General features: G+C 35.6%; 1 protein-coding gene across 2 annotated transcripts; it reads left to right on the plus strand.

Annotated features, from left to right (window-relative positions):
- The first annotated feature begins 20,787 nt into the window (after nucleotides 1–20,787).
- On the plus strand, nucleotides 20,788–25,101 carry LOC108480321 (uncharacterized). Of its 2 annotated transcripts, none has more exons than XM_053019606.1 (11): nucleotides 20,788–21,020; nucleotides 21,149–21,232; nucleotides 21,697–21,792; nucleotides 21,879–21,954; nucleotides 22,052–22,147; nucleotides 22,282–22,355; nucleotides 22,456–22,563; nucleotides 22,702–22,839; nucleotides 23,365–23,455; nucleotides 23,833–24,041; nucleotides 24,719–25,101. In XM_053019606.1, exons 1-11 carry the CDS (start codon nucleotides 20,967–20,969, stop codon nucleotides 24,785–24,787), a joined length of 1,095 nt encoding a protein of 364 aa, XP_052875566.1. In that variant the 5' UTR covers nucleotides 20,788–20,966; the 3' UTR covers nucleotides 24,788–25,101. The 2 variants fall into 2 exon arrangements, with proteins under 2 accessions (XP_052875566.1, XP_017638760.2); XM_017783271.2 differs by having other exon boundaries at nucleotides 20,795–21,020; nucleotides 23,350–23,455.
- Nucleotides 25,102–72,089: the final 46,988 nt, after the last annotated feature.

Below are 72,089 nucleotides of genomic sequence, written 5' to 3' on the forward strand. Positions count from 1 at the left end.
AACAAGATTTAGGCATACACACATTCAAATAACCAACCTCTCAAATTTCATTCGAATAGGCATGTGCATACATGAGGATTTCACACAAAGATTTAAATATTCACATACCCATCATAATCAAACAAATTAAGCTTTTTATGTGAAAATTTTTTATCACACACGATCAAATTTTGTATATGTCAATTTAATCTAATGCCATCAACAGATTTACCAACATTATGATTAACTTTTCATGACACTACTTAAGGTAAAATCATCAACAACAATCAAAGACTGATAGTTAATTGAAATAATGTAAAGAGATCTTTCAAAAACTAAGTCATCGATAATTTTTTTAACAACATTCAAATTAGATTATCGTGATTCAATTGCTAAAGTTTCCTTACCTTGCTTACTTTAAGCACTTGTGGATTAATTTCATTCCCGATCTTACCTTTCTTGATTAATCGGAATCGTCTCTCATCAAGAAGGTATTAAAGTTGGAACTTGTCAAATGAATCTTTAAAGACCTGAAAAAAAAAAGAAAATTCACAAGGCAAACTCGCATGTGGATTAGCTAGGACATTCCTCACTTTTGCTTGATCACTTTCCTCCTTTTCACTCTAAAAGTTTCTTTTTTAATCTCAATGAAACATTCATCTTTCCTATGCTCTTTTCTTTCACTCTTTTTTTCCTCTTTTTCATCCTCAATCTCTTTTTCAAAGTTCTTTTCTTGCTCGCACTCTTTTTCTTGCTCTTTTCGTTCAAGCTCTCTTTTTTCTTTCAATTTCTTTTATTTTTTGCTCATTTTCTCTCAATAACAACTCTTGCCTTTCTTTTTTTTTTTCCTGATTTCTTTTTCTCTCATTCTTATTACAAAATGGAGTTAACATGAAAGAATCAGAATGAGAAGATTTTTGTTGGGTAAGAATGGAGGGATTTACATTTGAGACACGATCAACTCTTCGTGAGTGAATTTCTGTGGATGAGCACTTTGATGCAGTTGAAGAGATACTTGTGCCTTCTCATTTTTTACCTTGAAAGGCTTCAAACTCATGGTTTGCTTTATAGCAACACGAATTCTTAGATAAATAGGAATCACGACATGGATCTCTTATCAAGAAATCATTAGACGTTTCTCTCCTTGATGATCTTGCTTCCATCATTTGATTTTGAGGAGTTAGTGCCCGTTGGGCTCTTTCTTTCAATTGGTTCAATTTTTCTTGCATTGGCTCTAGACGCCATTGGAGCATTTGATCCATCTCACAAATAAAGGCTTGGTATGCTAAATTGGACACACCACCTTTAGCAGGAATGCTTCTTTCAAGACTACGAGACATAGTGTTGTATCCTCACCACAAATATCACAATTCACTCAAAAAGAAAGAAAATAGAGGAACTCTCCACTCGTGTTTCACTTAAATTTTTTGCTTTACCTCCTATTGCTCTGACCACTATCTTGCCTTTTTCCACTCGTATCTGCCTCTCTAAGTTCGTAAGTGACTACTTTTTGACTTAACAGCAAATCTTCGTGGGTCGGCTTCAAAAGTGTCGCAAAGGTAGGAGTTGATTTCGGGTGTAGGGTAGGCTGAAAGAAAAAAAAATAGTGTACTTGAAGTGTGGCGAAAAGGGTTGTAAGGGAAATTTGGAGCTCAGGAAAATAAATGACCACCTTTCAAACAAAAAAAAAGAGGAAAATATTTGAATTAAAAAAAAAAGAAAATGCTAGTTTTTCTTTAAAACGAACTAAGCTGTTTAACAATTTATGACTCAAAACAGTAATTTAAGTTATGTTGAAAATATTCAAAAATGTAAATCCGCAGTTTCTGAAATTCAATCCAAAATAACAATTTACGAAAATCCCAAAAAGAACTTATACCACAATTCTTATAATTACTTATAGTCTAGAACAGCTTGAAAAAAAAATTAAGAATTGAAACGAAACACTTTATTTAACCAATTCGAAACTTATCTATCTGATAGCTCCAGAATGCTGAGTCCATCTACAGAATACGAGAGTACTTGAAAGGGAAAAAACTAAGGGGGTGAGCTATGCAAGCTCAGTGTGAGTCCAAAACGTAAATGAAAGACAGAAAAGCGAAGTTTAAAAAAAACTATATTTCAGATAAGAATACACGAACATTATAAGAGAATCCTACACCAAAAGTCATACATACGAACCATTTCCATAAGTCATTAACAGAGACAAAAACACTACTCCATACACACCGAAGTACTAAACACATCAGATAATTATTATAACGCAACAATTTGGGGCTTTCATAATCAGACATAACCATAATATTCCAAAAAATTTAAGTCAAACGATTTTTAATGATACAATAAATACAATGAATACAAAACCCACCCAAACCATCTGAACACCACTTCGACCATCCTGCACACCACATACAAGCTATAATAAGCCCATCCACCCTACACACCACATAAGACCATGATAGGTCCATCCTGTAATAGCTCGATTTTGGGGCTAGTCGGAACAGTAGTTTCGGGACCACGAATCTGACATAGAAAAATCCATTTTTATTATATTTTTATGGTCTACAGTTTTATGGAACTATTTTGTGAAAATCTCGTTTGAAAATTTTAACGTTTGGGCACTCAATTTAGTTAAAAGGACTAAATCGTAAAAAGTGCAAAAGTTGAGTTCTACTTGTTAAAGGTGTCCAATTGCTATGATATTTTAAATTAGAGGTCCTTAGTTGGTAATTAGACCATTGGATAAATTAGTGGACAAAAATGGATATGAATAGGTAAAATTCCAAAGTTATACATTAAGGTGCATTTTGGTCATTTGGTAAATAAAAGAATAAAAAGGGAAAATAAAGTCAAAATTGGTGTCCATCTTCCTCACCTTGGAAAATTTTACAAGGAGACTTTCAAGCTTGATTGTAAGTACATCCTAGCCCCGTTTTTAATGCTCTTTACATTTTTGAAGTCCTCGTAACCCGATTTACCTATATCTACCATTATTTTGAAGTAGGGTTCATGTTTAAAAATTTTCCCATGTGTGACATGCATTTATTTTGATGTTTGATGGAAGATATTGTATGTTTAAGGTGTGATAAACAACTTTTACTAAGTTTTAGTGAAGACGCATAAAAAGGACTTATTTGTAAATGTTGTAAAAATGGGTAGTAGAAATGTGATTTGATGAAAAATATGGACTGTTATAAACATGATTTAGGTTCGGTTAGGCTTGGATAACAACGAAAATGAATACATTTCATTTTACGAACCTAAGGACTAATTTGTAAAAATATGAAAACTTAGGGGTAAAACTGTAATTTTACCATAATATATTTTTGGACAACATTGGGCAATGTGATAATTAAATAAGTTAAATTTTCTATTATAGATAAAGAAAAATGAAGTTTAGAACTTGATTGGGGGAAAAACAAGGTTATTGACAATTAGGTCCATTTCCTACTATTTTGTACCAAGGTAAGTTTGGGTGTAAATAATGCAATGTTGTATTAAGTATTTAATGTTTAATATTGCATTAATTGTATGATTGTTTCTATGGAAATATTCAACGAAATTTTAACAATGTGAAAATCCCGATTGAACCTTAGGATTAGTTTAGGATACAAGTGACATGTCACTAGGAAACCGTGTGTTATGTGATCTATGTAAATTTAGGTGCTGGTCATGTACGTCCTACCGGTGGCTGGGTAGTCCGGCATGTGTTGCAGATACCTGACAGCTTGTGTGAGCAGGCCCGTGATTAGCTCGTGTGCGAGCCCTATGTGTTATGAGATATGAGGTAGCATTGGGTACATATGTGGCACTTATGTGCAAGACTTTCCTTGTATCCGATAGTATTCCAAGTGTTCAACGGGTAATCCAAAGAGTATATCAAAGTTAACAGAGTACGCAACTATGTTATGAGTTGGTACAAGTATGTATGTAAAACTCATGAGCATGGACTTTAGTATGAGATGAACTCTTGGTAAGAATGCTAATGAGTAAGTTATGCCTAGGATATACAATGATATTTATGTTAACTTATGTTAAGTAGTTACATGACTAATGTATAATTTATGTTGCCTATTGTTTGTATGCAAACTTACTAAGCTTTAAAGTTTACTCCCCTTTTCTTTCCATTCCTTATAGTGTCGCCAAGCTAGCTCGGGGATCAAGGAACGTTGGAGCTCGATTCACACTATCAAATGATTGTTTTAGGTATACCTAGTTTCAATATTTTGAGTATGGCATGTATAGGGACTTGGTCATTTTGTTATGTGTCATATTGGTTTAGCCAAATGTGTTGTCATTGTAATAGTTAATGATTCATTTTGTATATAGCCATTGGAAGTTGGTTAATTTTAATCTTATTGGTCATTAGTATGCTTATGTGACGATGCTTGTCATGAAGATGAAATTGACATGAATGGAAAAGAAAGTATGTAATGTTTATGCATGATAGATGTTACTATGTGCAAATGATGTATTGATATCTTGTTTGTGGCTGATTTGGTTGTATGTGTATTCTTGGATTGGTGTTTCTTGTTGTTGTGTAGGTTAGTGCAAGTAAAGGTGGCACAATAGCTTGGTAAATTGCCTTATTTTTGTCCACAAGGGCAGAGACACGGCTGTGTGTCTCAGCCATGTGACGGACACGACCTAGGGACATGGGCATGTGTCTAGGGCGTGTAAAGTCTGCACCTATTTTATGAAAATTTCGTAAATTAAATTCACCACACGGCCTAGCACACAGGCGTGTGACTTGGCCGTATGACTTCCTTTTGTGCATGACAATCATAAACAGAGAGTTACACGAGTTAGAGACACGGGCGTGTGTGACCAGGCGGCCTACCCATACGGGTGTGTGACCCTATTTTGAGGAAAAACTTTTCAAGTGTTGAAGAATTTTCTAAAGTTCTCAGTTTAGTCCCCAACCGCCTCCAATACATGTTTTGGGCCTCGTAGGCTCGTTTTTGGGACGATATGATTATAAATGAAAAGTTTTAAATTTGGATGGAAATTTACATCTCAATTTTGTATGTTTGCTTATGTTTAAGTCTAGTAATGCCTCGTACCCTGTTCTGGCGTCGGATATGGGTAAGGGGTGTTACATTTAGTGGTATCAAAGCTACAGTTTAGTCAGTTCTCGGACTAACGTAGCGTGTGTACGAGTCTAGCTATACATGCTGTATATAAATTGTGATAGTGTGATGACTCTTGACAATTTTAAACTGTGTTTTCATATATTAATGGATCCCGATCGAGCTATGGTAGATCATGTAGAAAGTAATACACAGGCTCCCGCCCAAGGGACGCTGCCAGTTGAGAGTAGACCCATAACTGTGAGTTAGGGAGGAGAAGCTCAGGAAGCCTTCTTCCAGATGATGAACGAGTGGTTCTTAGGGTTCATTCGAACAAACACAGCCGCTCAACAATAACATGCTACACCCCTTGCTAATCCTCAACTTGTCTCCATAGTGCCTCAAGGTATGGACTTTATGAGATTGAATAGAACCCCGGATGATAAGATTAGAAAGCAAGGGGCTGAAGAATTTAGAGCAAATGCCGATGATGATCCCGAAAAAGCATAATTTTGGCTCAATAATTCTATTAGAGTGTTCGATGAATTATCTTGTACACCTGATGAATGCTTGAAATGTACTATATCTTTATTGAGGGACATGGCATATCACCGGTGGAAAACACTAGTATCTGTGGTTCCGGAAGAGAGGGTTACATGGGAATTCTTTCAGGAGGAGTTTCGAAAGAAGTATATCAGTGAGCAGTTTATCGATCAGAAGCGTAAAAAATTTCTTGAGCTGAAACAAGGCCGCATTTTAGTCGCTGAATATGAAAGAGAGTTTGTTCGGCTCAACAAGTATGCTATAGAACGTGTTTCCTCCAAAGATATTATGTTTAAAAGGTTTGAAAATGGGCTTAATGAAGACATCAGATTGTTAGTGGGTATTCTTGAGCTGAAAAATTTGTTGTGCTAGTAGATCGAGCTTGTAAAGCAGAGGAACTGACCGATGGGTAAAGATACAAGAAAGAGACCGATGGGTAAGTCATTCCAATCTCAGTCTAAGAAATCTAGAGAGATGCATCTCGTTCACATGCTACAGTTAGGTTCTCAATTAGAAATCGTGGGAATCAATATTTGGGTTCTAAAGCTCAGACTACTTCTATTGCGAGCATTGGTAATCAACTCAATAGATCTAGATGCCCACATTGTGGAAGATATCACCCCAGCAAGTTCCGAATGAATGACCGAGCTTGTTTCAAGTATGGTTCCCAAGATCACTTCATTAAAGATTGCCCTAAGATGATTGAAAAAGAAAAGTTTCAGATTATAAGGCTGAGTAATACTGCTTCTAGAGGGAGACCCCCGAGAAATACCAGGAATGAAGCTAGCAGCACAAATGTAATGAAGGTTTCAACTGCAAGATCTGAAGCTCGAGCACCTGCTAGGGCCTATGCCATCCGTGCTCGCGAAGAAGCAACATCTCCTGATGTTATCATAGATACTATTTCTCTTTATGAAACTACTGTTATTGCTTTGATTGACCCAGGATCTACCCATTCATATGTATACATGAATTTGGTAATTAGTAAGAATATGCCTGTTGAGTCTACGGAATTTATGATTAATGTGTCAAACCCTTTAGGCAATCATGTTTTAGTTGATAAAGTATGCAAGAAATGTCCTTTGATAATTAGAGGTCAATGTTTTCTGGTTGACTTAATGTTTCTGTTGTTTGATGAATTTGATGTTATATTGGATATGGATTGGTTGACTATGCATGATGCTATAGTAAATTGTAGACGGAAAGTTATTGAATTGACATGTGAAAATGGTGAAATTTTTCGAGTTGAATCAGATGAGTCAAATAGATTGCCAATTGTGATTTCTTCGATGTCTGCTCAAAAATGTATAAGAAAAGGTTGTGAAGCCTATCTTGCTTATGTATTGAATACAAAAGAATCTGAATTGAAAATTGAATCAGTGCCAGTAATGTGTGAATATTCGAATGTGTTTCTGAAAGAATTGTTAGGTTTGCCTCCAATTAGAGAAGTTGAGTTTAGTATTGATTTGGTCCCTAGGACTACACCGAGATTGATAGCTCTGTATAGGATGGCCTCGATCGAATTGAAGGAGTTGAAAACTTAGTTGCAAAAACTGACAGATAGGGTTTTGCGAGACCAAGTTATTCTCTCTAGGTGCTGCGGTATTATTTGTAAAGAAGAAAGATGGATCCATGAGACTTTGCATCGATTATCGACAACTTAAAAAAGTGACTATAAAGAACAAGTATCCCTTGCCAAAAATTGATGACTTGTTTGATCAGCTGAAAGGGGCAACACTGTTTTCAAAGATAGATTTGAGATCTGGATACTACCAGTTACGAGTTAAAGAGTCAGATATGCCAAAAACTTCCTTTAGAACAAGATACGAGCACTATGAATTTCTTGTCATGCCTTTCAGACTAATAAATGCTCCTGCAGTTTTTATGGACTTAATAAACCGAATTTTTTGACCATATTTAGATAAGTTTGTGGTTGTTTTCATTGATGACATACTGATCTATTCTCGAGATGAGACAGAGCATACAGAGCACTTAAGAACTGTTTTGCAGACCTTGGGAGAAAAATAATTGTATGCTAAGTTTAGTAAAAGTGAATTTTGGCTTCGAGAAGTCAGATTTTTAGGACACATTGTTTCAGGTGATGGCATCCGAGTTGATCCAAGCAAAATTTCTTCTATTCTTGAGTGGAAACCACCAAAGAATGTATCCGAGGTTAGAAGCTTTTTGGGACTAGCCGGTTATTATAGACAGTTTGTTAATGGATTTTCTATGATCACTACTCCTATGACGAGATTGCTGCAAAAGGATGTTAAGTTTGAGTGGTTTGAAAAATGTCAGCAAAGTTTTGAGAAATTGAAGGCATTATTAACTGAGGCACCAGTTTTAGTACAATCTGATTTGGGGAAAGAGTTTGTAATTTATAGTGATGCGTCATTGAATGGATTAGGATGTGTATTGATGTAAAAAGGCAAAGTGATAGTTTATGCCTCGAGACAGCTAAAACCGCACGAAAAGAACTACCCGACGCATGATTTAAAGTTGGCTGCCATTTTGTTTGCCTTGAAGATTTGGAGACATCATTTGTACGGTGAGAAATTTCATGTCTTTACCAATCATAAAAGTTTAAAGTATCTAATGACTCAAAAAGATCTAAACTTGAAACAATGGAGATTGCTCGAGTTATTGAAGGATTATGAACTAGTGATTGACTATCATCCGGGAAAGGCGAATATAGCCGCAGATACTTTGAGCAGAAAGTCCTTGTTTGCTTTGAGAGCTATGAATACGAAATTGAATTTGTCTAATGATGGCTCAATTTTGGCCGAGTTAAGAGCTAGATTGATATTTATTCAGAAAATTTGTGAAGCTAAGAAAAATGATAGTGAATTGCAAGCCAAAAGAGCTCAGTGTGAATCAAGTAGTGATACAAACTTTCAAATCGGTTTAGATGATTGTTTAATGTTTCGAGATAGAGTATGTGTACCGAAAAATGATGAACTTATTCAGAAAATTTTACATGAGGCACACAGTGGTTGTTTATCAGTTCATCCAGGTAGTACGAAAACGTATAATAATTTGAAGAAATTGTATTGGTGGTCTAGTATGAAAAGAGATATTTCTGATTTTGTATCGAGATATCTGATACGTCAATAAGTAAAAGCTGAAGACCAAGATCCTTTGAGATTACTTCAGCCAGTGATGGTACTCGAGTGGAAATGGGACAGAATTACCATAGATTTTGTGACAGGTCTACCTTTGACTCCCAAAAAGAAGGATGCCGTTTGGGTTGTCGTAGACAGATTGATGAAATTGGCTCATTTTATATCTGTAAGTACTGATTACTCACTTGATAAACTTGCTAATTTATACATTGCTGAAATTGTTAGACTTCATGGAGCACCTATTTCTATTATATCAGATAGAGATTCGAGGTTTACTTTGCGGTTTTGAAAAAATTGCAAGAAGCTTTAGGAACGAAATTGAATTTTAGTACAGCTTTCCATCCGCAAATCGACGGTCAATCCAAGAGAGTAATTCAGATTTTAGAAGATATGCTCCGATGTTGTATTCTAGAATACCAAGGTAGTTGGGAAAAATATCTATCGTTGGTTGAATTTGCCTATAATAACAATTTTCAATCGAGCATAAAAATGGCACCTTATGAGGCATTATATGGTCGAAAATACTGAACTCCATTGTACTGGACAGACCTCAGAGATAATCAAATTCACGGGGTTAACTTGGTTAGAAAAACCAAAGAAAAAGTAAGGGTGATTCGTGATTGTTTGAAAGCTGCTTCAGATAAACAAAAATCGTACAAGAAGAGAGATTGAATTCCAGATCGGTGATAAGGTATTTTTGAAAGCATTTCCATGGAAGAAAATTCTAAGATTTGGTCGTAAAGGCAAGTTAAATCTGTAATTTATTGAGCCGTATGAGATTTTTAAAAGAATAGGACCGGTAGCATATTGGTTAGCTTTGCCATCTGAGTTGGAGAGGATCCACAACGTATTTCATGTGTCAATGTTGCACCGTTATATATCAGACCCTTCACATGTGATTTCACCAAAAAAAAGTTGAGATTCGTCCAGATATGACTTACGGTGAGGAACCGATCAAAATATTAGCCCGAGAAGTAAAACTGTTGGGGAATAAAAGTATAGCTCTTGTGAAAGTGTTGTGGCAAAGGATGGGTTGAAGAGGCTACTTGGTAGCTTAAGGAGGCAATGAGAAAATAGTACCCAAACCTATTTTCTGGTAAGATTTTCGGGGACGAAAATCCCTAAAGAGAGGAGAGTTGTAACAGCCGGATTTTAGGGCTAGTCGGAATAGTGGTTTTGGGACCACGAATTCGACATAGAAAAATTTATTTTTATTGTATTTTTATGGTCTAAAGTTTTATGGAAATATTTTGTGAAAATCTAGTTCTAAAATTTTCACATTTGGGCACTCAATTTAGTCAAAAGGACTAAATTGTAAAAAGTGCAAAAGTTGAGTTCTACTTGTTAAAGGTGTCCAATTGCTACGAGTTTTAAATTAGAGGTCCTTAGTTGGTAATTAGACCATTGGATAAGTTAGTGGACAAAACTGGATATGAATAGGTAAAATTTCAAAGTTATGCATTAAGGGCATTTTGGTCATTTGGTAAATAAAAGAATAAAAAAGGAAAATAAAGTCAAAATTGGTGTCCATCTTCTTCACCTTGGCCAAATTTTACAAGAAGTTCATAGGTAAGGTTTCTTCAACTCTCAAGCTTGATTGTAAGTAGAGGTGTGCATGGGTCGGGCTACCCGGCCCGGCCCGAAGGCCCGCCCGAAATGTGGGAGGGTTTGGGCAATAATATAGGCCCAAAAAATGGGCTTGGACAAAAAAATATAGCCTGTTTAAAAAATGGGCCGGGCCTCGGGTAAGGTATTTTTAGCCCGGGCCCTGCCCGGCCCGAATCACTAAAGGACAAAAAAAATCTGCATATTTTTTTTATTTTTGAATGTTATTTTCTTGTTGTTTTCTCCCTATTTTGCTACCATTTTACTATTATGATGCTATTATTTTGTTGTTATTGCTTGGATATTGTATAAAATTTATTTTATTATTAATTTTTTTATTATTTTAAAGGCATTTGTTAATTTTATTATTATTTTAGAAGCATTTGCTTGTTAAGTTGCATTTATCTTAGTGTTATTTAAGTCTACATATTTTTTAAAGTTTATTTTTAATTTGTTGGGAAATATTTATTTTGATATTTTTGTATTTTGATGTATTATATATATTTAAAAATAATATAAAAATTAATCTGGTAGTAGGAGTCTCTACCGGTTTTAATATTTTTATTCGGGTCAACCTTGGACAAAATTTTAGGCCCATTTTTTGGGCCCGACCTGACCCGAGCCCAATAAATGGGCATGATTTTTTAGTTGAGCCCGGCCCGAACTCGGCCCGGCTCGGCCCATGAACACCTCTAATTGTAAGTACATCCTAGCCCCGTTTTTAATGCTCTTTACATTTTTGAAGTCTTCGTAACCTGATTTACCTATTTCTACCATTATTTTGAAGTAGGGTTCATGTTTAAAAATTTACTCATGTGTGACATGCATGTAGTTTGATGTTTGATGGAAGATATTGTATGTTTAAGGTGTGATAAACAACTTTTACTAAGTGATTTTTAGTGAAAATGCATAAAAAGGACTTATTTGTAAAAGTTGTAAAAATGGGTAGTAGAAATGTGATTTGATGAAAAATGTGGACTGTTATAAGCATGATTTAGGTTTGGTTAGGCTTGGGTGACAAAGAAAATGGATACATTTCATTTTACGAGCCTAAAGACTAATTTGTAAAAATGTGAAAAGTTAAGGGCAAAACTATAATTTTACCATAATGTGATTTTTGGACAGCCTTGGGTAATGTGATAATTAAATAAATTAATATGCTATTATAGAGCAAGAAAAACGAAGTTCGGACCTTGATCGGGAGAAAAACAAGGTTATTGACGATTAGGTCCATTTTCTACAATTTTGTACCGAGATAAGTTTGGGTGTAAATAATGCAATGCTGTATTAAGTATTTAATGTTTAATATTACATAAATTGTATGATTGTTCTATGGAAATATTCGACGAAGTTTCGACGATGTGAAAATCCCGATTGAACTTTAGGAATAGTTTAGGATACAAGTGACATGTCACTAGGAAACCATGTGTTATGTGATCTATGTGAATCCGGGTGCTGGTCATGTACGTCCTACCAGTGGCTGGGTAGTCCGGCATGTGTTGTGGATACCTGACAGCTTGTGTAAGCAACTCGTGTAGCTACGTCTTAACTGACAACTCGTGTGAGCAGGCCCGTGATTAGCTCGTGTGCAAGCCCTTTGTGTTATGAGATATGAGGTATCATTGGCTACATATGTGGCACTTTTGTGCAAGACTTTCCGTGTATCCGATAGTATTCCAAGTGTTCAACGGGTAATCCAATGAGTATATCAAAGTTGAAAAAGTACACAATTATGTTATGAGTTGGTATAGGTATGCATGTAAAACTCATGAGTATGGATTTTAGTATGAGATGAACTCTTGGTAAGAATACTAATGAGTAAGTTATGCCTAGGATATATGATGATATTTATGTTAACTTATGTTGAGTAGTTATATGATTAATGTATGATTTATGTTGCCTATTATTTGCATGCAAACTTACTAAGCTTTAAAGCTTACTCCCCTTTTCTTTCCATTCCTTATAGTGTCGCTAAGCTAGCTCGGGGATCAAGAAACGTCGGAGCTCGATTCACACTATCAAACGATTGTTTTGGGTATACCTGGTTTTAATATTTTGAGTATGGCATGTATAGGGACTTGGTCATTTTGTTATGTGTCATATTGGTTTAGCCTAATGTGTTGGCATTGTAATAGTTAATGATTCATTTTGTATATGGCCATTGGAAGTTGGTTAATATTAATCCTATTGGTCATTGGTATGTTTATATGACGATACTTATCATGAAGATGAAATTGGCATGAATGAAAAAGAAAATATGTGATGTTTATGCATGATAGATGTTAGTATGTGCAAATGATGTATTGATGGCTTGTTTGTGGCCGATTTGGTTGTATGTATATGCTTGGATTGGTCTTGCTTGTTGTTGTGTAGGTTAGTGAAAGTAAGGGTGGCAAAATGTCTTAGTAAATAACCTTATTTTGTCCACATGGGTAGAGACACGGTCGTGTGTCTCAGCTGTGTGATTGACACGGCCTAGGGACTGGGCGTGTGAAGTCTGCACCTATTTTATGAAAATTTCGAAAATTAAATTCGCCACACGGGCGTATGACTTGGCCGTGTGACTTCCTTTGGTGCACGACGTCATAAACAGAGAGTTACACGGGTTAGGGACACGGACGTGTGTGACCATACGGCCTACCCACACAGGCGTATCCCAAGCCACACGCTCGTGTGACCCTGTTTTGAAGAAAAATTTTCTAAGTGTTGAAGAATTTTCTAAAGTTCTCAGTTTAGTCCTGAACTGCCTCCAATGCATGTTTTGGGCCTCGTAGGCTCGTTTTAGGGACGATATGATTATAAATGAAAAGTTTTAAATTTGGATGGAAATTTACGTCTCGGTTTTGTATGTTTGCTTATGTTTAAGTCTGGTAATGCCTCGTACCCTATTTCGGCGTTGGATATGGGTAAGGGCTGTTATATATCCACCCTACACAGCACGATATGTGGAACTAAGCCACTCGAATAATAACCATATGCAGCTGAGTTGTCATATGTTTATATTGTGGTATCACCGCTATTACGAATGTAGTTAAACTTTCGAATCAGACTCCCTTCTTTTCAAAACCAAAACCCAGATTTTCATGCAGATGCACAATGTACACAACTTACAGACAAACACACAATAGTGATATGGAAACGGAATATATTCATTTACAAAAAATCAATATCAGATTAGCTCAGATCCTATAATTAGATAGTGTTTCAATTCATAAATCACATTGCATACACTTTAAACAAACCATAAAATTAATGCTATAACTATGAACACTCATACAACTCTAAGCTATAACAAAGTCACTAACACTTATATAGAGGCCTCAACGAACGTTGGGTGACATAAGAATTGGAACGGTGAAATTATGACACAAACTGAAAATCTACGAAACAAGGCCACAAGGCCCTGGGCCCTAGTCGTGTGGAGGTTTGCACACCCGTGTGGTGGTCCACACACCAGTGTGCAAGCTTCACACGTCCATGTGACCGAGTTACATGGCTGTATAAGCAGCCCATATGACTCACTGTCCAAAATAAGGTGCAGGGCAGATACGGCCGTGTGAAAGTCTCACACACCCGTGTGCCCACTGGATATGGCCGTGTGTCCAAAACGCACGCCTGCGTGAATATCGACTAAAATCCCCAAATTTAGCTACATGACCGTGTGACACCAAAAATTGCCCAAAAACCTTAATTCTTAATTGAACACAGCCGTGTGGACCGCCGATGTGTGGCACATGTCCGTGTGGTCACGAAACCACCCTAAAACAGCCCAAAAATGCAAACTTCTTCAACAAAATGAATACCAACATCAGTAGTGCTAAAATCCACACTGAAATCAAATGGAAATCAAGAAATCCACCATCAAAACGACCCTTATTCACCTTAATTTCAGAAACACTCAAGTGATCGTCGAATTCCATAAAATTTGATAGTGATTCGATAGCAAATTTAAACAAGTTCAGAACACACACCTTAAATCGCGATTCCTAGTACCACAAACCGTTTGATTCACTCCACTAAACTGTTCGGAACCTTCTTCACCTCTAATTAAATGAATACATAAGGACAAAACTCCTTGACAAACGACAAGTAACGATAAAACCGAAGAAGTAAGAAATTACAAGAAAACTGAATTTTGGGGAAGAAAGAAGAAAGAAGGAATTACAGAAAAATCACAGAGAACTAAAGTGGGAAAAGAATGTGGAATGGTTGGGTTTTGAAATAAAAATAAAATTTAAAATAAATAAATATTTTAAAACCTAAAAAAAAATTTAAGTAAAAAATAATAATTCCTTAAAACAAAGACATGGGGACTCGAGCCCAGAACCCAGAGGTAAACTAACACACGTCCAACCACCCAACCAACAAACTCATTCTGACATCAAAACACAACAGCAAATTCAATTGCTCGACCCTCTCACTAACCCTAACTACAATCCTAAAAACTTCTAACCCCAAATTTTGGGGTGTTACAACTCATCCCTCCTTAAAGAAATTTCGTCCCTAAAATTTCCTACTAACAGAATAGATGTCTGACATAAGGTCCACCACTATGCTCCCTTTGCACACTCTAATCCCAAAGCACTACCATACCATGCTTAATTTCTAACGGAAACATTCTTAACTTACAACACACACACATAACCACTTTCTAACGAATAGACAATGAAATCATTCACGAGAAAAACACACATAGCTAACGAATAAATGGTCAATATCATTCTCATCAATAACACACAAAATTACAGTAACCTGCAACCAAACCTGACTCAATGTCACCGAAGACACCCCCTAACGCAATGCTCTATAGACTCACATCTGAGACACACCCCTGAATTTTTCCAACAATTGCTCGGATGAAGTTTCTTACAATGCCCACAGACCGAAACGTCCGCGCTACTGTTAGAATCTTCCACACTACCTTTACTGACACTCAATTGCGATTTCACACACTTCGCAGACCGAGGCTCCAACCTTAAAGGACTACGATCTCTTTTCTTCCTACAGTCCACACACCTACCTTGAACCTACTCTCTATTTCTCTCTAAACTAGCCTCAAAAACTTTCTCTAGAACCTCTCTCACTACCCGAGTCAACGCCTCAGTACCAACCTTCAGGTTATCGCTATTCGTAGCTGGTGGAACTGCATTGATCCCAGATAAACAACAACTCCTCAAGAGTCTCACCAAATTGAACCTCACTTTTAGCTTGCCGTTAGAATCCATATCGGTCTCGTAACTAAACTTTAAAAATCTAAATTCTGAAACCAAACATAAATAAACATCTAAACACAATAGTTCAAATTTTTACTGAGCTAAACTTATAGTCTCGGAGTTTCATACAAACCATCATCAGAGTCTTAGACATCTCATTTTCATAAAACATTTCCAAAACACAAATCATTTCAAAACACTTTAGTAATTTTTTTTAAACGAACACGCGCGCACATGGATACGTAAAAACACAGGCCGAGTTTTTGCAAACCTGGCTTTGATACCACTATATGTAACAACTCAAAACCCAGCCTAGAAGTTTCGACTAGATCTCGGAGGCCACATTGATCACCGAAGTGATCTAAAAGTAACTTACAAACAAAGGCTTGTTTAAAACTCATTTACAAAACAGTTTGCTAAAAACGAACTAAGCTATTTAACAATTTAGGATTCAAAACAGTAATTTAAGTTGCATTGAAAACATTCAGAAATATAAATCTGCAGTTTTTGAAATTCAATCCAAAATAACAATCTACAAAAATCCCAAAATAAAACTTATACCACAGTTTTTATCATTACTTACAGTCAATAACAACTTGAAAAAAATTAAGAATTGAAATGAAGCACTTTATTTAACGAATTTGAAACTTATCCGTCTGAGACCTCCAGAATGTCGAGTTCATCTATAGAATACGAGAGTACTTAAAGGGGAGAAACTAAGGGTACGATCTACGTGAGCTTAGTGTGAGTCCAAAATGTAAACGAAAGACAGAAAAACGGAGTTTAAAAAAAACCTATATTTCAGATAAGAATACACGAACAATGTAAGAGAATCTTACACCGGAAGTTAGACATATAAACCATTTCCATAAGTCATTCACAGAGGCAAAAACACTACTCCATACACACTAAAGTACTAAACACATCAGATAATTATTATAACGCAACAATTTGGGGATTTCATAATTAGAAATAACCATAATATTCCAACAAATTTAAGCCAAACGATTTTCAATAATATAGTAAATGCAATGAATACAAAACCCACCCAAACCATCTGAACACCATTTCGACCACTCTGCACACCGCATATGAGCTATAATAAGCCCATCCACTTTGCACACCACATAGGACCATGATAGGTCCATCCACCCTACACACCCCGATATGTGGAACCAGGCCACTTGAATAATAACCATATGCAGCTGAGCTGTCATGTGTTTGTATTGCGGTATCATCGCTATTAAGAATTCAGTTAAACAACCGAATCAGACTCCCTACTCTTCATAACCAAAACCTAAATTTCATGCAGATGCACAATGTACACGACTTACAGACAAACACGCAACAGTGATACGGAAACGAAAGTGCACATATTCAATTACAAAAACTAAGTATCAGATTACCTCAGATCCTATCATTAGATAGTGTTTCAAATCATTAATCACCTTACATACGCACTTTAAACAAACTGTAAAATCTATAACTATGAATACTCACACAACTCTAAGTTGTAACAGAGTCCGTAACACTTATATAGAGGCATCAACGAATGTTAGGCGACATAAGAATTGGAACAGTCAAATTATGACACAAAACTGAACATTTACGAAATAGGGCCACACGGCCGTATACCCTGGCCGTGTGGAGGTCTACACTCCCGTATGGTGGTCCACATGCTCATGTGTGAGCAAGTTACATGACCATGTAAGCAGCCCGTGTAACTCACTATCCAAAATAAGATGCAGGGAATATACAATCGTGTGGAAGTCTCACACGCCAGTGTGCCTACGAGACACGACCGTGTGTCCAAAACATACGCCCGTGGGCATATTAACTAAAACTCCAAATTTAGCCACTCGATTGTGTGGCACCAAAAATTGCCCAAAAACCCTAATTCTCAATTGAACACGACCGTGTGGCCACCCGTGTGGTCACGAAACCACCCTAAAATAGCCTAAAAATGTGAATTTCTTCAACGAAATGAATATCAACATTAGTGTGCTAAAACCCACACCGAAATCAAATGGAAATCAAGAAATCCACCATCAAAACAACCTCTACTCACCTTAATTTCAGAAACACTCAACAGATCGTCGTATTCCATAGAATCTAACAATGATTCGATAGCAAATTTAAACAAGTTCAGAACACACACACCTTAAATCGCGATTCCCAGTACCACGAACCATTCAATTCACTCTACCAAATCGTTCGGATCCTTCTTCACCTCTGATTAACACGAGGACAAAACTCCCTTGACAGGCGACAAGTAACAATAAAACCGAAGAAGCAAGAAATTACAAGAAAATTGAATTTTGGGGAAGAAAGAAGAAAGAAGAAATTATAGAAAAGTCACAGAGAACTAAAGTGGGAAAAAGAAAGTGGAATTGTTGGGTTTTGAAATAAAAATTAAAATTAAAATAAATAAATATTTTAAAACTTAAAACAAATTTAAGTAAAAAAAATTCCTTAAAACCCTAATTCCCAATTGAACATGGCTGTGTGGACATCCGTGTGGTCACGAAACCACCCTAAAATAACCCCAAAACGTAAACTTCTTTAACGAAAAGAATACCGACATCAATAGTGCCAAAACCCACACTAAAATCAAATGGAAATCAAGAAATCCACCATCAAAACGATCCCTACTCACTTTAATTTCAGAAACACTCAAGAGATCGTCGTATTCCATAGAATCTGACAATGATTAAATAGCAAATTTAAACAGGTTCAAAACACACACATTAAATCGTGATTCCCAGCACCACGAACCGTTTGATTTGCCTCACCAAACCGTTCAAAACCTTCTTGACCTCTGATTAAAAGAACACACGAGGACAAAACTCTCTTGATAGACGACAAGTAACGATAAAACCGAAAAAGTAAGAAATTACAAGAAAACTGAATTTTGGGAAAGAAATAAGGAAGAAGGGATTACAGAAAAGTCACAGAGAACTAAAGTGGGAAAAATAATGTGGAATGATTGGGTTTTGAGATAAAAATAAAATTTAAAATAAATAAATAAGTACTTTAAAACTTAAAACAAATTTAAGTACTCAAAACCTAGAGATCAATTAACTCACATTCAACCTGCCAACCAGCAAGTTCATTCCAATATTAAAACGCAACAAAAAATTCAATTGCTCGACCCACTCACAAACCCTAACCACAAATCTCAAAACTTCTAACCCAAAATTCCGAGGTGTTACAAAAAATCATTCAGCACTCAAATAAACTTGCTTCATACAAAATAATAACTAATAAACATAATTAATCTATATCAAATAATTTGATCATTTAAATATAGTGTTAATAATAAAATTTCTAATCATTATTAAATCATTTTACGAACTAGAAAAAGTTGATATATTTGTAAGTTAAACTCTACACGATTCAATTTTTACTTCTTTAATAGTCAATAAATTCATCATAATAGTTTGTCAATAATATATAATTAATTTAATTATAATATATTATATTATATTTATATTATTTTATTATTTTAAAATTTTAAAATTTTAAATACACAATATTCAGTTACTTATTATATAAATAATTAAAATCTTCTATTTAAAATTAAAGTATTACTTTTTTAAATTTTTGGTTAACATAAACATAATAATTTAAATATAAATTAATTTAGTATATTTATTTATTATTACGTAAATTCATTTAATAAAAGTCTTTTCATGAAATCAATATTTTTATCTATAAGTATGATAAAATTTTTTATTCAAATAAATTTATTTAACTAAATATTTTACTAACATTAAAATTATCATTTATAAATGTTATAAATAACAAAAAAATTAAAATGATAAATTCAGGAATATAATGAACCACCAAAAGCCAAGGCTATATTGGAAATAGAGGTGTGCATGGGCCGGGCTACCCGGCCCGGCCCGAAGGCCCGCCCGAAATGTGAGAAGGTTTAGACAAAAATATAGGCTCGAAAAATGGACTTGGACAAAAAATAAGGCCCGTTTAAAAAATGGGCCGGGCCTCGGGTAAGATATTTTTAGCCCGGGCCCGGCCCGATTTCACTAAAGGACAAAAAAATCTACATATTTTTATTTTTTATTTTTGAGTGTTATTTTCTTGTTGTTTTCTCCATATTTTGCTACCATTTTACTATTATGTTGCTATTATTTTGTTGTTATTGTTTGGATATTGTATAAAATTTATTTTATTGTTAATTTTCTTATTATTTTAAAGGCATTTGTTAATTTTTTATTATTTTAGAATCAATTGCTTGTTAAGTTGCATTTATCTTAGTGTTATTTAAGTTTACATATTTTTCAAAATTTATTTTCAATTTGTTGGGAAATATTTATTTTGATATTTTTAGTATTTTTGATGTACTATATGTATTTAAAAATAATAATATAATATAAAAAATTAATAAGGGCGGGCCGGGCCGGGCTCGGGTTTTAGTATTTTTATCCGGGTTGGGCTTGGGCAAAATTTTAGGCCCATTTTTTGGGCCCGACCCGGCCTGAGCCCAATAAATGGGCATGATTTTTTAGTTGAGCCTGACCCGAACCCAACCCGGCCCGGCCCATGAACACCTTTAATTGGAAATATGTTTCACTAAACTGTGCTTTTATATATTATATATGGGAAATTCATTTACACCGATATAAAATTATACTTTCGTATCTCTTTGTATTATTAAATTTTAATAATCAAACCATCATATTTTATATTTATTCATATAGATAATGCATGTCAAATTTGATGTAAATTAAAAATTTTAACTACTTTTTATGTAAATAAATTTTAATAGTTTAATAAATATTAATATATATATATTATTTTATACTTTTATAATAGAAGATATCAGATTGATTTGAAAATTTACTTGCATGACAAATATAATTAGGGAAATTATTTGGTGCACTGTTAGTGGGGGTTTTAGAATCCACAAGTAGGGTCAGGAGATTGACAAGTGTTATATAAGAGTATAGTAAATTATTCTAATTTTTTAAAGTTACTTATAGAATAAAAAGTACATTGCTAGTGTACCAAATATTCACTTATATAATTATATCGATAAATTTAAAATTTTGGATTATTAAAATATATTAATTGTATAAAAGATAAGCAACAGTATAATCCCTCCGTATTATATATTATTGATTTTTGAGTATAGATTATAAATTATAGATGAAGCATGTAACATGTTTTTGGACTTTTAATATCATCACAAACTTTATTTTCCAACACTGGCCCAAGAACTCAACCCAATCAGTACCTCAACAAACGACGTCGGTTTGAATATGAAGCACCACGACGTCGGTTTTGTAGATAAAAACTAAAGCTCGTCCTCTTCCTTGGTTCTTTCGTTCCTCTTCCATCTCCAGTCCCGTGATCGCGAAACCACCACACACATCGTACTCTTCTCTTTTCTCACAATTATCCCTTCTCTTGCAATGAAGATTTTCTCCGTTTTCTTAATTTCCTTTCTCTTCTTCGCATTTCCTAGGGTTTGCTCTCTTTCTTCTTCTCCTCTCTCAATCTGTTTTAATATAATTGGATCTGTTTGTAATTAATTTAATTTAATTTAATTTAATTGATTCGATTTTCTTTTTTTCTTTTTCTGATTTCATCACAGGCTGAATCTACTGGATCCGTTTTCTTCATTGATAGTACAAATAATCAATTTCTTCGCTCTCAGTCCTCCAACGATGTTGCTCAGGTTTAACTATTCATTTCCTTAATTTGAAATTAATTTCTTTTAATTTATAGTTTATGATGGATTTTAAGCATCAAGAGATTGTGGATGGTTTTCTATTTGGCCAGAATATGTAAATTTGGAAACTAATATCTTGAATCTTATTAGGATTTAAATTCAGTAATTTAGCTTATGCATATGCTTTACTTTGTATATCACCCTTTTTATTTTTCTTCTTCATATTAATTTTGAAGATTGTAATGATAACTTCTTGTCACTATCTTTTTACTGTAAGTTATATATGATAAAAAGTGTATATATTGTCTTCTTAGATGGATCTTGGAAATAGTGGGGGTAGTATTTTCTTCAAAACCCTTTTATTTTTCTTTTTGTCACGCGTATTTGATTATCCTTTGTTCGTCATGTCTCTAATTTTTAACCTAATTCTGATCTTGCTTCTCACTTCCATTCTTTTTCCACTTAAATAGTCAGAGTCGATGCTGTTAACTGAAGTTGGTGCTACTGTATCAGTCTTGCTTGGTTTTGCACCACCCACTACCCTTTCAGCTGCTGGTTCATCTAAGGTCGTTCTTTAGTTATTAATCCTGAGTAATTAGCTTTTTTAATTCTTTGTTTTTTCAAAAGCTTGAAAGACATACTTTTTTTGCAGCTAAATGAGGTTCTCATTCCTAATCCATTTAATAGACCTCGAGCTGTTTTTATGCTTGAAGTCAGTGGAATCGATGGTATCTTCACTTTAACTTGAAGTGCATTTTCTGTGTTTTCTTTTTCTCCTACTCTCTCCTCTGCATTTTATTTAAATAAATGTTCTTCTGTCTTCAGATCCTCTTGTTGTTGACCCCAAGAATGCTATCTTCGGAAGAGCCTTGAAGAGTAGTGTAGATCTTGGCTCAAGTAAAGCAGACATTCAGCTTCTAGGTATCTGATCATTTGTCACAATGTAAAACTAGCACACTTTAGTCATAACTTTTCATGTTTTTTTGAATATATTTCCTAAATGCTTCTATTCATTAATTCATTGGGATCTGTTCATTATATTAATTTTCTTGCAGATGAAGAGGAAGTGTCTGTGGTTTCTTTGGATGAGCCTCTTGGAGATTACACTGAAGAAGATATTATTGACTTTGTTAGTTTACTATTTGATACCCTATTTGTTTCTCTTCTCGGTTTTTATTTTGGTCACACATGTCATAGTGGTTTATATATATATATATATATATGTTTAGGCATGCTGGTTGGGTGGATCATATGTTGCTGATGCTGCAAAACCTTTTCATGGAGTAATGACTATTCCTGTGGCAGATGTTGACAATGTGACTCTTCGTATGCCAGAGGTCTTGTTCGGGAACCATCCTTTCATCTGCTGTTTCATGATTTTTTTTTTTTTTTTTTTTTTAAACTGATGCTGGGATAGTATTTTCTAGTGAGTTCTCATTACCTCACTGAGATCTTTAGGTTTCAATTCTTTGCAGAAAGCACACAAGGAATTTGTTTCAAAACTGCTTGCTCTGTACCGCAATATAAGGAAAGCAATGGAGAAGCATGGACATTTGTCAAAGACTTTGCGTAGACCTGCAGAGATAATAATGGGTTCTTTTGATGGTATTAAGGTACATAACGTACAAACTTGTTTTTGCTAACTAGTAGCATTTTGTTTCTATAGATTGATGTTTCTCTGGAAATGTATTTGAAGACTATCAAGTTTAAGTGGAAGGTTTCTTATTTCCTTCAGTCCACTTTCCCTGATAAGAACCACTTGTTAATTACATTATTGAAGAAGAAAGAGTTTATTTGCATTGCGGTACTTTTAGTTAAAACTGATATGAGAATGTCATTGCTCTGTGATGACAAATGGCATTCTTACCTGCCATGCTTGCATGGCCTTGTTAATGTGTCCCTTTATTCTTATCAAATGTGTAATGGGGACACATGTCGTTTTATCTACAAGAATGATTATCAATTGTCTCTTAACTATTGGCCTAAAGTGCAGAAAATAGTTAATTCTATCAAGTAATCTATTTTCATACTATTTTAGTTTCTGTACTGCCTTTTGTTTATGTTTCCTTCCTCGTTTTTTACCCATTGCTAAACCTTTTATTTTTTCCCTAAAACAAATTAAGGTTTTGCTGGAGCAGCTAGACAGAGATGGTGTTGATAAGCTAGGAACTAGGCTTCTGCTTGCCACACTTTCGAATATATATGGTTTACTGCAGACAGCTTATGGAGGTTGGTAACATTGAACTCTCCATCATTGAACAAAAACGACCTTCACCAATTAAGAGTGATAAAAAGCTGGTATTCCAGTTTATGTTCTCCATTTGCATGCTCTATGTATACAAAAGTAAAGCCAGACATAGTTTGCAACTCTATCTAAAGAAAATAATGATATATGTTTATTAATCTATTTTATCATAGGTTTCTTTATATGCAATAGTGAAGCTAGACATGCTAATTTACATGCAAGGCTCTGTGCATTTATTCTGGTGATAATATTTCTCAAAGTTTGCTGCAAATGCTTTTATGGCATTTTCCTTTCTATCACCCTTGTCCCCGCAACCTCTGGCAGCTAAATTGTTTAATAATTCTAATTGATGATCGATCAGGTCAAATTGTTGGAGTTATTGTCTTCAATGGGGTACCTCAGCCAGAATCAAAAACATTGATGAATGTGATCTATACCTCTCGCTCATCTCCACGTTGGTTAGCAGACACAACAAGCTCTGCTAATACCACCCTTGCTGCACAAGTGTTGGTTAGAAGGACCCTTGCTTGGATAACTGGAGTTGTTCTTCTTATTGCAACTCTCTTGGGGGTAAGATCTGTTTTATACATTAATGTCCAATGCCGGGCATTACATGCTTCCTATAGTGCATTGTCAACATTTCTTGTAATACCTTTTGGAAGCAGTTGAAAGTTCTTTTATTCCCTTTTTTCCAACAACTGGAAAACCTGGGCAAATTTTTGACCTGATGCACTCATTTACGCTTTATGTTTTTCCCTCAGAGGTGTCCATTGCCCTTTTTCATTTTTCTAAGATTTCAGAAACAATGCTTTTATCCCATTTTATGGCCAAACTGAAATTTGTATCCTGTAGTCAGAATTACTGACCCTGGAGATTGCTTTCTCTGTCTAAGAATATTAATAGATTAGAGGAATTTTGGTATTCATACTGCTCTAAACTCTGATGTTTGATTTCAAACAATCTGGGACTTACCAGGTTACAAGATTGACTATGGAAAAGATGGTAGGGATCAATAGAAATGTACCGGACCTTTGTGAAAGAAATAAAATAATGATCTCTTTAGATTGTTAGTGGGAAAGGTTTTTGTCTGTCTTTTATTGTCCCTATTGACTGATTTAGGAGATGTATTAACTCGTTTCTGTTCATTAATCAGTGGTGGCTGTAAGTCTGTTTACTCGATTGATTATGTTGTCAATAACTGTAGAATCAATATCCATTCTTAGTTTACCTTTGTGTGCTTACTGCAGGTTTACTTCCTTCTGAATATGCCATTGACAAGGGACACACTTTTGTATTCAAATGTCAAGCTAGACTAAGCTGGAACATTAGAGAAGCGGACAATGATTTTTAATATTTTTATGTGGGAAATAATTCAAGGATATCATGTATTTTGTTGTTTATTCAATGATGTTGGATTAGGTTAATCGGAGGTGAACCAAATGCCTTTTCCTTTTTCCTAGGCATTATTAGCAGCTTGCATCAAGTAGAAAATTGGGCTATTTTTCAGGGTTCCCTTTCGATTTGGGCAAAGGGGATGCGATTGAATTGATCTCTTGTTATTGTATCTATATATCTTTATTATTGTATGTATTTATCTATCTATATACACATATCATATGGTGTTCTAAGAGGTGATTGTGTTTGTTATCCATTTGATTTTGGCTGTTTATTAAGTTTTCACTTCATTATTTAGTTTGTGGCAATTTTAAAATTTCTTAATCATTGTTGTTGTAGCAACAATCTAAGATAAGGGTTCAAATGTGTTTAAAGGGGATTGGAGAGTTATAGATAGTGTAGGGTTTACATTGGAGAAAGTTAAAAATGTCCTGTTAATTAATGTAATAACGAGGAAAAGGTTCAACTTCAATAAAGAATAGGGAGTTACGTCTTTTATATTGAAAATTCTGTAATAAACATAGTTTACTTTATTTTTGGCAAGGAATACTATCGTGAAACTTCAAATAAGTTACTAGGTGGCTGCGCGCACTTTGTTGCGTGCATGTTAGAAAGGACTTGGCAAACATGCACATATATATGTTATGCATGCATGTATTCAAAACAATTAATCTTCATTATCCAAATTAAACGCCCCCAAACAGAAAAAAAATCCAAATCAATGGTTCCTTATTTTAAGTCAACTCAAGATGTACAGATCAAAGAAGAGACCACCAATCAAGGACCAGAGAGAAAATCAAGTCCAGCACCCAAAAGAGCCTAAAACAGAAATAATAAATCGCGACAGCGCAAGCAGTCAAACAGCCCAAATAAAAGCAAAATTTCAGCATTCGTGAACCCCTAACAGATATAGACAATAGGTAAAAGTAAAATGACAAAAAAAACACCGACATTGTCTACATATTTATATCATCGTTTACAAAAGAGTAAAGCATATTTAACATTGTTTTTGTCATGTTTTTTACATACAAAAAATCAAATGCTATAGAGCTATTTACACACACCCAAAAAAATAGGATTTGTCAAAAAGAATTTGCTAACATGTCATATATAGAGGATGCTGACAATAGTTATAACTTGTTATTTAGTATTATAGTTTGTCAAAATTCGAAAACAGTGAGCAAATTGATCATGTTATGTCAATCTCATAGACCATAATCCATTCTTTCTTTGTCCCTACAGATGACAATACTATTGTTTAATTTATAAACATTTTATATTCTAAGATGAAATTAGTTTAGAAGTCTTGGGTGTTTCATAGGTGATTCTTCAGGAAATAAGTCATCTGTATTTGTGATGCTGATGGGACCTCAAGAAGTTTTTCAGCTCCATGTTGTGTGGAATTTGTTTGCTGGATTGGAAAATCTGTTTCATGTGTGGTTTGGAGAAGTTCGCTTGGGGATAAGCTGCAGAAAGGTTGATTAGATAAAGAAATACACATATAATTAAATCAAACAATAGTCTGACTTCAAATAACAAAATAAATTCTCTTAACCTATATTCACAATAAATTAGTTGACAACTTATATTATATACCAGTCTTGTTTGAAATGTGACGGGTGCTCCATCATCCCTCAATAAGATGTGTTTCAATGAATTATAACACCTCATACCAAATTCGGTCTCCAAGTCCAGACTACAAGGTGCTACACTCAAGATTCGAAATTCACGATCACATAATAGAAGCAATATGAAAACAAAATTATCTAATTAGCATTGCAATATTCATTTTATTAAAAAAAATATTTTTAAGATGTAAAAATTTATGAAGTAGCTTAAAATGCATACAACTTTATAAAGTTTAAAGGAAATGTATCCTACGGCCCTGGGTCGTCTCGTTGTATGCATATTACTACAAGAAGCAAAACTGTCTAAGCACGACAGATTCTAGCTTGGTCCCTCCTCAAACTCTCGAATTTCTCCTATTACTTGCAATACACAAGAACACTTATGTAACTTAGTGAGTTTTCATACCTTGTATTAGCACAGCGCTAGCTAGCTTGCACTTCATGGCTCAGTAATCACGTTTGACTTGTCTGATTTAGGATGGTTTTCCAATCTTATTGCCATAGTATATATGCCACACAACCTGGCTCACTTACGGGCTTGGCAAAGGAGTTAAGTCAAATATGAGTCAAGGTGGAGATTTTTTGTGTATGCCTTGCATTTTAGACCAAAAAAGTGGGTGACATCACAACGAGAGAAGACACACCAACGCAATGAGCTGCCGACATCATGACAAGAAGAAAGCCGTTGTTTTGACAACGCGACACCTCCTATTCACGACGAAAATGGAATGCCACGTCATGACGTGGTGACGTGTTCCTTAAGTTTCTCAGTTTCCTTGTTTCAATTAAATTCTAATTTGGTGTCCCACTTAAACTCTAATTAATCTAGGGATATTCTAAATAGAAAAGCTACAAATTTCAGCTTATGAAAGGGCTATAGTTACCTTAGGTTTAAACATAGAAGCTAACACAATCAAGAGAAACTTTTGTGTTTTAGTTTGAAGGGGTTTTTCCTTTGGGTTTTGGGTTTTCTTTGTTTTGACTCTCTCCATCTTGTACTTTTCTCTTATTAGTGAAATCTCCTTTTACCCGTGATTTTTTTTTATCATTTTCAGAGGAGTTTTTCCACGTAAAATTTGTGTGTTCTTTTTTTTTTAATTTCTTTGTTATTATTATTATTTTTTTGGGATCGACTCATATAAAAAACAAAATGAGAAAAGTAGAGAAGATCGTAGACACAAATTTACATGAAAAAATCCCTCCAAAGAGGATAAAGCCATGGGCAAAGAAAGCTTCACTAATCTAACAAACAAATGAAGAGTAAAAGATGGAGAAAATAATCCCAAATAGAAAAACCCAAATCTAAAATACAAAGCTCTCCAAAAAACCTTCCCCAAAACTCTTCATCAAATCTCACGTAAGAGATATTATGTTAAACAGGGCTACAGAGACGCTTTAAATCGGTTAATATTAAAGTTCTAATATGACTAAAATATTCCTAAATTAATAAGAGCTCAACTGGGAAAAGATAGTAGAGTTTAGCTGGAAGAAGCAACCTAATTTATGTTGAATACACTTCACCACATTGTGACATGGCATATGGCCTCATCGGGACTTCGTCTATCGCTACATCGTGCTCCTCCTTGTCGTGATGTCAATTTTGTTCCTTCTCTGGTTTGCCCAAAAATGTGAGGCAACCCCATAAATCTCCACCTTGACTCATACTTTTGCAACATCTTCTTTTCCAAGAACCATTAGAGGCCTAACTTGATTTTGCATAATACTTAACTAAGTCCAAACAGTCATTGGACTTTGAAACTAGAAGACTTTTAGTTTTCTGAACTGCAAAATCAAAATTGACTAGGGTCTACTTCTTACAAAAATAGTTCTTTGCCTTTCTAACTCCTACACAAAGAACCTTTCTTATTAAAAAAGGTCATACATTTCTCACTTGTATGACTAAGTTGTTCGTGCTTCAAACGAGTCAACTCTGACTCCTTAAAAAAAATAAGGAAATTACTACTTTACCTTTCACCATTGAACCATGCAGAACATAAAGACTGCTGGTCTTTCGACCTCTCATCAAAACGAGATGTCCACAAGATACCTTAATACTGCTTGACTCGTTGGCGATCCTACTGCCATACCCTAAATTAGGGCCTAAAAGTTTTAGGGGTATTTTAGGAATTTTAGCCTTCGAGTGTTCAGAATTCTATGACATGGCAAATCGGTAATGTTTTCAATTATGGTTTTTAGAAAATTAAATCAATTTCTAAAAATGAGTTTTAAATACATTTAATTGTAGAAAAAGGATTAATTTGTAAAAGAGTCAAAATTGTGAGTTTTTAAGAAGCAATTAGACCAAAATTTTAAAACTAACCAAAACTACTATTGCCATCCCTTGATTCTATCTTGCTATTTCAATCAATTTTGAACTCCAATTCCTAGTCCTCTTTGATTTCTATCACCCTTGAACCTTAAACCTCTATAAAAGACTAAGAAAAACACCCAAAAATACCATAGTTCCGCCATTGTCAAGCTTTTGGGTTTTTTAGGTTTCGATCAAACGCATAGATTTTCTTCATGTAAGGTAAAAATTTAATTCCTTGTGAGTTTTAATGTTTTCTAGTATTTAAAACTAAGTTGTTAGCTGTTAAAACGCATGTTCTTGATAAAAGCCAAAAATCGGGTCATTAATGGTAAATTTCAGGTTTGTGGATAAAAACTTGATTTTAAAGTGTTTTTCAATTATATTTAACCTAATTAGAAGCTTTCTAAAGTAACTTTCAAGTTTCATCAAGGATTTCTAGGGTTTTAATGAATTTTCGTTGTAATTGCCAAAACTTGTCGAAAAATTTTGTTTCTTTAAAACACGTAGTTTTTTAAGTTTAAAGGTTGGAAATTAGTCATAGATGAATATGTAGATGAATGAAATTCATTTTATACAAAAAGATTAAATGTAGACCAAGATATTCGAATCTAAAGTTTTCTATGTTGAAGGTTTCAGTTAAAAGATAAGGCAGCTTAGGCTTATGTTTGTGACTGTTTTAATGAAGTTGATGATTGATTGTTGAATGTGTGTTTGTGTGGTTTGTCTTGTTGAAGTGTCGAAGTCAAAAGGACCTTCAACAAGTAGAGATAAAGGCAGAGAAAGCTTGTCTAAGTTTTTGGTTTTCGGCAAAAGTGTATATTTTGGTGAGTGTTTGGATTAGCTGCTCGTAAGCGATTCATTGTGTATTTGGGAATTTAGAGGTAGCCTAAACCCCTTCTCTAAATTCTGAGTGTAAATTTATTTTACCTATGCTAATTATGTGATAAATATGTTTGTGAAATGTGATAAAGAAAGTTATGATGTGACAAAATATGAACATGTTGTGATGACTGTTGTGATGGTAAATATGAGAGCATGTTATTCATACCATGTAACAGTGTGTATAATATGCTAATGATATGGTTATGCAGAGAATATGTATGAATAATCGGTAAAGTAATATTTGATGCTAGTATGGATATTTTGGCCTTGTGACTTAATGAGACTGTTGGATATAGTTGGCATGCCATAAGATTGTGGGTACTCACTTATATGTGTTGTGAAATTTGGGGCATTGAGGCCCAGGGACAATTTTGGAGAGATAATAGAATGCGAGCTAAGCTCCATTCACCATGATATGTATGTTTGGTGTGTTAGAGAGTGTTACCTATAAGCTACACTTATAGGATATGTTCAACTCTATGAGTTTATGTGTAGTGTGTTGGAGATCCGTGTATCCGATGAGTGATGATGGAGCTCACTTTTATGTTTCCTAACTCAAGTGCCAAATTATCCTAAAAAGTGTATATATGTGTAATGGGATGTATGCCTAAATGAGTATGTGGATGCTATGCAAATTATTATAACTTGCGTTTAATTGGGATTATATGTGACTAAATGTGATTTATATGCATCAGAATATATGGCTAAATATTCATATATAAATGTGTAAAAGGGATACATGAAAGATGGTTAAATATGTAAATTATGGCACTAAGTTAAAGACGTTTTGGAAAAATTCTATAAGTTGTTTGGTTGATGTATGACGGCTTGTTTGCGTAGTGGTTATTCTGAGCATTCACTAAGCTTGTTAAGCTCACCCACTCCTTTTAGACCATTGAAGATAAGTAGTGCTACTGTGAGCAGTGTGGTCTCGAGGAGTGATCCAAGCCAGGAGCTTAGTTGCTATTAGTAGGGGTTAATTGTTTAATTAGGTTTGGCAATAAAAGGCAATGTGATAGGTGTTATCTGATTTTTCTATGAATTTTTAGTTGATTGCATGCCTATTATGATTGGTATTTTGTAGACTTGAAAATATGATGTTGGGGATTTCTATTTGAGGTATTTGTGAGTATTTTATAAGGTATTTGATGCATGACATTTAGGACTAATCGAGAATGATCAATATGCTAATACATGTTATATTTTAAGGCCTAGAACAGAGGTATCAATATTTGGGCTTTAAAAATGATATCTTTGTTATTTTTAAACTTCAAACAGTCTATTTTGCTTGTAGGTATCGATATTTTATCTTGAGTATCGATACTCGAGGTGAAATTATCGATACTTTTTCGGTGATACGATATTTTTTGAAAGTTGGGTTTTTGAAACAAGGAACAGTAAACTAATTTGGTAGCAATTTTCCAAGTGGTATCGATACCACTTGAGAGAAATATTGACACCACTCTTTTAGTATCGATACCTACGTAACAGTTTGGAGAATTTTTTGATTGATTTAAATGCATGTATAATTATTGTTATAAGACTATGTGATGTATGTTTAGCATGTAACGATGATAACTAAAAAGTGAGATTGACTTAATACCTATATGAATACTAAAATAGAAGACATTTCTTTTACAATGAGATTTTAAAATGTTGTGTATAACACTAGTCGATGATGTGGCATCTTGATATTTGAGATTGACAACCAGGCCGAGTATAGGGTGCTACATTTACAACACTTTGAGTCTAAATTTTCGAAGGAGATGAGATTCTTCTTTAAATTAGGCACATGCCAAACATCTGACAATGTCCTAATTATTCTGTCGTGCATCCTGATTTGTATGGTACCAAAAATGGTTACCTTACAGGGTGAATTGTTTCCCATAAGCATAACTCCACCTTCAACTGCACTATATTTAGAGAACAAATCCTTGTTTGAACACATATGGAAAGATAACCTCGAATCTAGAATCCACTTGGGTGTAAGTTTATTGGAATGGTAATCCTTAATACAAAATGATAACCTAGCATGTGCTTAACCAATGAGATGAAGTTAACATGCAAAAGACTATGCCAAGGTGGGTTATGAACATATTTAGGCCATGTTAAATACCATTGAAGTTTATAAATGTGTATAGATGTTGAGGGTGACCATTGGCTTGGGAAATAGCCTCCAAAAAGGTCCACACGGGTAGACACACGGGCATGTGTCTAGGCCGTGTGTGACACACGGTCAGTCTCTATAGGGGTGTTGTATGGCCATGTGTCTCCTGGACCTAAAATTTTAGGTCAGCATGCATGGTAGTAAACACACATGCAGGGACACGACCGTGTGTCTCAACCGTATGGAGGACACGGCCTAGCACACGAGCTTGTGCCTTGGCCGTGTGCCCCCAAATGAGTGATGACATCATAAATAGAATGTCTAAGTTTTTGGACACAGGTGTGTCTAGGTCGTGAGAGGGACACGGGCATGTGCTTGGCCATGTGAAAACCCCTATAGGTTCGAAATGGAAAATAAATCAAATAATTCAACACTAGTGAAGGGCACGGGCGTGTCCCCAAGCACAAGAGCGTGTGCTTTGCCTCCACACAGGCGTGTGAGGCATAACCCTAGGCATTTTACTAAAATTTTCCATAGTTTTTAGTTTAGTCACTCACCGCTAATAATGTATAGTTTGGGGCCCTGTAGGCCCATAATAGGGACAATATGATTTTGTTCATTTGGTTTGAATTTGGAAAAGAAATTTTACAACTCGTCTTTCTGAAATATCTGAGTATGTGTCTAGTAAAGCCTCGTACTTTTTTCTGGTCTCGAGTACGGGTAAGGGGTGTTACATTTAGTGGTATCAGAGCTATGGTTTAGTCAATTCTTAGGCTAACGTACCATGTAACGAGTTTAGCTATACATGCCATTATACAAATTTTGATAGTGTGACATCACTAGATTTTTAATTGTATTTGAATATAGTAAATGTCTTCTAATCAAGCATAAGATGAGTCTAAGGGAGATGAGAGCCATGCTCCAGCTTCCATACAATGAGATGTTTCTAATAGTAGTAGAAGGCCTATGTTAGAAGGTCGAGAAGAGTCGTGAGCAACCTTTTTCGATATGATGGATGAATGGTTCAGGGAATACCTGAGAAACTGCCCTGAAATTCCACGTCCACCTCCACCTGCTAACCGACATGATGAAGTACCAAGGGTTGTTGAACTAGTATGAATTGGGTAAGGCCCCAGTGGATAAACTTAGAAAATACAGGGTTGAAAAGTTTAGGGCTAAGGTCGATGATGATGTTAAACGAGCTGAATTTTGGCTCGAGAATACTGTGCGAGTTTTGGATGAATTGTCATGTACACTCGAGGAGTGCTTGAAGTGTGTTGTATCTCTTCTGAAAGATACTGCATACCACTGGTGGAAGACAGTATCCTCAATGGTACCAAAGGAAGACATTACATAGGAGTTCTTCCAAGCTGAGTTTAAAAAGAAATACATCAGTCAAAGGTTTTTAGAATCGAAGCGAAAAGAGTTCCTGGAACTCAAAAAAAGAAATAATACTGTGTAAGAGGACGAAAGGGAAAGGAGTTCCTGGAACTCAAACAAGGAAATAGGACTGTGCCAGAGTACGAAAGGGAATTTGTATGGTTAAGTTAGTATGCAACGGAGTGGGTTCAATCAGAGATAGAAATGTGTAAGCACTTTGAGGAAGGCTTGAATTAGGAAATTAGATTACTGATTGAGATCCTTGAGATATGAGAATTTGCTGCATTAGCTGATCGGGCTAAGAAGGCCAAAGAGCTTAATAATGAAAGAAAACAAGCAATGAGAGAAGCTCAAGTTTCAAGTAAGAGATCCAGTGGTAAGACATACTCGTTTCCCATAAAGAAATTGATGAGTCACCAGGAACGTTCCACTTCATCAGTGGGATATTTGGGTAGAGCAAGGAGTTCCAAACATCATAACCCAAAGTCTTCTTCCCTTATGGTAACTAGTGTGGGAAATGTAGATGAACAAAAGCTGAAGTGTAAAAGCTACAACAAATTCCACTTCGGAGAGTGCCAAATGAAGAGCAGTGCATGTTTTAGATGTGGGTCTCTTGACCATTTTCTCAGAGACTACCCGGAGCGAGCTAATAAAGAGGTTGAATTACCCTCACAATCGAATGCTCCTATTTCTCGAGGTAGACCTCTGAGACATCCCAGTAGTGTAAGTGTTAGTCAAACTATTGCTAAGGATGCTACTGCAAAATCAGAAGCTCGAGCCCCGACAAGAACTTATGCAATCCGTACTCGAGAGGAAACTCTGCTCCTGATGTCATCACGGGTATATTTTTTATCTATAATACTCATGTCATTGCCTTAATTGAACCAGGGTCAACCCATTCGTACATTTGCATGAAATTGGTGTCTAGCATGAACATGTCTGTAGAACCTACAAAATTTGTGATTAAGGTGTCAAACCCTCTAGGCAAGTCAGTCCTAGTTGATAAAGTCTATAAGAATTGTCCCTTGATGATTCAAGGTCATTGTTTTCCAGCTAACCTTATGTTATTGTCATTCGATGAGTTTGATGTAATACTTGGCATGGATTGGTTAGCTGTGCATGATGTGATTGTAAATTGTGGTAACAAACATATTGAATTAAAATGCTCAGATTGTGAGATTCTATGGATTGGTTCAAGTGAGTTGGATACTCTACCGGTTGTGATTACCTCAGTCATGGCTCAAAGGTATTTGAGAAAAGGATATGAAGCCTACCTTGCTTTGTGTTGAATACTAAAGAATCTGAGTTGAAGTTGGAATCAGTACCGATAGTATGCGAGTATCCGGATATGTTTCCGGAAGAGTTACCTGGATTACCACTCGTTAGAGAAGTGGAGTGTGGTATTGAGCTGGTGCCTGAGACAACTCCTATTTCTATTGCTCCATATAGGATGACACCAACTGAACTGAAAGAGTTAAAAGCACAGTTGCAAGAACTAACGGGTAAAGGTTTTGCAAGACCGAGCTTTTCGCCTTGAGGTGCTCTAGTATTATTTGTAAAGAAGAAAGATGGTTCGATGAGGCTATGTATAGACTACCGACAACTTAACAAGGTAACTATCAAGAACAAGTATCCGTTGCCGAGGATTGATGAGCTGTTTGATCAATTGAGAGGAGTCACTGTATTTTCAAAAATAGATCTGAGATCCAGTTACTACCAGTTACGAGTTAAAGAGTTGGATGTGCCTAAGACTACTTTCAGGAAGAGTTATGGTTATTTCGAGTTCTTGGTCACACCTTTTGGTCTAACGAGTGCCCCAGCTGCATTTATGGACTTAATGAATTGTGTTTTCCGACCATACTTGGACAAGTTTGTTGTGGTATTCATTGACGATATTTTGATCTATTTCCGTAATGAGTCCGAGCATGCTAAACAATTGAGGACTATTTTACAAACTTTGTGAGACAAGAAATTGTATGCTAAGTTCAGCAAAAGCAATTTCTGGCTTCGAGAGGTCAGATTCTTGGGCACATTGTGTCGGGTGATGGCATTTGAGTAGATCCAAACAAAATTTCTACCATTGTTGAATGGAAGCAGCTGAAGAAATTAACTGAGGTTAGAAGCTTCTTGGGCTTAGCTGGTTACTATTGACTCTTTGTGAAAGGATTTTCGATGATTGCAACTCCTTTGACGAGGTTGCTGCAAAAAGATGTTAAGTTTGAATGGTTAGAAAAGTGTCAGCAGAGCTTTGAAAAGCTAAAGACATTGTTAGCGGAAGCTCCAGTTTTAGTATAGCCCAAACCGGGAAAGGAATTCGTGGTCTACAGTGATGCGTCCTTGAATGGACTAGGTTGTGTGCTGATGCAAGAAAGCAAAGTGATAGCCTATGCTTTGAGGCAGTTGAAACCACATGAGAAAAATTATCCAACACATGACTTGGAGCTAGCTGCCATTGTATTTGCCCTGAAGATTTGGAGACAACATTTGTATGGTGAGACGTGTCGTGTATTCACCAATCACAAGAGTTTAAAATAGTTGATGACTCAAAAAAAATTGAATTTGAAACAATGGAGATGGTTAGAGTTGATTAAAGATTATGAATTGATCATTGACTACCACCCGGGAAAGGCGAACGTGGTCGCAGATGCACTAAGCAGAAAATCCTTGTTTGCTTTGAGAGTCTTGAACACGCAGTTGGCATTGTTAGATGATGGTTCAGTCTTGGCAGAGTTAAGAGCCAGGCCAACATTTCTACAAGAAATTTGTGCAGCCCAGGTCAATGATAGTGATTTGCAAGCCAAGAGAACTTAATACAAGTCAGGAATTGAATCAGATTTTCGGATTGGTTCTGACGGTTGCTTGATGTTCAGAGATAGGATCTGTGTACCAAGAGACGATGAGCTTATTCAGAAAATTCTGCAAGAGGTACCTGATAGCCATTTGTTTATTCACCGGGGAAGTACCAAGATGTATAATGATTTGAAGAAAATGTATTGGTGGATTGGCATGAACAGAGACATCTTTAAATTTGTATCGAAATGCTTGATATGCCAGTAAGTCAAGGCTAAACACCAAGTACCTTCAGGTTTTTTACAGCCTATGATGGTCCCCAAATGGAAGTGGAACAGGATTACTATAGATTTTGTGACTGGATTACCGTTGACACCGAATAAGAAAGATATTGTTTGGGTTGTGATTGATAGACTGATGAAGTCAGCTCACTTCATTCTGGTACGGATAGATTATTCCCTTGACAAATTGGCTAACTTGTATGTATCTGAAATTGTGAGATTACACGGGGTACCAATATCGATTATCTTAGATAGGGATCCGAGATTTAATTCGAGATTTTGGAAGAAGCTGCAAAAAGCCTTGGGTACAAAGTTGAATTTTAGTACAGCTTTTCACCCACAGACTGATGGTCAATCTGAACAAACGAATCAGATTCTTGAGGACATGTTACGGAGTTGCATCCTTAAATTTCAGGGTAGTTGGGAAAAATACTTACTATTAGTGGAATTTGCCTACAACAATAGTTTCCAGACGAATTTGAAAATGACACCCTATGAGGCCTTATATGGCAAGAAGTGTCGAACTCCACTGTATTGGATAGAACTCAAGGAAAGTCAGATTCATGAAGTTGATTTAATCAAGGAAACTGAAGAAAAGGTTAAAGTGATACGGGATTGCTTGAAAGCGACATCGAATAGGCAGAAGTCGTATGTTGATTTGAAAAGGAAAGAGATCAAGTTTTAAATTGGAGATAAAGTGCTTTTGAAAGTGTCTCCATGGAAAAAAAGTATTGAGATTTGGCCAAAAAGGAAAATTGAGCCCGTGATTTATAGGACCATATGAGATCACTGAAAGACTTGGACCATTAGCCTACCGTTTAGCGTTGCCACCCGAATTGAAAAAATTCATGATGTATTCCATTTATCCATATTGCGATGGCATCGATCAGACCCCTCCCTTGTGATTTCACCTACGAAAGTCGAAATTAGACCGGACATGACTTATAGTGAAGGACCGGTTAAGATTTTGGCTCGAGAAGTCAAATAGTTGAGGAATAAGGATATATCCTTGGTGAAAGTTTTATGGCATCAACATGGAGTGGAAGAGGCTACATGGGAGCCCGAAGAAACTATGAGGAGTCAATATCCGAACCTATTTATTGGTAAGACTTTCGTGCATCCTGATTTGTATGGTACTAACAACGGTTACCTTACAGGGTGAATTGTTTCCCATAAGCACAACTTCACCTTCAACTGCACTATATTTGGAGAGCAAATCCTTGTTTGAACACATATGGAAAGATAACCTCGAATCCAGAATCCACTCGAGTGTAAGTTTATACCTTTCGGTCATAGACACCAACAACCAATCATCATCATTGTCCTCGGCCACACTAGCGTTGACTACCTTAGTCTTTAGTTCCACACAGCTCTTAGCAGCTCTTCTATTTTTATTTTTTAGTTTATAACATTCTGCTTTAATATGACCCAACTTCTAGCTATAATGACATGTTTTGTCACTATAACATCCCGAATTAGGGCCTAGTCAGAATAGTGGTTTTGAGACCACAAGTTTGACGTGAAAATAATTATTTTATGATCATTATGAGGTCTAGGATATGAGAATAAGCATGTTTGAAAGTTTCATGAAGAAATTCTATATGCAAGGTGTCCAATTGGACATTAGGGACCAATTTGAATAAATTGCAAAACTTGGGTTCTAGAAGCAATTTGTATGAAATTGCTTTGGAATATTAATTAGAGGTTCTTAAAGAGTGATTTACCCAATTTTTAAGTTTTTGGACAAAAATGGGCATGCATGGAAAATTTTGGAAGTTTAGTAAGGAAGGGCATTTTGGTCACTTGGTAATAAACTGAATAAAAAGGGAAAATTCAAGCTAAAATTAGCTCATTTTCTTCTCCATACTGCCAAAATTCTAAGGGCCTCCATAGCTAGGGTTTTCCAACATTTCAAGATTGATAGTAAGTCAATCCTAGCCTCGTTTTTTATGTTCTTCGTATTTTTGATATCCTCGTAACATGCTCTTTCTATTTCTACCCATATCTCATACTAGAGTTCATGTTTAAAAAATTACCCATGCATGATATGTTTGTGTTTTGATGCTTTATGAAGGAATATGAGAGTTTAAAGGATGGTAAACAACTTTTACTAAGTGGTTTTTCATAGAAATGACTTAAAGGACTAAATTGTAAAAGTTGTGAAAATGGGTAGAAAAATATAGAATGAAGGAAAAACATGGGCTGCCATGAGTATGAATAACGTTCGGAAAGGCTTGGGTAGCCAAGGAATTACATGCATTTCATTATACGAGCCTTAGGACTAAATTGTAAATATTGTGAAAAGTTAGGGGCAAAATGGTCATTTTGCCCGGGAGTGAGTTTTAATCCTAAAATGAAAAATGTGATGTATTAATAGTCTAATTTTATTGATATAGACCCCGAGGAACTAATTCCGAAGGTCGATCATGGAAAAAGAAAGGTTTTAGAATAACTGAGACACGAATCCAAAACGACCATCAGGTAAGTTCATATAACCCGAAGTAAACTCTTAATATACTTAAAAATGCATGTTCTTGAATGTATGATAATTAGATATTCATTGCATGATAGTCCATAAGACGTGCTTGTGTAAATGAAAAGAGGATAAATGTCCCGGTTGAAATAAAAAGGAAAATCCGATGGTTAAATTATGGCTTACATGACTTGAGATCCTGCATGTGTTGCAGAGAAGGATTTAGCCCAAACGGGTAATTTGCTGATCTCAATATAGAAAGGATCTAGCCCGGACGGGTGTTCCTTGAGTGATCGAGCCTTCCGAAGAATATGGGTACAGTAAGGATTTAGCTTGGACGGGTAATCCGATTAAGGACTGAATTTAGCCTGGATTGGCAATTCAGATCCAAGTTTATGAGAGCAATTGTCGTTGAAAAGATTTAGCCTAGATTGGTAATCCTGACAATGCTCTATGAGATGATACTACGGGGGATTTAGCCTGGACTGGTAATCTTGCCGTAAGATGAAAGGTTAGTGGGAGTGCGTACTTGAGATGATCACTTGTATGACTTGACGGTAATTGGGCTATCCATCGAATTTTTCGATAAATTTAACGGGATTAATGTGAGAAATAAAGAATGGAAATATTGAATTGATGAGCTCATCTAAGACAAATGACATGATGTATTGATATGAGACTAACTTGATGATTGAGTTCATGTGATAGGGAAACTATTTCATACTTGTTGGAATTATTGCCTAATATGGTTGTATGTTAATTAATCTGTAAGTTTACTTTCTAGTTATCCAAACTAACTAAGCATTTACCCTGTTTCTTTTCCTTTGTTTTTCAGAGCTCGAGGACTCGTAAAGGTTGGAAGACGGTCGGAGCTTTGTCACACTATCAACTTGTCTTATTTTGTTATATAGAAGCTTTTATTTCATTATAATGACATGTATAGGATTTTTGGTTATGTTTGTTATATGTGTCATTTGGCTAGCCAAAGTAAGGGCTTGAATGATATGCTTACATCATTTTGTATATGGCCATGAGGTATGGCTCATTTTGATGAAGGTTATAAACCTACTAAATGTGCATGGTTACCTGTGAATGTTTCTTGTGGATGTCAAATGTGTTATACCATGAATGGATATGTGTAATGTGGCTGAATCACTTGGAGATGGTTAGGTCATAACTGGCAATGAGTTATAAAATGAGCCAAGTATAAATGTGATTATTGGAATGGTAATCCGTAATACAAAAAGGATAACCTAGCATGTGCTTAACAAATGAGATGAGGTTAAAATGCAAAAGACTATGCCAAGGTGAGTTATGAACATATTTAGGCCATGTTAAATATCATTGAAGTTTATGAATGTGTATGGATGTTGAGGGTGACCATTGGCTTGGGAAATAGCCTCCAATAAGGTCCACATGAGTAGACACATGGGCATGTGTCTAGGTCATGTGTGACACACAGCCAGTCCCCATGGGTGTGTTGTATGGCCATGTGCCCCTGCACCTAAAATTTTAGGTTAGCATGCATGGTAGTAAACACACGAGCAGAGACAAAGCCGTGTGTCTCAACTGTGTGGAGGGCACGGCCTAGCACATGGGAGTGTCCCTTGCCCGTGTGCCCCTAAATGAATGATGACGTCATAAATAGAATGCTCGAGTTTTTGGAAACGGGCGATGACACAGGCGTGTTGTAATGCCCCCTTCCCATGTCCGATGCCGGGACATGATACGAGGCATTATCAGGCTTAAACACAAACAATCATGCAAACTTGGCCATAAAATTTCGATCAAATTTAAAACTTTTCAATTTTTATCTTAAAGTCCCTTATTTGGGCCTACGAGGCCTTAAGTGCTATGAAAGTAATTAGGGATTAAATCGGGAACTTTGGAAGGTTCGGGAAAATTTATGAAATTTTTCCATGAAGCGGAGCCACATGCCCGTGTGGACACAGGGACACGCCCGTGAGGACACAGGGACATGCCCGTGTGTCTTCAACACGCCCATGTCCTCAGGCTGTGTAACTCTCTGACTATGACGTCATCACGCAAAATGAACCACATGGCCAAGCCACATGCATGTGGGCTAGGTCGTGCCCTCCACATGGCTAAGACACATGGCCGTGTCTCTGCTCGTGTGACTAACACTTAGGCTATTTTCCAAGCCTTTGTGTTACCCTTAATTTCCACAATTCATTACATATATTAAGGACACATATCATGGCATCATTTTAATGATTTAACCTCATTCATTAAGATATATTCTTAACATTAACATGTCATTATTCATGTATTTCGCATGCTCGTGCAATATTAAGTCTAGATGCAAACATCCATGACCATTAATCTTACTATTGCACCACCTTTACTAATAATCTAGAATTATTCACTTATAACTTGTGTCATTAGACCGTGAGCATTCAAGTTCAACCAACATAATCATCTTTTTTATTTCTATATCATGCATTTTCTCATAGCAATGACCGGTTCGATTGGTGATGAAGCATTCATCATACACACATGTTATACACCACCATGCATTTTCAACAAGCATATATGCATCACAAATATTTGGGCTTAACATGGATAAATAGGCTTACAAGCCATAATCATTATAAGCCACATCTTATGGCTATATACAATGAATCATTATAAGCCAATACATTTGGCTACTCATAACAACATCTATCATAAAACTAAGTCCTTATACATGCCACTCACTTGGAATCGCTAGCATAAATATATTAATTTTCCAACGAAGATGTCTCGATAGTGTGATGCTGCCTCCGACGATCTTCAACCCCGAGCCAACTTGAAAATGCTACGGAAATGGAAAGAAGGGAGTAAGCTTTACACTTAGTAAGCTCGCATGAAAAATAATACGCTATGTGATAACATGCTATTTTTAAAATTCTTTCTATTTATTCAAAGTCCAGTCAAGCTGTTTTCCTAAGTCACAGTCACTAAATTATTCGTATCTGGAGCTACGAGACTTTAAATTGAGAACCGTTAATTTTCTATGAAACTAGGCTCATATATCTTATTACCATAAAATATTTAGAATTTTTGGTCAAGCCAGTAAGTACATTTTATTCTTTGAAGTTACCCCTATTTCGCTGTCTGGCATTTCTGACCTCTCTTCACAATAAATTAATTATATCATAGTACGGGACTTGGATGATGCTTCCATCTATTTCCCTTGAAAATAAACTCATTAAATATTTTAATAATATAAATTATAACCCATAATCATTTTTTTAAAAATTTTAAAAATTTTCCAAAATTAAGACAGGAGTCCAAGATCACTCTAACACTATTTCACAAAAATTCATATATGTAATCATATGTGATTACTTTTCTTACACAATTTCCTTTATCTGAAACTAGACTTGATAAGCTTTAATTTAATATTTTACTCAGCTTCTAACTCAATTTTCACTATTTTTGGTGGATTTTCAAAGTCAAACCGTTGGTATTGTACTAATCTATCTTAGTGCAACATGATGATAACCATCACAAATTTGTCATAGAAATTATTCTCATAAATATCACTCATTCATTTGCACTCTTATCACAAGTCCATTTCATTTCACGTGGCAAACATATGCTCGTGGGTTTCGAGTACATACCTGTGCTATCTCTTAGCACAACCACTCATCTAAACATGACAATCATATACATCATACTAGTATCATCTAAACCTAGATTTTTTTATCATTTCAATTATTTCCATTCCATTTCTCATATTAATTCCCGTTGAATTCCTCGAAATCTCGATGGATATCACATTTATCGTCAAGTTGTGCAAGCAATCATTTCAAGTACGCACTCCTGCAAACCTCACTCATTATGGTGGGATTACCAGTCGAGGTAAATCCCCCGTATCATAACTCATAGAGTGTTGTCGGGATTACCAATCCAAGTTAAATCCCTTACAATGACATACACTCTCATAAGTTTGGATCTGAATTACCAATCCAGGCTAAATTCAGTCCTTAATCAGATTACCTGTCCGAGCTAAATCCTTAATGCACCCATATTCTTCGGGAGGCACGATCACATGAGGAACACTCGTCCGAACTAGATCCTTTCCATATTGAGATCAACAGATTACCCATTCGGGCAAAATCCTTTTCTGCAATACATGTAGGATCTCATGTCATGTAAACAATGATTTATCCATCGGATATCCCTTTTTATTCAACTGGGATTTTCTCTTTTCATCAAGTATATCAATATGCATAGATGATCATGCAATGTACATTCAATTCAACACATTTTCATGTTTATTTGGGTATTAGTCCATACAACCAAAAATAACATATCACCTAGTTTTCATACAAACTTATTCATTTCATTTAAAATGTCAATTTCTATCAAATGTCCATTAACATCAAATTCAATACAATCATAGCAAGATATATTTCTTGTATAACAATAATAACATGAATAATATGCTTATTCAATCACGCGAACTTACCTCGAATACGGAAATGACAAAATTACCATTTTAGTCCAAAACTTGTATTTTCCCTATTTAACCCGAATCTCGATTTCTTTGATCTATCATTTCAAATATAGCCTATTTAGGACTCACATTATTCAAATTGACTCAAAATCGTATTTTGGAAAAATTACATTTTTTCCCTTAAACTTTATCGAAATTACACTTTTGCCCCTAGGCTCAAAAAATGATTTTTATTTAATTTTCCCATTCTATAAGCCTAACCGAACCATTTTCATAACTATAGAAAACTACAATTCTCATCATAACACCCTTTTTATACCATTTTTACAATTTTTACAAAACGGTCCTTTTGGATGTTTTCGTCAAAAATCGCTTAGTAAAAGTCGTTTATTTAACACCCAACACTCATTTTCTACCATTAGAAATCAAAATGCATGTATGTCACACATGGGTAAATTTTTAAACATGAGCCCTAGCTCAAATTAATGGTAGAAATAGATAGATCTTGTTACGGGGATTGCAAAAACGTAAAAATCATTAAAAACGGGGCTAGAACAGACTTACAATCTAGCTTGAAAGCTTGAAAAACCCTTGCCATGGTTTCTCCATGCAGGTTTCAGCCAAGAGGTTGAAGATGGACAAAATTTGGCTTTTAATTTTGTTTTTAATTCATTTTAATAACTAAATGACCAAAATGCCCTTAATGAAAAACTCTGAAAACATGCCTAACCATGTCCATTTTTGTCCACCAACTTAACCAATGGTCTAATTACCATATAAGGACCTCCAATTTAAAAATTCATAACAATTGGACACCTCTAGCATGTAGAACTCAACTTTTGCACTTTTTACGATTTAGTCCTTTTGACTAAATTGAGTGCCCAAACTTCAAAATTTTCGAATGAAATTTTCATGAAATCATCTTGTGAAATTATAGACCATACAAATATAATAAAAATAAATTTTCTTACGTCGATTTTGTGGTCTCGAAACCACTGTTTCGACTAGGCCCAAAACCGAGATGTTATATTTCTCCCCCCTTTAGGGATTTTCATCCCCGAAAATCTTACCAGTAAAGTGGTTTTGGTTATTTCACTTGGATTCCTCAATCCTATAATCGGTGTCAAGGAACTTTCACTCAAGGCTGAACTTTTACTACATATCTCTTTAAATTCCACAAACAAGAATCAAGAGCGGTTTTCGCTTTACAACACTTTCACTACAACTTAATCTCTATCAGAAAGTTCATGTATTCAAAAGTCCAATCCATACCATCATGTTACATATACATTAATACCTGAATCCTTTTCAAATTTGAATATTGAAACTAGCCAGCTCATCTTGGCCTCATACTCTTTATAATTCCACATAGTCCGATTATTTTCCAATTCAACTCTCAATTACCTTTCATTTCAAAGCTTCCTTTGGCTTTCCCAAGAAATCATGATATGAAACCCGGATCTCAATCCGATTAGTGGAGACTATAATCTCAAGATGTCCAACATTCATAAAGACACGAAATTCTTCGAACCTGATGAGCGAAAATTCAGTACATACCAGCATGATTTACATATCTCCTCAAACATTTAACATGCTACATATCACTTTCCTCTTTCAAGGACAGGAATAATTCGGACAAGAAAATCCATATGAACTTTCTCTATTTCCATTCTAATGTCAATACTGGTAGAGATAACTCTGGTAGAACCTGATGCTAGGCTTTAATCCTATTAACATTTCAAATATTCTTACACAAGGATCATACAATAACATCTCATCATCTTTTAATACCCAAGTCATTTGCACTGTAGCAAACTCAGGTCTTTCTATGACATTAGATACTTTAAGCTATCACTTGAATTGTTGTAACACCCCAAACCCGGCCTGGATGTTATGACCGGATCTGATGCACCACATTGATGCGTTCAAAACACTTAGTTTGGAAAAGCTGAGTTGGTGTTGTAAAAGACACTTTTAAAAGTAAGTTAAAGTGAATGGAAGCTGCGCACCAGGTAGGAAACTAGGAAGAAGAGGAGGTGAGTCCGTCAGACTGCTTAAGTACCAAGCTCTCTTCGGATCCAATCCTAGACATGCACACCGCCATTGCCACACTCTAACATCTCATATAATTTTGAAAAAAACCATTTGATTATGACCATCTTAAGAAAATGATTAAGGTTGCAAAACGTTTGCTTAAAGATATTTATTTTTCTTGGGAAAACATTTACTTTATGGAAACTTTGCGTCATCGTGAACTTTTTTAAAAACAAGTAGTTTTTATAAAACGAACCCTAGTGCTAGCCAGTTTAATAATCCCCAAAATAAAAGTAATTAAAAAGAGTGGCCTTATTACAACTTTAAGCATGATAAAAATAAAATAATCCAAATTAAAGGCTAAACTTATTTAAAATCGTCAATCAATCTTCATGGCCACTCTGAATCCCGCCTCCAAGTCCACCAATTCTAGGGCTCACCGCAAGGATGGAAGAGGAAGGGGTGAGTTTGGGAAAACTCAGTGTATCTGAAACCCATCCAAAGCCCAATTCAGCTCGAGCCCATTGGGCCTAAGCCCTATTCAGATAACACTACACAAGAGGTCAAGCCCTTTTCGAATCACAAGAGCAAGGCCTTAGCCCTTTTTACATAACAAAGTGTGGCCCATAGGCCCGCTTCAAGAACATGAGTAACAATAGTAATAATGAATGCAAGCCCATCCGGGAGACTACTCAACCTACCAACCGCTACACCGCCTGCACCAACCCTACACACCATGTGGGGAATATCTCAACCCACCCACCTACACACACACAGTTGCAAAGAACGCTCAAATTCAATCGATTGAGGCAAAGCCTCTAGTACGTGGATGAACCACTTTCAAGACTTCCTCCATTAATATCCCAACCCCATGCAATGATATTAATAAAAGCATATCATGTAAAATACAACATTGATCAATCATGCAGTTCAGCCAATTTAAAACTCTAGGGGTATATCGGTAATTTTGCTCTTTAGGGGTAATTTCAGTAATTTTGCTCTTTAGGGGTAATTTCGTGATCTACGCTACTACACAAGCTAATTCAGTAATTTTTATCAGTTTTATGCCATTTGATTCCACCATCTACCTAATGTGCTAATTTGCCCATCTCTTACCCATATTGGTCCAGTAATCCCATTGGGCCCGTTTTGGCCCATCGAGCCCCTTTTTCGAAAGACGCTAAACGCGTCACGCTGAACGTGCTTACCACCTTGCGGTGCGGATCTAACAATTACTCTATGACTTGAGAGCATTCGCATACTCACATGACCATGAAATGCCGAATTTGACATTTTGGCTTTTGCCGAATTGAACTAAGAAAGGGTGTTCTAGACACACCGATTTGCGACGATCGCTTCGAGATCCCTTCGATGTCCTACAATTTATTAGCACAGTTCTTATTTACAAACCATAATCACTAAACCCCAAAACTTACTTATCCATGATCGAACCATATCCCTAAAAGCCTTCAAACCTTACCTTTTGCCAAAACCGATAGCCACTCCGAATCGATTGCTCCAATGAACCACGCCTTTAATTCAACGCTTAAGAAGACTCTAGTCACCGAAATAAAACATCGTTACAATCCCTTAAGGCCATATGCCCAAATCGATGACCTCCCTAGATTTTAGGGATTTGGCTTTTCGAAGTTGTAAAATAAGACTAGATCTGAAGTGATGAGCACTTACCACTTGTTCCTCTTTGATTTCTACGCAGATCTGATACAGATTTATCCTCTAAACGATGGTAGAACTCAAATCTAGAAGATCTGAAGTTTCGGCTATAAGTCCCTAAATCTATGGTATTTCGGCTTTTTAGGTGATGAAGAAGATGATGGTTTGAGGCTATAACCTTGGAGTAACGTTGCCGACAGATATTAAGGGTTTAGAGAAGATGAATGTTGATCACAAGGAACAAAAATACTGAAGGATTTGGCTTTGGAGAAATCGGCACAAATAGTGAGTTTTCAGGATTTCGGCCTTTTAATGGCGATTGGTGATGAAGGTTTAATGGAAGATGGGATCGGCAAAGAAGGTGAATAAGATGGTCAGAAGGTTTCGGCTAGAAGGAGAAGCATAAAGGAAGAGAAAACATGGAGGAAAAGAGAAGAAGAAAATTCGGCACAATGAGAAATAATTTTTTTTCTCAAACGATAATATTTAAAACTTCCTAATTATTCAGGTTTTCTTCTATTCGAATCCCAGACTCAAAACCCAACTCTTCTAGGCCCCAAATTCAGGATGTTACAACTCTACCCTCCTTAAAAAAATTTCGTCCTCGAAATTTCAAACTATCAACTAACCGTATTACTCAAGTCAAACCACTATGCTTTCACTGCGCACTCTGATCTAAATAATTTTAATACGACCCAGAACATCCAATTACCGAAATAAAGAAACGTTTATCAGGCACGCATACAACTCGTAACATATATTTAAATAAAATAAACTTGGCAATCCCGAGCTCGATGCTCCTTGGACCCACATCTACGACATGCTCCTGTCTTCCTATGGCATTCACCCGAATGACGTCCGTTGCAGTCTTTGCAGATTGGATAGTTTGGTCGTGCCTTAACATGTTTCACAGAACGAGGCTTGGTTTTCTGAGAACTAGAATCCTTCCTTTTCTTACACTCCAAGCACCCTGCTTGAAGCGCTTCCCTAATTTCCTTAATTTTTGTATCCAATACTTCTCTACCACTTTCCTTACTAACTCGGCCAAAGTGCCTCGGTACCAAGCTCGAGTTACCGCTACCGAAGTTGGCGACTTCGCACCCTCGAATCCATATCAACACTCTACATTATTAGCATGCATACAATAACTACTAAGATCTCAATTCAAAAATTTCAGTACTTTTTCATATGTTCTATGCAGAGATAGTATTTTAAAGTTTTTGTTTTTATAGAATCATATCCTAACCACGGTTTCAATCTTTTAGGGTTTTTAGTTCTACCCTATCTACATTTTCATATCAAAAGGCTCGATTCTAACTACAGTATTATTTCAGTACATTACAGTATAGGAAAAAGAAGTACTTACAGACTTGGTGCCGGGGATTCAGTGTGCCACTTCCTGATCAGTCCATAAAAACCCATGTTTTTGTTTTATCGAAAAAAAAATTTGATTTGAAAACACTTTTATTTTAAAACTATTGATTTAACCCCGTTTAACAAATAGAAAAACTTGAACATCTTTGAAAAATCTGCCCTTTCCAAAAATACCCTTCTTAGGCCCAAGTTTCTGAAAAGATTTTCGGACCCGATCCACAGCCGAGTTGTTGCAACCTAGGCTCTAATACCACTAAATGTAACACCCCAAACCCGGCCTGGATGTTATGACCGGATCTGATGCGCCACATTGATGCGTTCAAAACACTTAGTTTGGAAAAGCTGAGTTGGTGTTGTAAAAGACACTTTTAAAAGTAAGTTACAGTGAATGGAAGCTGCGCACTAGGTAGGAAACCAGGAAGAAGAGGAGGTGAGTCCATCAGACTGCTTAAGTACCAAGCTCTCTTCGGATCCAATCCTAGACATGCACACCGCCATTGCCACACTCTAACATCTCGTATAATTTTGAAAAAAACCGTTTGATTATGACCATCTTAAGAAAATGATTAAGGTTGCAAAACGTTTGCTTAAAGATACTTATTTTTCTTGGGAAAACATTTACTTTGCGGAAACTTTGCGCGTCATCGTGAACTTTTTTAAAAACAAGTAGTTTTTATAAAACGAACCCTAGTGCTAGCCAGTTTAATAATCCCCAAAATAAAAGTAATTAAAAAGAGTGGCCTTATTACAACTTTAAGCATGATAAAAATAAAATAATCCAAATTAAAGGCTAAACTTATTTAAAATCGTCAATCAATCTTCATGGCCACTCAATCCCGACTCCAAGTCCACCAATTCTAGGGCTCACCAAAGGATGGAAGAGGAAGGGGTGAGTTTGGGAAAACTCAGTGTATCTGAAACCCATCCAAAGCCCAATTCAGCTCGAGCCCATTGGGCCTAAGCCCTATTCAGATAACAAGATACAGAGGTCAAGCCCTTTTCGAATCACAGAGCAAGGCCTTAGCCCTTTTTACATAACAAGTGGCCCATAGGCCCGATTCAAGAACATGAGTAACAACAAGTAATAATGAATGCAAGCCCATCCGGGAGACTACTCAACCCACCAACCGCTACACCGCCTGCACCAACCCTATACACCATGTGGGAATATCTCAACCCACCCAAATTTACACACCACAGTTTGCGACAGAACGCTCTCAAATTCATCGATTGAGGCAAAGCCTCTAGTACGTGGATGAACCACTTTTAGTACTTCCTCCATTAATATCCCAACCCCATGCAATAGATATTAATAAAAGCATATCATGTAAAATACAACATTGATCAATCATGCGATTCACCAATTTAAAACTCTAGGGTATATCGGTAATTTTGCTCTTTAGAGGTAATTTCATAATTTTGCTCTTTAGGGTAATTTCGTGATCTACGCTACTACACAAGCTAATTCAAGAATTTTTATCGGTTTATGCAATTTGATTCCACCATCTACCTAACAGGCTAATTTGCCCATCTCTTACCCATATTGGTCCGTAAGCCCATTGGGCCCAGTTTTGGCCCATCGAGCCCCTTTTTCCGAAATACGCTAAAACGTCACGCGAACGTGCTTACCACCTTGCGGTGCCAGATCTAACAATTACTCTATGACTTGAGAGCATTCGCATACTCACATGACCATGAAATGCCGAATTTCGGCATTTCGGCTTTTGCCGAATTGAACTAAGAAAGGGTGTTCGGTACACACCTGATTTGCGACGACTGCTTCTGAGATCCCTTTCGATGTCCTACAATTTATTAGCACAGTTCTTATTTACAAACCATAATCACTAAACCCCCAAAACTTACTTATCCATGATCGAACCATATCCCTAAAAAGCCTTCGAAACCTTACCTTTTTGCCAAAATCGATAGCTAGCTCCGAATCTGATTGCTCCAATGAACCACGCCTTTAATTCAACGCTTAAGAAGACTCTAGTCACCGAAATAAAACATCGATTACAATCCCTTAAGGCCATATGCCCAAATCGATGACCTCCCTAGATTTTAGGGATTTCGCTTTTTCGAAGTTGTAAAATAAGACTAGATCTCAAGTGATGAGCACTTACCACTTGTTCCTCTTTGATTTCTACGCAGATCGATCTGATTTATCCTCTAAACGATGGTAGAACTCAAATCTAGAAGATCTGAAGTTTCAGCTATAAGTCCCTAAATCTATGGTATTTCGGCTTTTTAGGTGATGAAGAAGATGATGGTTTGAGGCTATAACCTTGGAGTAACGTTGCCGACAGATATTAAGGGTTTAGAGAAGATGAATGTTGATCACAAGGAACAAAAATACTGAAGGATTTGGCTTTAGAGAAATCGGCACAAGTAGTGAGTTTTCAGGATTTCGGCCTTTTAATGGCGATTGGTGATGAAGGTTTAATGGAAGATGGGATCGACAAAGAAGGTGAATAAGATGGTCAGAAGGTTTCGGCTAGAAGGAGAAGCATAAAGGAAGAGAAAACATGGAGGAAAAGAGAAGAAGAAAATTCGGCACAATGAGAAATAGACTTGTGTTTTCGGCTTTTGTGAGAATTCAGAAAAGATGAAAGAAAGCTTTCAGGTGGCTAACCCTAATTCTCCAAGATAGAAAAGAAAAGAACCTAACCCTAATATTAAATTAGAGCAATCGGCCCATCTCTCTAAGGCCCTTGTCGAAATTTACTTGTGTGATCACATGCCTAGTACATGCCTAAATATTAAAAGAAAAACAATATGCCTATCTTACAACTTGAACCCTGGACCTCCAATTCCTTCCCAGGCGCCACTTTTTAAGGAACTTAGTGGCGTCACCTTGCCACTTCACCAAGGCCTTATTTGTGTCATAACTTATGCAGTTCTTCTTAAAAGCCCACTTAACCAAATCTCCTATTCACCTAAAAATCCCACCTTGATATTTTACCGTGTTTAGCTTAGTCTTGGGCCTTCTAAAGGTCTACTAACACATTTAAACATAATTCCAATATTTAGAACATGAAAATTTCAAGATTTACTAAAAATCACAAAAACCCAAAAAAAATCCGAAAATCAAGGCATTACAACTAATATATATATATTTTTCCTTTCCGATAATAATAATAATTTTATAAATATATCTAATAATAAAATTTCAAATATCAATAATACAATAAATAATAATAATTTTCATAAAAATTTTCAAACATACATACAATAATATTTTTCTAATAATAATAATACTAATTAAAATTTCATAAAATTTAAAATATCCGTAATAATAAATACAAGAAAAATTTTCTAGTGGTAATTTAATAAAATAAATTTTTTTTCGAAACGATAATATTTAAAACTTCCTAATTATTCGTGTTTTCTTCTATTCAATCCTGCACTCAAAACCCAACTCTTCTAGGCCCCAAATTCAGGATGTTACAATTGTTGTCTTAAAACACATTACCATTCAAGCAACAATACATCACTAAAAATCAGGAAGTCTTTGCTCAACACAGACTAGACCAGTTCAAGGGCTTCTGTTAACAATGTTTTCATCTGTCTAAACATTGTCAATCATGAATTAAGCCATTAATTTCATAAAACGAAGATTTTACCACTTAAGCCTTTACCAATGTTAAATCCTTATACGAAAATTTAGAGACATCCAAATACTAAGATCACCAGATTACCATGATCAAATCAAAAGCATAATCACACTTGATATATATATCGCAATCTAAAGGTCATACTTTAACTATAAGCCATGTTCGACAAGTTACGAGATAAAGATGACCAAAAGTTCAAGATAAGGAAATCCATAACGGAGAAATCTAGAATATAGAAATCCAACATAAAGAAATCCAGAAGAAAATAGCATTCTGACCACCAAAGATAGATGCAATGAGAAGAATATACCTTCCATATACATATCGGGCAAATCAACTCTTAGAAGAAACCGAATCATAATGTCACGTGTGTTTTCTCATAAAGTCTCAATAAATGAAATGTAACAGAATTCTTGAGAGAAATGGAACAACACCGATTATAAACCAATCAGGTTATCAATGCCTTCATCAAACATCAAGATTAGAAAACATCCTCGTACAATAGCAATTTATCAGAAGATAGATAGTCATAATAACACTTCCGAGAATAAATAAATCCTTAGGGTATATCAAGAGAGACAGTCATAATCCACTCACTGTAAGCTGTTACACTCAAATGTCATACATTTCAAATATTATTCCTTCGATTATTTCTATCATCACTAATCCCGTATTATTTCTTTCACTGAAGAAAATAAGTTCAAAAGAATTCTGGTTACCACATTCTTTCAACATCATGTGTGAATCAATCAGTTTACAAAGTTAATTTCTCCTCTCATTATGATATTTCCTAAACCAAATAATCTTTAAATCAACCTGATATCTTTCTAGTTTTATCTTTACTTATCAATTCATTCACAAACTATGACCATATTTATAATTGTTCTACAGCTGAACTCTTTGGTTTCACACTTGGGAGCTTATCCCACAGATCTCATAAAATCCTTTATAAACACCACTATGCTAAGGGGGTGGGGTCGTAAGATCCCTAACTTGTCTCTCATACGTATATATATATGATACTATTTCATCCTTATAGTCATATAACTCGATTTAATCAATTTAGCACATTTATTAAAGCTATGAGAGTTTGCCAATCATACTTACTCAAATAAGCATATACGAACCTTCGTTCTATCAATAAGGTTGGTGAGTTACTCAAATACATATGTTCACTCACGCAAATTTATCATATACATCATAGGGCTATCAATTAAACATAGATAAACTCATTACAATATATCCCTTTATCTCACTCATGGATATCATTGTAATCCATCAACATTTAATGTCCAATCGGGACAATGACATTTTTATCCATAACATGATATTGGAAACCTTTATTCATACCTTTATGAATTTCTGTTTATCACATTCACTTAATCAAACAAGTCAAGTGCACAATATCATATGAACATCAAACAAGCAAAGGTACTCATTGTAACATGAACTTTCATCTTACATGTTATCACATATATCATGAACTTTTATTCATAATTTTTTGAATCCAGGCTTATCACGATTATACTTTACCCGAATACCTTAGCATTGCATTTAACATGGTCGGTGTAGCTTGGTTGGAGAGTACCTCTATCCAATCAAGATGGTTCCCATTCACTTTGGGAGACATATCACAGATCGGTGGCATGTATAGCTAGACTCTCATTCATGCTAGGTTAGTCCGAGAACCCACTAAACCATTACTCTGATACCACTAAATGTAATGCCCCGTACCTGTGTCTGGCACTGGGATAATATACAAGGCATTACCGGACTTAAACACAAACAATCAAGCAAAACTGGGACATAAAATTTCGTTCAAATTTAAAACTTTCCAATTTTTATCTTAAAGTCCCTTATTTGGGCCTACGAGGCCTTAAGCGTGGTATGAAAGTAATTAGGGACTAAATTGAGAACTTTGAAAGGTTCGGGAAAATTTATGAAATTTTTCCATAAAGCGGAGCCACATGCCCATGTGGACACAGGGACATGACCGTGTGTCTTCAACACGCCCATGTCCTTAGGCCGTGTAACTCTCTGATTATGACATCATCACACAAAATGAACTACACGGCCAAGCCACATGCCAGTGTGCTAGGCCGTGCCCTCCATACGGCTGAGACACATGGCCGCGTCCGTGTGACTAACGCTTAGGCTATTTTCCAAGCCTTTGTGTTACCCTTACTTTCCACAATTCATTACATATATTAAGGAAACATATCATGGCATCATTTTAATGATTTAACCTTTTTCATTAAGATATATTCTTAACATTAACATGTCATTATTCACATATTTCGCAGGCTCGTGCAATATTAAGTCTAGATGCAAACATCCATGACCATTAATCTTACTATTGCACCACCTGTACTAATAATCTAGAATTATTCACTTATCACTTGTGTCATTAGACCTTGAGCATTCAAGTTCGATCAACATCATCATCTTTTTTTTCCCTATATCATGCATTTTCTCATAGCAATGACCGGTTCGATTGGTGATGAAGCATTCATCATACACACATGTTATACACCAACATGCATTTTCAATAAGCATATCCGCATCACAAACATTAGGGCTTATCATGGATAAATAGGCTTATGAGCCATAATAATTATAGGCCACATCTCATGTCTATATACAACGAATCATTATAAGCCAATACATTTGGCTGCTCATAACAACATCTATCATAAAACTAAGTCCCTATACATGCCACTCACTTGGAATCACTAGCATAAATATATTAATATTCCAATAAAGATGTCTCGATAGTGTGATGCTGCCTCTGACAATCTCCAACCCCGAGCCGACCTGAAAATACTAAGGAAATTGAAAGGAGGGAGTAAGCTTTACGCTTAATAAGCTCGCATAAAAAATAATAAGCTATGTGATAACATGCTATTTTTAAAATTCTTTCTATTTAGTCAAAGTCCAGTCAAGCTATTTTCCTGAGTCACAGTCACTAAATTATTCGTATCTGGAGCTATGGGACTTCAAATTGAGAATTGTTAATTTTCCTTGAAACTAGGCTCATATATCGTATTACCATAAAATTTTTATAATTTTTGGTCTTTCTAGTAAGTACAGTTTATTCTTTAAAGTTACCCCTATTTTGCTGTCTAGTAGTTCTAACCTCTCTTCACAATAAATTAATTATCTCATAGTAATGGACCTGAATGATGCTTCTGTCTATTTCCCTTGAAAATAGACTTATTAAGGATTTTAAGAATATAAATTATAATCCATAATCATTTTTTTAAAATTTTTAATAATTTTCCAAAATCAAGACAGGGGAGTCCGAGATCACTCTGACCCTATTTCAAAAAAATTCATATAGCTCATCATATGAGATTCTTTTGCTTACATAGTTTCCTTTATCTGAAACTAGACTTGATAAGCTTTAATTTCACATTTTACTCAGCTTCTAACTCAATTTCCACTATTTTTGGTAGATTTTCAAAGTCGGACCGCTGGTATTGTACTAAACTGTCTTAGTGCAACATGATGGTAACCATCACAAATGTGTCATAGAAATTATTCTCATAAATATCACTCATTCATTTGCACTCTTATCACAAGTCCATTTCATTTCACATGGAAAACACATTCTCATGGGTTTCGAGTACGTATCTGTGCTATCTCTTAGCACAACCACTCATCTAAACATGACAATCATATACATCATACTAGTATCATCTAAACCTAGATGAGTTTATCATTTCAAGTATTTCCATTCCATTTCTCATATTAATTCCCGTTGAATTTCTCGAAAACTCGATGGGTATCACATTTATCGTCAAGTCATGCAAGCGATCATTTCATGTACGCACTCCCGCGAACCTCACTCATTACGGTGGGATTACCAGTCCAGGCTAAATCCCTCGTATCATAACTCACAAAGTGTTTCGGGATTACCAGTCCAGATTAAATCCCTTGAAATGACATACACTCTCATAAGTTCGAAACTGAATTACCAGTCCAGGCTAAATTTAGTCCTTAATCGAATTACCCATCCCGGCTAAGTCCTTAATGCACCCATATTCTTCAGGAGGCTCGATCACATGAGGAACACTTGTTTAGGCTAGATCCTTTCTATATTGAGATCAATGGATTACTTTTCCGGGCAAAATCCTTTTCTGCAATACATGCAGGATCTCATGTCATGTAAACAATGATTTATCCATCGGATATCCCTTTTTATTCAACTGGGATTTTCTCTTTTCATCAAGTATATCAATATGCATAGATGATCATGCAATGTACATTCAATTCAACACATTTTCATGTTTATTTGGGTATTAGTCCATACAACCAAAAATAACATATCACCTAGTTTTCATACAAACTTATTCATTTCATTTAAAATGTCAATTTCCATCAAATGTCCATTAACATCAAATTCAATACAATCATAGCAAGATATATTTCATGTATAACAATAATAACATGAATAATATGCTTATTCAATCACGCGAACTTACCTCGAATACGAAAATGACAAAATTACCATTTAACAATAATAACATGAATAATATGCTTATTCAATCACGCGAACTTACCTCGAATACAAAAATGACAAAATTACCATTTTAGTCTAAAACTTGTACTTTCCCTATTTAACCCGAATCTCGATTTCTTTGATCTATCATTTCAAATATAGCCTATTTAGGACTCACATTATTCAAATTGACTCAAAATCATATTTTGGAAAAATTACATTTTTTCCCTTAAACTTTATCGAAATTACACTTTTGCCCCTAGGCTCGAAAAATGATTTTTATTTAATTTTCCCATTCTATAAGCTTAACCGAACCATTTTCATAACTATATAAAACTACAATTCTCATCATAACACCCATTTTATACCATTTTTACAACTTTTACAAAACGGTCCTTTTGGATGTTTTCGTCAAAAATCGCTTAGTAAAAGTCGTTTATATAACACCCAACACTCATTTGCTACCATTAGAAATCAAAATGCATGCATGTCACACATGAATAAATTTTTAAACATGAACCCTAGCTCAAATTAATGGTAGAAATAGATAGATCTTGTTACGGGGATTGCAAAAACGTAAAAATCATTAAAAAGGGGGCTAGAACGGACTTACAATCGAGCTTGGAAGCTTGAAAAACCCTAGCCATGGTTTCTCCATGCAAGTTTCAGCCAAGGGGTTGAAGATGGACAAAATTTGGCTTTTAATTTTGTTTTTAATTCATTTTAATAACTAAATGACCAAAATGCCCTTAATGAAAGACTTTGAAAACATGCCTAACCATGTCCATTTTTGTCTAGCAACTTAACCAATGGTCTAATTCCCATATAAGGACATCCAATTTAAAATTTCATAACAATTGGAAACCTCTAGCATGTAGAACTCAACTTTTGCACTTTTTACGATTTAGTCCTTTTGACTAAATTGAGTGCCCAAACGTCAAAATTTTTGAACGAAATTTTCACGAAATCATCCCGTGAAATTTTAGACCATACAAATATAATAAAAATAAATTTTCTTACGTCGGTTTTATTGTCCCAAAAACACTGTTCTGACTAGGACCAAAATCGGGATGTTAAACGTATCTTGGCCGTGTGAGGGACACGGAAGTGTGCTTTGCCGTGTGAAAACCCTTATAGGTTTGAAATGGAAAATAAATCAAATAATTCAACATGGGTGAGGGGCACGGGCGTGTCCCCAAGCACACGGGCGTGTCCCCAAGCACACGGGCGTGTGAGGCATAACCCTAGGCATTTTACTAAAATTTTTCATAGTTTTCGGTTTAGTCCCTAACTGCTAATAATGCACGGTTTGGGGCCCTGTAGGCCCATAATAGGGGAAATATGATTTTGTTCATTTGGAATTGAAATTTTACAACTTGTCTTTCCAAAATGTCTGAGTACGTGTGTGGTAACGCCTCGTACTTTATCTCGATCTCAGGTACGGGTAAATGGTGTTACAATCACTATTGCTCAACTTTGATCTTAACCTTTATTTTTTCTGACTTAAATCCTTAGACTGTTGCCTGCCTCTAGCAACCAAAAGTGATGCTTGACTACTAGACTTTCTACTCGACCTAACTCATTATTGAGTTTTTCCTTACTCAACAAGTTACCTTCCACATCATCAAATGAGAGTTTATTTCTACCATAGATCAGGGTCTCCCTAAAATTTTATATGAAGGGGGCAAATAACACAATAATAGCATAGCTTGATCTTCATCATCTATATTAACCTCGACATTTTTCAAATCATTTAAGAGAGTAGAAATTTGACTGATGTGACCCCTAAGATTCTCACATTTGACAATACGGTACGTGTTTAATCGATGTTTCAATACCAATCGATTTTTAAAAGACCTTGTCATATAAAGAACTTTCAATTAACTCCGTAAGGCTATTATAGTTTTCTTTATAAGTACCACCTACAAGACATTGTTCGTGAGGCAAAATTGAATTGTTGTAAGAGCTTTCTCATCAAGCCCTTCCAATTCTGATTGATCTAGATTTTCGGGCTTTTGCCTAGTAACGACCCTTTTTAAGTCCTTCTAGACTAGAATTGTAGTCATCCAAACTTGCCAGAAACTAAAATTTGTGATCCTATCAAACTTTTCGATGTCAAATCTCATTGTTCTCGTCCTAAATGAGTCGATCTGCAGAAGCTAAACTAGGATCTATACCAGTTTGTTGGGGATCGACCTACATAAACAACTAAATAAAAAACTAGAGAAGATTGAACACACAAATTTTATGTGGAAAAACCCCTCCGAAGTGGATAAAAATAATGGGCAAAGAAAACTTCACTAATCCCACAAACCAACGAAGAGTACAAGATGGAGAAAATAATCCCAAAGAGCAAAGCCTAAAACACAATACAAAGCTCTCTAAAAAACTCTCCCAAAACTCTTAATCAAATCTCACGTAAGAGATATTTTGTTAACTCTCCAAACAGGGTTATAAATACCTTTTAAATAGGCTAATATTAAAGTCTTAATATGACTAAAATATTCCTAGATTAATCAAAATTCAAATGGGAAAAGATAATAGAGTTTAATTGGGAGTAGAAACCCGGTTTAAGTCTACTACACGTCGCCATGTCAGGACATCATCCATTATGTTGTCACGATGTCGTGGTCCTCCTCGTTGTAATGTTGATCTTACTTTTTCTCTAGTTTTCCCAAAAATCGAGACACTCCCCACAAATTGGCATCATTTGTGAGAAACTCTCCCGAAAAGGATAAAAGCCACATGCAAAGGTGGCTTCAACTTTTTCCTTAAATGAGTAAACAAACCAGACTACAATATGAAGAAAATAAACCCAAATATACTAAACGTATAAACCCAAAACTCCAAAAACAAAGCCTAAACTCTCAAAGAGCAAACCTGAAAAGAAAACCTTACCTCTCATAGAATTCTGTAAAAAAGGATACAAAATTCTCTCTATTGTTACTATAAAAACTCTAATCAAAACTATCTGTGGCGACATTTATCGCCCCAAAAAGAAAATCCCTTCTAACACCCCTAACCCGTATCCGTTGTCAGAATAGGGTTACAAAGTATTACCGGACTAATCTCATAAACAATCGTACAATTCAAAATACAATTCTCATATCAATTAAAATCCATACAAATAAAATCATATTGTAACACCCCAAACCTGGCGTAGCCGTTATGCCCAAATCTACGATGTCACATTGGAGTGTTTTTCCAAAACACAAATACGTGAAAATTTGTTCTACAAAAAAAAAAAACTTCTTTGGGTTCTTAACAAAAGTAAAGATGTCCGGTTCATTGTGAAAGCTAAAGTTGTCTTAGCAAAATATTAATTATATTAGTATGTAATTAAATTTTAAAATAGTGCTTGTTACGGAAGCTTTCAAAATGTGTTGTGTAAACGTGGTATTTTAAAAAAAAGACATTTGTTTATACTTTCTTGAAAATCTGAGACATACTACTACTAGATTATAATTCAAATAACTAAATTCCCAAATTAAAATAAAAATAAAATTAAAGAGGCCTTATTACAAAATGAAAACCCAAAATAATATCTTAATTATATTAAAAGAAATTTCGTCAAGTGGCCACCTCTGAGTCCTCCGTCGCCTCGATCCATCTAAGCCTGCGGATTTCTGCACAGTTAACAGATGGGTGAGTTTACAAAAACTCAGTGCATGAAATCCCATAAAAACATACAGTCAGAGTAAATATAATTTGGGCCTAAGCCTTTTCAGTTTTAGTTAGGGGCCTTAGCCCCTCTTTCAGTAGCAGTAGCAGTCTGGGCATGAGCCCATTTCAGTAACAGTGGTGGTCTAGGTCTTAGACCATTTTAGTACATTAGCAAGCAAATAATCCTACCCAATCCATCCACTGCACACTACCACCGTACTAGCCCTACACATCATGTGGGGATAAAAATCAACCCACCCAACCTTACACCCCAAGTCGTACAGAATGCAACACTAAAATAGTGTTTGTAGCAAAGCTGCCAGTAATAGGCTTATAGCCTTTCAGTACACTTCCTCTAAAATCATGAATCCCTCCCCATGTAATGCAACATAATATCATATGTGTATGCAGAAATGTCATGCACAAAAATAGTCATACGTAATATAGAGTATTTTAGTCAATTCACCTCTCAGGGGCATAATGGTCATTTCATCAGTATGGGGGTCTAAGTATACTTACCGACCCAACCGTAGGTCCACAGTCGTCATGGGCGACCTGTGCAACCTTAACAATCAATCAGTGATAATGGGCCTATTTCCCATATTGCGGGCCCACATTTGTATGGCCCACGTAGCCCAGAAATGGCCTCAGTCGTGTAGTTTACACAGCCTAGCCCACAATTTACCACACTTTGTATGATTTCTCCGAGTGGGGCCTATAGACCCATTTGGCCCACACGGCCTAGTTCGGCCCAGAATGGCCCATGAAAGTGCCCATGGCCATCTCGTCGACCACACGGCCATGTTCTACGACACGGCCTACCATACGGGCGACTACATGCCCGTGTGGTGTCAACAGTCCTCTTTTCAGCTTTTCGACTTTTTGTCGATCTATGCTACTAGTAGCGCGGTTACACACCTGTTCATGAAAATGTGCGAAAAGTCCCCAAGAACTCCCACCCCTTACTAGCATAAATCAATCGTTAATGGCTTGCTCGATGAATCCGTTGTAAAAGACCAATCAAAAGGCCGAAATTTAATGCCCAAACTAGGAGGAGGAATATTCGGCCTACACCCATAAAAGCTAAAAGTGTACAGAGTGACAGGGATAAAGTAGTACAATCGTACTCCTCTTGTCAGTGATTCCTCACAAACCCGACAACAAAACGAAAGTAAAAGAGCAGAGGGTGGAGTATTCGGCCGAACTACTAGATTGATAGGTGTGATAGGAAAATTGAACCAAACGAGAAAAGAGACCACCCAACCACTGAGGAAACGAGAGAAAGATGAGGGGAAAGTAGGAGGTGTTCGGTTTTAGTAAAGCAAGAAGAGACCCTTGAAGAAAACTAAAGGAATAGAGATAAGGAGGGAAGAAGTATTCGGCTAGGGTTTAGAGAAGTAAAAGAAAAATACCAAAAATGCACAAAGAGGGAAATGCCCGAATGGTCACTCTCAAAATTCGGCTACCAAAACAAAACCTCTACCCAACGAAAGAAAAGAAGCAGAAAGGAGAGCAAAAACTACATAGTTTCGGCACTAAGAGTTTAAGACCGATTTTGCCTAATGGAAACCACCACAAGCCAAATCCCTAGAGTCCTCATACGGAACCACCACTCTCACACCAACCCATCTCCTTAATTTCCTCCTAAAACCTCTCCACAACATCTTCAAACCGATCACTATCCAAATCCCCCTTTTTCCTTCTAACTTTCGGCTACATAATCCCTCAACCACTCAAACACTCCAACCGTCCAAGTAATAGAATCACACTGCCATACAACCATCCACTCAGTATTTTGCAATATAAAACACCCTTGCACTCAACAAGACTCGAACACAAGACCCTTGAGTATCCTAACAAGCCACTTACCACTAGACTAGCAGGCTTTTTATGCCATGTAACCCTCATATTAATTTAAAAGCCTACTAACTGCAGATAAAGGTTTACTCTATTAAGAGCAAAATTTTTCTCAAGCCAAGGCTTGAACCTATGACTTCCCAGACACTCCCAGAGCACTAAACCACTATGGCAGACATACATCCACGTCACAGATACACGTAAATAATTTTAACAGGGATTTTGGGATTTGATAAATTGGAGCGTTACACATATAGTCCTTAACATGAGCCCTCGAGGACAAAAACAAGCATTAGAAGTAGTTTGGGACTAAACCGAGAACTTAGGAAAATTTTTAAAAAACATAGAAAATTTTCAAAATACAGGGGACACACGCCCGTATGGCCTGGCCGTGTGAGACAAAGACACGACCGTGCCACAGGCCGTGTAGACATTCGAAATGGGATCACATGGCCGTGTCTTAGCCTATGTCTTACCCCGTGTAACTCCTTGACTTGGGTCACACGGCCAACCACACGCCCGTGTGACTATCCTGTGTACCCTTTTTAACATCTCGAAATAGGGCCTAAACGGAATAGTGGTTGCGAAACCACGAATCTGAGGTCAAAAATAAAACTTATTCTGATTAAGTTTTAAGGTTTATTCATTGGTTGAATAATTGTGTGAAAATTTCGTGAAGAAATTTTATGTATAACTGCCTAATTTGATAATGAAGACTAAATTGTAAAATTAACAAAATGTTTGTTCTAGATAATAAAGGGGATTTAATTAAAATGGGTTCTTAAAGTGGAGGTCCTTACTTAGTAATTAGACCATTATATTTAAGCTTGGACAAAAATGGGCAAGAATAGGACAAATTTGAAAGAAAAGCCTTTAAGGGCATTTTGGTCATTTAGTAATTAAAAGAATTAAAAAGGGAAAATAAAGCCAAAATTGGCCCATCCTCTTCATGGAGGCCGAATATAGCATGGGGAAAGCCATGGTTAGGGTTTCCAAGCTTTCCAAGCTCAATAGTAAGTCCATTCTAGCCTCGTTTTTAATGTTCTTTACGTTTTTGGAGTTTCGGCAACTTGATTTAGCTTATTCTAGCAATAATTCATGCTAGGGTTCATATTTGGAAAAATACCCATAGGTTAAATATGTTTATTTTGATATTTTATGGTAGAATATGAAGCTTGAAATTATGTTAAACAACTTTGCTAAACGATTTTAAGTGAAAACGAGTAAAACGACATAATCGGTAAAAATAACTAATGTTCGTAAGTACATGATAGAGTGGGAATTTGATGTTTCCATAGAAGAAAAAAAAGTTTAGAGTGTCATAAAACATAATAAAAATGGATAAATTTTAATTTTCGAGCCTAGGGGAAAATCGTAATTCTGTAAAGGTTTAGGGGCAAAAATGTAATTTTGCCAAAGTTTGAGTTAGGGAATGTTTTGAATATTAAATTAATTAAATAAGTGAAATATGATGTTTTAGATCCCGGAAAGTGAGAGTTGGAGCTAGAATGAGAGAAAAATCGAAAATCAGGAAAGTTGGTAAAATGGTCGTTTTGGTATCGAGGTAGGTTCATATGTTTAATAAGCATTTAACTATGCATATTTGAATGATAAATTGATATTTTTTCCATAAAAACTTTAGTATTGAGTTTCAGATATAACGATTAATATTCGATAATAACTCGATATTGGAAAGAGAACTTGTATAATTTATATATTAGACCATATTTTGTATTATGGCTTTGTATGATAACAAGAAAGTATTGACTAGCATAGTTTGATGAGAATAAGTTAAGTTCATGATATGATGATATTGAGAATGTAAGTATGTAAGTTGAGTAGCATTTTATTATTATGGAATTATTGTTATTAGTATTGTTATTATTGAGTTATGCGACTAACCTTGAGAATTTGAGCAAGTATGTTTCAACTATGACTTGACAAGGCATTGATATCTCAACGTCCATGGTTGTACCATGGCAATTGAGGAAGAACTGACGGAAAAGTCCATGTTCATAACATGGCATTTAAGGAGGAATTGATTATTAAGGATACTATGTAAGACCATGTCAAGACATGGCATTGGTAAGGCAAGGATCCCGTATAAGACCATGTCAAAACATGGCATCGGCATTGATTAAGGACTCCATGTAAGACCACATCAAGATGTGGCATTGGCACTAAGACAAGGATACCATGTAAGACCATGTTTGGAACATGACATTTGGTAAGACAAGGATACCATGTAAGACCATGTTTGGATCATGGCATTTGGTAAGATAAGGATATCATGTAAGACCATGCCAAGGCATGGCATTGTTAAGTTCTATAAGGCAAGGAAATCATGTAAGACCATGTCAAGACATGGCATTGATGAGTTACTATAAGGCAAAGGTCCCATGTAAGACCATGCCAAGGCATGGCATTGGTGAGTTCATAGGGCAAGGATACCACGTAAGACCATGTCAAGACATGGCAATGGTAAGTTCAAAAAGGAAAAGGTTCTCGAGTAAACCAAAAAGTAAGTCAAAGAAACGACAAGGTGAGAACATGAAGAAAGAGTACATGTATGCATTTAAGGCTTATTTAATATTGAGACTGTAAGTAATTAAGATTATCAAGTATTAAGTAAGTGATGAGTTTTCAGTTATGCTTGTAACACTTTACGACATGATTGACAATATGCCTATATTATGAAAGAGTACTCATGTGTTAAGTGAGATGTTGCAGGAATGTAAGCAAGCTATTAAGTAAGGTGCCTTTTGTATTCTGAGCCTTTGCTAAGGTTATCGATGAGTAAGATGGGAAAGTATGAACTAAACATTATTTAAGCAAATTATGACAGCATAGTAGTAAGCTAAATTGATTGCTAATGCTTATTATTTTACATGTGAACTTACTAAGCTTTATAAGCTTACTTCTTTCACTTTACCATGTTTTAGAGTAATTAAAAGCAAGCTCGGTTGGAGTTGATCGGAGATCACTTCACACTATCGACTATCAAGTTACCAAATGGGTATCTTTGTTTACAAACATTCTAGTTTATGGCATGTATAGGGACTTAGCCATTTTGTGCGTTTTTCCTTATGATATGGCTAAGGAATGGTATGTAAATATTTGATAATGATTAGCTATTGAAATGGCTAATGAAGAACATGTTTTGGTGTTTTGTATGCCTAAATGGTAGTTAATACAAAGAAATCATGAAAAAGTGAAATTAGCATTAAAACAGTATTGAATAGCAGCAGTGATGTGATCTTGAAAAATCACCAAGAATAGTAGAAATGGAATTAGGTGATGAATGAGATGTAGAATTAAATCTTATTAAGTCTATTTTCATATGAAAGAAACAAAGTAAGCAAAAGAAGTGTATATTAAGAGATATTTGAATTTTAGTGAGACAGTATCAGAGCAATTTCTGAATCCCCTGTTCTGAATTAATAAATTCACTAAAAATTGTACAAAAAGAATTAGGAGTTATAATTTATATTCCAATTCCAATCTACTTTCATGAAAAACAAATGGCATGGTTATTTGAATTCTGTACAGAGAGAAAATTGATTCATAGTGAGGAGAGGTCAGAGTAGTCGAATAGTGCAATAGGGGAAATTTTAAATAATAAACTGTACTAATTGGCTAGACCAAAAATTCTGAAAAAAAATTAGTAAGAAGATATATGAGTCTAGCTTCAGGGAAAATTCACGAATTTAAATTTTTAGTTTTTTGATTCGAGTTATGATTTATTTAGTGACTATGACGCAGGTGGGTAGTTTTATAAGGAATAATGAAATAAATTGTTTTGATTTGTCTAAGTATTCAGAAAATTTTTAATGTTCTCGGTTTGGTCCTGAACCGTTTCAGTTGCATGTTTTAGGGTCTCGAGGGCCCTTTTTAGGGACATATTGAATGAATGTAAATAACTTAATTTTAGAAGCAAATTGTATGCCCCAAATTAGTAAGTTAAGTCAGGTAACGCCTCGTGCTCGACTCCGACGACGGTCTCGGATAAGGGGTGTTACACCCTTCGAAATAGCCTCACACGCCCATGTTCCAGACTGTGTGCTAGGCCATGCCAAAAATGTAGGGTATACTGACTTATGCCACATGGCCAAGTCACACGCCCGTGTGCCACACACGACCCTGTCACTTGACCATGTGTCACACACGGCTGAGACACACGCCCGTGTGGACAAAAATAGGCTATTTTCAAACACATCTATCTCACCCAAATTTGCATCCGCCTAAACATGTCAAATGGCATATAACATAGCATCAAAAGGCATTCAAACGAATCTCATCTAAGCCTAAATCATGCTATTTTCATACCAACAACTATATTTCCCATAACATCATGTTTTGCCAACTCAAAACATACCAATTTCACATCTAAAAATCACCTAAATGGTCACTTTCAACTATGCCTTATTTTGCCTAAACCACATGCATACCATATCTCAAAATTCAACCATTTGGTACTCAAAACACCAATTCACAACAAGCATTCACAAAGCAATTATACACAATATACATCACCAAGTATACCAAGATAAGCCAAATCGCATGGCTATACACATAACCAAACATTCATCATTTACAAACCAAATTAATTAGCTAAATCCATTACCAACATATAGACCATATTAACCACAACACCTATACATGCCATATAGCCAAATACATAAGTTCAAAAGTACCAAAAATGAAAGCTTGATAGTGTGATGAAATCTCTAACAACTCCCAATCCGAGCAAGCTTTGAAATCACTATAAAACACGAAAAAGAAAAAGAAGGTAACCTATAAAGCTTAGTAAGCTCATATGGTTAATAAATATAACTTACCATTCATTCACAAATTTAGCTATCTATCATAAAACATTACAATTGAACTTAATCACGAGGCCAATATATGTTTATCCACATAGTAGATCATGTAACTCACAAACTTCATAGATTCAATGCTTATACGGTTTACGTACATTCCTACATTGATACATATCAATCTCTTACCCTTTCATATCTTTAATAAACCCATTGAACCATTTGGAATAATAACGGATACTTGGGAATCTCGCACCCTAATTGCCAATACATGGTCGAAAGCATCTCAATCTCATATCTCATATAATGCTTACTCTCGAGCTATCAACGGGTCTGCTCGTACAAGCTAATGGTCAAGATGTAACTACACGATGCTGCACACACAAGCTGATGAGAATCTTAACACATGCCAAAAAACTATGCCACTGGTAGAATGTACGGACTAGCACCCAAACACAATAACCCCTAATGACATGTCATTTGTATACTATTTATTCTTAAGGTTCAATGGGGATTTATAACATCGCCAAATCTTCGTCAAACATTTTCGTAAGGTCGTATTCATTAACAATACAATTATAAAGCATTTAATACACAATTACATTTATGCTTATTAACATACGAACTTACCTCAGATTTAAACAGAGAGAAACGAGCTATCAATCCACTATTTTGTTTTTCCCCTATCTAATGTCGAACTTTGCTTTTCTTGATCTATATATAATCAAATTTAACTTATTCAATTATCATTCTATTCAATTTAATCCAAATTTCATATTATGGAAATTTTACACTTTTGCCCCTAAACTTTAGACTTCTTTACAATTTAGTCCCTAGCTCATAAAAATGTAATTTCATGCAATTGATTCCACACTCATGCTAGTCGAATTTTACCTATTCTCATAGTAGCCAATATTTTTCATTATTTCACACATTTCCACACAATTTATCACATTTCTCAATTTAATCCCTAATTGACAATTTTATCAAAAATCACTTAACAAATATTGTTTATCTAACAACAACCATTCATTTTCTATCATCGAACATCAAAATAAACACATATTCATCAATGGTAAAACTCTAAACCTTTAACATTTTTGCAAATTAGTCCCTGGGCGAGATAGATTAAGCTACAATGACTCCAAAAACGTAGAAATCATTAAAAACCAAGATCAAAATCACTTACATGCATAAAAAATAGCTTGGCTGAATATAAGCTCTCCTCTTGTGGTGAATTTTGGCTGAACATTGGTGAAATGAAGAAGAAAACACCTTTGTTTTGATTAATTTTACTTTTATTTACTAATTTACTTAATTAACCTTAACTTAAACTTTTGAAAATCACATAAATGATGTCCATCTTTGTCCACTAATAATATTAATGGTCTAATTACCAATTAAGGACCTCCACTTTAAATTTATATAGCTATTAGACGCCTTTAGCTATTAGAACCCAACTTTTAGACTTTACGCAATTTAATCCTTTTTATCAAATTAAGCACTCAAATGATAAAATTTCCTAACGAAATTTTTACACAACCATACTATCATGTTGTAGACCTCAATTTAATAACAAAATAAATATTTCAACATCAAATTTGTAGTTTCAAAACCATTGTTTCGATTTGACTAAAAATAGGTTGTTACAACTCTCCCCCTTTAGGAATTTTCATCCCCAAAAATCTTACCAGAAAATAGGATAGGGTACTATTTTCTCACAGTTTCCTCGGGTTCCCACGTAGCCTCTTCAATGCTATGACGTTTCCATAGATCCTTCACTAAAGCTATGCTCTTGTTTCTTAATTCTTTAATCTCTTGAGCCAAAATTCTGATCGGGTCTTCGCTATACGACATATGAGGCTGAATATCAATCTCTACCGGAGAAATGATATGCGATGGATCTGATTGATACCGTCGTAACATCGACACATGAAATACATTGTGAATCTTTTCTAACTCTGACGATAAAGCTAGTCGATATGCTACTGGCCCTACTCTTTCGATAATCTCATATGGCCTAATAAATCGCAGACTCAATTTTCCTTTGTGACCAAATCGAAAAATATTCTTCCAAGGTGATACTTTTAGAAACACTCTGTCGTCAATTTGAAATTCAATGTCTTTACGTTTCAAATCAGCATATGATTTCTGTCGATCTGAAGCTGCTTTCAAACTGTCACGAATTACTTTCACTTTCTCTTCCGTCTCTCTGATCAATCAACCCTGTGAATCTTTTTCTCACTAAGCTCGGTCCAGTACAAAGGAGTTCGACATTTACGACCATATAAAGCTTCATATGGTGCCATCTTTATACTCGATTGAAAACTGTTGTTATACGTGAATTTAACCACCAGTAAATATTTTACCTAGTTGCCTTCAAACTCTAAAACATAGCTACGAAGCATATCTTCGAGAATCTAAATAACTCTCTCGGATTGACCATTTGTTTGAGGATGAAAAGTAGTACTAAAGTGTAACCGCGTACCCAATGCTTCTTGCAATTTCTTCCAAAATTGCAACGTAAACATCGGATCACTATCTGAAATAATAGAAACTAGCACCCTATGCAATCTAACAATCTCAGAGATGTACAATTTAGCTAATCTATCAAGTGAAACGTTCGTACGTACCATAATGAAATGTGCAAATTTCGTCTGTCGATCAACAACAGCCCAAACAGCATCTTTCTTTTTCAAAGATAGGGGTAACCCGATACAAAATCCATCTTAACTCTATCCCATTTCCACTCTGGTACCATCACTGTCTGTAGTAGTCCTGAAGGAGCTTGACGTTCAGATTTAACTTATTGAAAAACCAAGCATCTCGATACAAATTCAAAAATATCTCGATTCATCCCTAACCACCAATACAACTGTTTCAAATTATTGTACTTTTTAGTACTTCCAGAATGAACAGACAAGCTACCATTGTGTGCTTCGTGTAGAATTTTCTGAATAAACTCAGAATTTCTCGGTACACAAATTTTACCTTAAAACAACAAACAATCATCAGATCTGATCTGATATTCTCAATCAGTAATCGACTCGCACTGTACTATTTTAGCTTGCAATTCATTGTCACATTTCTGAGCTTCACGAATTTGCTGAAGAAACACCGGTTTAGCTTTTAACTTAGCTAAAATCAAACCATCATTAGATAAGGTTAACTGTGTGTTCATCACTCGAAAAGAAAATAAAGATTTTCTACTTAGAGCATCTACGACTACATTCACTTTCCTCGGATGATAGTCAATCACTAACTCATAATATTTCAACAACTCAAGTCACCTTCGTTGTCGCAAATTCAAATCTTTCTGAGACATTAAATACTTCAATCTCTTCTAGTCGGTAACGATGTGGGACTTCTCACGGAATAAATGATGTTGCCAAATTTTCAATGGGAACAAAATAGTAGCCAACTTTAAATCCTACGTCAGATAATTCTTTTCATGCAGCTTCAATTGTCTGGAAGCATAAGCTATGACTTTTCCTTCTTGCATCAAAACACATCTCAAACCGCTCAATGACGCATCACTGAAAATCACAAACTCTTTACCTGACTTAAGCTGAACTAAAATTGGTGCTTTAGTTAACGGTGCTTTCAATTGTTCAAAACTCTGTTGGCATTTCTCGGACCACTCAAATTTCACATCTTTCTATAACAATCGAGTCATAGGTATAGCAATCATCGAGAACCCTTTTACAAAACACCGATATTAGCCAGCTAATCCCAAAAAACTTCTAACTTCAGATACGTTTCTTGGTGGTTTCCAGTCAACAATTGTTGAATCTTACTCAGATAAACTCGAATGCCTTCAGCTGAAATAATATGTCCCAAAAATCCAACTTCTCAGAGCCAAAACTTGCATTTGCTGAATTTAGCAAGCAATTGCTTATCTCTCATGTTTGTAATACAATCCTCAAATGTTCAGCATGCTCAGATTCATCTCGGGAATAGATTAGAATGTCGTCAATGAATACAACAACAAATCTATCCAAATACGGTTTAAAGATTCGATTCATCAAATCTATAAATACTGCATGAGCAATAGTTAATTCGAATGGAATAACAAGAAATTCATAATGTTCGTACCTTATTCTGAATGCAGTTTTCAGCACATCCGAATCTTTAACTTGCAACTGATAATAGCCAAATTGCAAATCTATCTTTGAAAATACTATTGCTCCTTTCAACTGATCAAACAAATCATCAATTCTTGGCAACTGATACTTATTCTTAACTGTAATCTTTTTAAGCTAATGATAGTCGATACACAATCTCATCAATCCATCTTTCTTCTTTATGAATAGGACTGGTGCACCCCAAGGTGAAATTAGGTCGCACAAAACCTCTATCTATTAACTCTTGCAATTGAGCTTTCAACTCTCTTAACTCTGTAGGAGCTATTTTATACGGAACTATTGATATTAGTGATGTTCTCGGTATTCAATATCAAATTCAACCTCTCTGATCGGTGGCAACCCAGATAACTCTTCTAGAAACACATTCAAATATTCCCAAACCATTGGTATTGATTCAATCTTTGATTTAGACACTTTTGCATCCAGTACATATGCAAGATAAGCATCACAACCTTTCCCTACATATTTCTGAGCTAACATCGTCAATATCACTATAGGCAACCCACTCGAATCATCGGATTCAATATGAAGAATTTCACTATTCTGACATTTCAGCTCAATAGTCTTTCATCTACAATTCACAACAGCATCATGCGGAGTCAACCAATCCATACCCAAGATCACATCGAATTCATCAAATGGTAAAAGCATCAAATTAGCTGGAAAATAGTAACCCCGAGTCATCAAAGGACAATTCTTGCAAACTTTATCAACTAGGACATACTTGCCTATGGGGTTCGATACTTTAATCACAAATTCAGTAGACTCAATAGGTAAATTCTTACTAGACACTAAATTCTTACAAACATACGAATGAGTCGATCCAGGATCAATCAAAGCAATTACATCAGTGTCATAGAGAGAAAATGTACATGTTATAACATCTAGTGATAATGCATCTTCGGGAGCGCGAATAGCATAAGCTCTGGCTGGTGCTCGAGCCTCAGATCTCACTACAGAATCCTTTGTCGCACTTTTTCTACCAGCACATTTCTTGTATTTCTAGGTGGTCTTCCTCTGACAGTTGTATCACTTGGCCTTGTATTCAGATATTTGTTTTTCTCAGGTAACCTAGGACAATCTCGAATGAAATGACCTTGTGAGCCACATCTAAAACAGGCTTTATTATTCATCCAACAAGTTTCCAAAATGTTGTCTTCCACACTACTGACACTCAGGTTTGCTGGTTCTGACACTATCAACTCTCAAATACTAAGGTAGCTTGAG

This window comes from Gossypium arboreum, chromosome 10 (genome assembly GCF_025698485.1).
Source record: "Gossypium arboreum isolate Shixiya-1 chromosome 10, ASM2569848v2, whole genome shotgun sequence".
NCBI lineage: Eukaryota > Viridiplantae > Streptophyta > Magnoliopsida > Malvales > Malvaceae > Gossypium > Gossypium arboreum.

Bases quoted from the DNA above. Each gene is read 5' to 3' on its own strand.
- LOC108480321 (XM_017783271.2), top strand. From the start codon at position 20,967: ATGAAGATTTTCTCCGTTTTCTTAATTTCCTTTCTCTTCTTCGCATTT. The intron at 21,233-21,696 runs GTTTAACTATTC...CCACTTAAATAG, and splicing joins CCTCCAACGATGTTGCTCAG to TCAGAGTCGATGCTGTTAAC. The intron at 22,148-22,281 runs GTATCTGATCAT...ATTTTCTTGCAG, and splicing joins AGCAGACATTCAGCTTCTAG to ATGAAGAGGAAGTGTCTGTG.